Consider the following 72089-nt stretch of genomic DNA (forward strand, 5'->3'; position numbering starts at 1 on the left):
CATGCAGCACAGACTTGTACACGCTCTCAGCAGTGACACGTGCTCTCTCTTGTTCTCCTGGCTTGAGGGTGTCCTGGAATGGATGTCATGTGCTCCGCTATGAGCTCTCTTTCATGGCTCTTTCAATGGCTCTCTTTCAGCCATTCATCTTGTGCTCAGGGGGAACAGTTTTGATCCCAGATGGCTGACAGAAGACACACAAGTGCGGGAAGCCATGGCTGCCAGGAGAAAGGAGAGAAGATTCCACCAGATGGTAAAATTCAAGTTTTATGGATGCCCACGGTACCTTCAAGGCAATGGTGATAAGAAGTGGAGAGAAAGAGCAGAAGGCTGTCGGAGCCTGGTACAAATTCTCAGACATTTGCAAGGGAAGTATCATAGCAGTGGGGAGGTCTGGTGGACAGCTGTAGAACCAGTGGCTTCAGAGACCAGGGCCAGAGATATGCCAAGCCTTCAAGAGATTGGAGGCATGGAAGAACCATTACTAATGATGAGAAAATAATCTCTCCACAAGAAAGATGTTCTAATGGGCTATACAATAGCATGGATTTCCCAGTGCGCCCCTCTCCTGGGTGTGCAGGGAGCTGAGGGATGGCTCAAATCGGCTTAAACCGGGAAAGAACATATGCGACAATGTTTACAAAAACCCAAGGGTAAGCATGCAGCAGACCTCACAATAAAGGAGACTCTGAGGTACAAAAGCCATAAGGAATCTGACCCTTCTACCTCCTCCTCATGGTGAATCCACTTTTTTTTCCTCTCTTTTTTATACCCTGGCTTTCTCTACTTCCGTGGACAGCACCATTAAAAGCATAACCAATCATGGTGTCTATCTGTACAAGACTTTCTCCACTTCGTTCCTTATTTCTAAACAGAAGTATTCCTATTGGCCCAAGCTGGGCCTGATGCCCACTCTTGGACCTGTGGCCAGGGGTTGATTCATATCCTCCAAACATGGCTACCAAGAGCCATGGTGGCAGATATGTGGGGAGTGGGGGGAGGAGGAGCAGTTCCCAAAAAGTGCTGGGGGGTGGAAGAGGGGTGACACTTGCTGTGCCCAAAACCCAACAGGTTTCCACCAAAGTTCCCAATCGAGGATCTATAAATGCGGCAGCACGTAGTTTGAAATCAAGCCACAGTTTCTTGGTTAGATGCAGGATGAAGTCAAGTTGACCTCATGGTTGCAAACCTGGGTTCTTCATATTGCTTTGTGTCCTAAAGCAAAGTCCCTCTGGACATCAGTTTCTTCTTTTGAAAAATAAAGAAACTGGGGCGCCTGGGTGGTTAAGTCGGTGGAGTGTCTGACTTCGGCTCAGGTCATGATCTCACGGTTTGGGAGTTCGAGCCCCACGTTGGGCTCTGTGCTGACAGCTGGGGGCCTGGAGCCTGCTTCTGCTTCCGTGTCTCCCTCTCTCTCTCTGCTCCTCCCCTGCTCATACTCTCTCTCTCAAAAATAAAGATTAAAAAAAATTAAAAGAAAAAAATAAAGAAATTGCATTAGGCCAGTACTATAAACATAGTTATACAAAAAATACTTTTAAAATTCTAATATTTATTCCCCATTGACAATAAGGCTGCTTAGGTTCAACTGAATTAGAGAAGTCTTTACCTTTCATTAGAGTTATGGCAATTAAAGATGGAAAGTTCTAACGGAATGATATTACTATGTCTGAAAACTAAAAAGTAAGGAGAATGAATTCACTACTACTTCATAAACACAGTTTCATTGGCTAACTCCTTCAGAACAGAATCCATTTGGAATGAGTAACAACAGCCACAATGATGATGGCTGCCATTTTCCTCGCTTTCTGTCTGTCAGACTCTGTGCTGAGATGTCACAGGAATATTATTAGGTAGGTACTATTTTCAGTCCTCATTCTACAGATAAAAAAAAAACTGAGCCCTGGCTTAAAGAGGTCTTCCAGTAAGAATACTTCAGAGTTGAGTTCAAACCCAAAAGGTCGACAACTATTCCATTGGCCGATCTCTGCCCCTCAAGTTAAAATTAAATAAAATGTGGTGGAATGAATACATTATAAAATTATACAATACGAATGTGGGTTCATTCTGTCATAGATGTTCCCTTTCATCTCTGCTATTGCACACTTTGATGCATGTGTCAGAAAGGTGTAGGTTCAGATGCATGTTTACATGTTTAAACACAACCTATTCCCTTGTTTGAAAGGCATGACAGGGTTTCAATCACAGAGTCAGCCACGTGGGGGATACTTTCCAAGCATAAGCTCCACTACATGGGGCGCAAAGTTAAGTTTTTATTGGCCAGAGAAGGGCGATTCAAGCCTTGATGTTTTACTGCTTGGGCCATGTGGTGTGGGAGGTGCTATTGGAGGGTGTGTGGGTTTGTGATTGCCCACGTGTGCACACGTGTGCGTGCATGGCTGGGTGTTTTCCAGAGTGGAACAAGAAGGATTAACTTTCAGCATTTGGCTTATCCTAACCTATAGCAGATGGGCACAGGCTTTAAGTTCTCATAAAGTTACCCCCAGGAGACTTGTTAAATAATTTATCCTCAACTTTGGAAGAGCAAAGGAATAAGGTGATTAAGAAAAATGGAAAGCCACATGATAATGTGCCATTGATGGAGTGGGGTTGTCTTTCCCCATGGTACACGGTGGGTGTAGTAGTGACCGGATTTGGAGGGGGTGGGCAAGGAGGGTGTTAGGTCTGGTTCAGGGGAACCCTTGGAGCAGACAGCTCCTCACTTTATCCCGGCAGCTGTGGCTGAGCAAGTGAGAAAAGCCCCCCCTTCTCCACTCGGGGAACGGCCTCAACTTTAAAACATACTGAGCTATGCTCATTTTAAGGCCTCCCAATATAACCACTTATTTCATCCAGCTGTGGGGCCTGACTCTGGCTGGAAAGGAGAGCCAGAGAGAAAGGGAGGGCCGAGCTGGAAAAATAAATCTACAGGATGCCTGTCAGTACCTGTTTTTAACATGCGGGTGTGGAAGCTGTGGCAAGAGTCACATGGGTGATTTAACATAGACCAACACCCCCTGCTGACTAGAAATGACCTTCTTTCCTGTCCCCACTGCCAGCAGCTGGAGAAGCAAAGGTCCCGCAAACTTCAGTCATGAAGCTTTCACATTCACACTCCGTTTTAATAAGATGCCATGAGCACAGCTCACTCCCCGAGTACTCACCCCCCCTATTGCAACACCTTTAAGGAGATGGGGTTAGTCGGGACCTATGGTGGCGAGCAACAGAAAGTATTTCTCACCAGCTTAAACACAAAAGCAATTTAGTGCAAGGAGATTGGATAATTCACAAAATCGATGAGCAGGCTGAATGCAGAACCAGGCTTAGACGTGGACAGTATACAGGTACCAAGGGAGGCCAGGTACTGGAAGCACAGCCAAGGTCATGCCACAGAAAGGTCTGGGTGTCACGGTAGCTGCCCACGAAGTCCCCACCATTAAGCAACGCCTCACGTTTCTGGTGCTGCCAGAACTCACCTTTAAGTACCCCATATTTCTCTACGTCACTCACTAGAGATTCGACGGCCAGGACGGTTGCATCCCACCCCACACGCCAGGGGGTCGAGACAGGAACTGTCTGAACTCCTTCCACTTTGAGGGGAGAGGCAAGCCCTGCCTCCAGCATACCTCTTGGAAGATTCAGATGCCACAAATAACATTTCCAGATACGTACAACAGAGCATTCTCTAACATTGAGAATCCCCTCTTCCCAGAGATGGGTCAAGAATGAGGGGTCCCCAGTATCGTAATGGACCCAAAGACTGGGAGAGATGGCTCACATTTGGTATTTTCTAGGCAGTTTAGACTTCTCTGATCTGGGTTCAAAGAAGAATTGGTTTTGAGGTTCTTATGTCCAGGAAAGTTAACTTGAAGATCTTTTGGTAGCTACAGGTACGGGCTCTGTTGCTATGACATACTTTGGAAGCACAGAACGGAACAAGAGTTAGAGAAGTTACATGCTTATAAAAGGATGGCCCCCTCTTTACAAGTAACCTGGGCGACCTGATCCTATGAAGAAAATCAAAAGCAAGGGTTTGTTTCTTTAAGCTCCTCACCAGACACGGCATGTGTTAGGCTGGACACTTAACGACAGAGCCCAGGGGTACGGTCTCTACTCAGCGAGTATTTATACTGAATCCCCAGAAGGCCAGACGGGTCCCCGAACCATTCCTTCCACTACTTTTGGCAGGGTGGGGGATATTTCCCAGATGTTCGTCTGCTTCCTCCATTGCCATCTTACGGGAAGCCCTGAGAATAAGGAGAAATTGCTCTAGGAATGTGAGACTCTGCCTCAAGTGAGCAGTGTGAGCCTGGACATATCCCCAGATCTTTCCGGACCTTGGTTGGAGAGCTGAGAGGAAAGAAAAACACTTCCAGTCTTCAAATTAACCCAAGGACTGTGAATTTAAAATACAAAGTAGATTCTCAGTGGCTACAGAACCGGTAGCCCTAAAGGAACAAGGGGAGAATACACACTCCACGAGCGCTGCCCGTTTGAGGTCTAAAGGTTCCCACCTCCAGGATAAACATGAATTTGTTCTCATTTGCAGATGTCTGACATGGCAAGTGCCCCCAGGGCCAACCACCTAGGGCTGATTAATTTTGCAGGAGGCATTTCTCCTCCGCCAGCTGAAGAATTTGCATGAGATGGTTCTGAAACAATCAGCATGCCAATTGTGACCCTTATTTAATAACAAAGATGAAAATCCAATGCGGGAAGGAACAGGAAGAGCTCACGGACATAAGGGAGCTTCGTGGGTGACTGTTTGCAAGATCAAGTAAGCACAGCGCAAAAGCAGCAAACAATGCGCGAGGCCAGCTCTCCTTCCTAACCATCCACCCCCCGCCCCAAACACCCACCTGCCACCGCCACTGCTACCACCAGTCCTCCCCGAGTTAGTCCGTCTGCTTGTTTAGAAATACACCCGGGAATGAATGAATGGAAAGGTTCCATTAAGAACTCAGTGCCACCTTATGTTTAACAATGTGACCGAAGAAGCCGGATGTCTGACTCAAGGTGTTCCATTTTTGTGTCCCATGGCTAAGCCAATTGCTTGGAGTTCTCTCCTGGTCTGTTAGAAGAAAAGAGTGGCAGGGGGCGCCTGGGTGGCTCAGTTGGTTAAACATCTGACTCTTGAGGTCGCCCTTTCTCTCTGCCCCTACCCTGCTCACTCTCTCTCTCTCCCTCTCTCAAAATAAATAACTTAAAAAAAAAAAAAAAACAAAAACGAATGTTAAGAAAAGAGAGTGGCAGAAAAATTTAACATTTGAACATATAATGTGTTTTGTAGAACCTGTCCTTGTAGGCACTCGAGGTCATGGCAGAGCTCTTCCCCAGGACAAGAGATTGGGATTCTTGTCTGTCCTTCCTACGCCCTCTGTGGATACTGGATGGCTGGGGGTGACGAGGCAAGCCTGGGAAGCAATGGTAATTCACTCTCGAGCTAGTCTCTGGAGACACATTCTCCTCCGTCATAGGTCAAGATGAACCCTGCTGGCAGGGTTGCCTGTCTCCTCTATGTTCATGGATCTCTGGGACCAGTTCTTATTTTTAATGTCCCGTCCTCTGAGCTCGTAAGAAATTTATAGTTATGCATCCTGACTTCCGATTTGAAGAGTAGGGCCACTGACCCATTCAGGTGGCAGACCCTTTTTTCTTTTCCTCTTCTCATGTTAGTTGTTAACCAGATGTTGCTTACGTAAAAATATTGGTGGGGGTCTTATTACTGCCAATGTAGCAGACTACAAATTCTGAAAACCCCTCCTACCACCCAATACCTAGAAAAACACTAGGAAAATATCACAAACAAGAAAGGCAAGGAAACGCTGAGGTGCCAAAAATGAAGCAAGGGGGCCATAACCCAGAGTGGGAAGTACGTGTGAAGGCAGGCTGTGATGAGGGTCTTGTACAAATTTGGTGCCGTTGGGTTTTCACAACTATGCACAGAACAGGGTCTGTGCCAGGTAGGGAGGTAGAACCAAGACTTCTGTTGAAATCTGGAACTCCTAAAGTCAAAGTGTAGATTAAGGGGAGGGGGGAGGGAAACGGGGTATTGGCAAAGGGAGACGACAAGGAAATATGCATGACTTGATTTGGGTTTTGAGTGGTGAAAAAAAGATTTCTTTGGAAAATTGACAGCCTTGTGCTTCTCATCCGGCGGGTATGGGTTTTGAATTTGTACCACCTGCATGGTCGAGGACACCCTAAGGAGAGAAGTTAACTTAAACGTTTCCCCAGTAAGCTATCTTTGTTTTTTTGTTGTTGTTGTTTTTCATTGAGGATGATATTAGCTGTGGGCTTTTCATAAATGGCTTTGATGATGTTTAAGTATGTTCCTTCTATCCCAACTTTCTCAAGGGTTTTTATTAAGAAAGATGCTGAATTTTGTCAAATGCTTTTTCTGCATCTATTGACAGGATCCTATGGTTCTTATCTTTTCTTTTATTAATGTGATGTATCATGTTGATTGATTTGCGAATGTTGAACCAGCTCTGCATCCCAGGAATGAATCCCACTTGATCATGGTGAATAATTCTTTTTATAAGCTGTTGAATTCGATTTGCTAGTATCTTATTGAGAATTTTTGCATCCATATTCATCAGGGATATTGGCCTGTAGTTCTCTTTTTTTACTGGGTCTCTGTCTGGCTTAGGAATCAAAGTAATGCTGGCTTCATAGAATGAATCTGGAAGTTTTCCTTCCCTTTCTATTTTTTGGAATAGCTTGAGAAGGATAGGTATGATCTCTGCTTTAAACGTCTGGTAGAACTCCCCTGGGAAGCCATCTGGTCCTGGACTCTTATTTGTTGGGAGATTTTTGATGACTGATTCAATTTCTTAGCTGGTTATGGGTCTGTTCAAGCTTTCTATTTCCTCCTGTTTGAGTTTTGGAAGTGTGTGGGTATTTAGGAATTTGTCTATTTCTTCCAGGTTGTCCACTTTGTTGGCATATAATTTTTCATAGTATTCCCTGATAATTACTTGTATCTCTGAGGGATTGGTTATAATAATTCCATTCTCATTCATGATTTTATCTATTTGGGTCCTCTCCCCCTTTTCTTTTTGAGAAGCCTGGCTAGAGGTTTATCAATTTTGTTTATTTTTTCAAAAAACCAACTCTTGGTTCCATTGATCTGCTCTACAGTTTTTTTAGATTCTATATTGTTTATTTCTGCTCTGATCTTTATTATTTCTCTTCTTCTGCTGGGTTTGGGGTGTCTTTGCTTTTCTGCTTCTATTTCCTTTAGGTGTGCTGTTAGATTTTGTATTTGGGATTTTTCTTGTTTCTTGAGATAGGCCTGGATTGCAATGTATTTTCCTCTCAGGACTGCCTTCACTGCGTCCCAAAGCGTTTGGATTGTTGTATTTTCATTTTTGTTTGTTTCCATATATTTTTTAATTTCTTCTCTAATTGCCTGGTTGACCCATTCATTCTTTAGTAGGGTGTTCTTTAACCTCCATGCTTTTGGAGGTTTTCCAGATTTTTCCTGTGGTTGATTTCAAGCTTCATAGCATTGTGGTCTGAAAGTATGCATGGTATGATCTCAATTCTTGTATATTTATGAAGGGCTGTTTTGTGACCCAGTATGTGATCTATCTTGGAGAATGTCCCATGTGCACTCGAGAAGAAAGTATATTCTGATGCTTTGGGATGCAGAGTTCTAAATATATCTGTCAAGTCCATCTGATCCAATGTATCATCCATGTATCGTTTCTCTATTGACTGTGTGTCTAGATGATCTATCCATTGTTGTAAGTGGGGTATTAAAGTCCCCTGAAATTACCACATTCTTGTCAATAAGGTTGCTTATGTTTGTGAGTAATTGTTTTCTACATTTAAGCTATATATAATAAGCTATCTTTGGAGAATGGAATCTCCTCCTGGGCCTTAGAAGATTCTCACAAAAGAAAAAAACAAAACAAAACAACAACAAAAAAAAAAAACAGAAAAAACAAACAAACCAGAATTAATGTAATAAAAGCAAGGGACACAGAATGTTGCTTGGCCTGGCCTACGAGGCACCCCACCCTCCCATATACCACATATCTTCCCTGGAGTGCCCTTGATATTTGGGAAAAAATAATTCCTTGTAGTTCTTTGAGAAAACCAACCATTGAAATTTTACAGGTAACAAGATTCAAACACAGGACCCCTTGTCTTTACTTAAGACCTCCTTTCTAAGGAAGTTCAAGCTAGTTCTAGTGGTTATTTGACATGTTTATTATAGTCTGGTTTAGAGTTGGGCTCAAAAGTCAGATAGAACTGACTTGAATTCTGGCCCAAAGTATGTCACATGACCCTTTAAGCCTCAGAGAAATAAGGGTAATAATAATGCCTACTTTATATGATTGCACAGAGTTTTAAAAAAGACAATGCATGCCAAGTGTTCAGCATGATTTCCTGACACATACTAAACACAATATTCACAATATTCACTAAACACAAATGTTAAAGTGTTTTGTTTCATAATGGTTTATTATTATAATTTTATTCATTTTTATACTTTCTGAGGCTGGAGAGCTAGCTTTATGAAAGTCTGTATTACTTGCTTTACATAGGACGGCCAGGATTCTACTTTTATTTGCTCAAGCTTCAGCTGGATAATAATATAGGTGACTAGCTACTCTATAGTCTATAAAGTTCCTTTACATCCATTTTTTTTCATTTTGCTCCATTATTTTATTAGTATAATGTTAGAAATTGAATCCATTTTGTGATTAAAAACAAACAGGTTTAGAGAGACTGAGGGTCCAGCCCTATTGAAAAGTAGAGCAGGAATGATCTAGGTCTTTTAAGTCTTAGTCCCATGACCTTTTCAATATGGCAGCTCACTTCGTTTCTAGACAAGCAACCTTAAAGTTCCCTCTAGGAGTTAATGCTACAGGCTGAGGATGCTGTGCCATTCCAGATACAGTCTACACCTACATGGAGGCATGCAGGAGGGACACCTTACCCAAAATTGGGAGCATCAGAAAAAGCTTCCCAAGACCCAGGGCTCTCACACTGACCTCCACCGACCATAAGCTATAGTAGCTCCGCCAGATCTCTCTCCCAGAGCACCACAGCCCAAAGCTGACCTCTTTGCGTCCCCTACATGATCCCATTCCCACTGATTTTAACCCAGGCAACAGGAGTCCCAGTGCTCTGATCCAAGTAAATCAGAAAAGCCAATGACTCTCTCGTTGTTGGGTGTTTGCTTGAGCAGGGAGGAGTTGCTGCCTGAATCTCCAAAAGCTGAAATAGTGGGTAGAGCAGAGTGGGGGAGGACAGAATTTGGAAGGGAAGGAATGGATGGGGGTGGAGAAGCCCAGCTATGCCCAACCCTTCCTTCTCCCATTCCCACATTAGACTCTACAGGTGACACAACAAACTGGGGGCCAGCATGTGATCTGGTCTCCAATGGGAGAATATAATGTTGAAAAACTTTCAAAAGAAAGGCAATTTGTGTTGAAGGCCTTCTTTTTTCCCCTCTCTGAATCCTGTCCTATCAGCCAGCGTCCCACCCCATCCTCCACACACAAGTGGAAATATTTTATGGACAGATAGAAATAAATTAGGGCCATCATAGAAAATAGTGGGGGTGGGGGGAGAGGGGAGGGGATAGGGGAAGCTAAAAGAGAAGAGTGAGGGCCCATTCCTTTTCCTACCCCACCTACCAGCTACCCCCCCCCCCCCCAGTAAACCCCAGAACGATTCTAGCTTCTACAAACCTCTAGTTCCTCCCAGACCTTACCTCTGGGAGAACTAGGTAAGTATCTACAAATTCTAATGGTTTACTTTGCAATTTGGAGCTGTAAAATGATATATACTGCGGTTTCATTAAGGTGAAACTTTTGAGTAAATATTGTTAATAAAACCCTTTAAATCTATTTCAGTGTTTGGGTTTAAATCATCTATTAAAACTGAACATACATGATAAATTATAGTCACAAGTCGCTCAATTTTCCATAAGCCTAATATTTCTAGTTATAAGGTCTTAAGTTACGGGACGTTTTCAGCACTGCTTGGAGTTAGAATGTGATTTCATTTTACAGCTTGAGAAACGTTTCATATAGTAAATACACTTCAAATAAATCTGTGGAATGAATGAACATTAGAAAATCAAGGGAAGTTTTAAAAGGCAGGTGTGGTGGGGTAGGAGAAGAAGGAGGGAGGTACAGTCTAAATGGGATGCAGACATTTCTGGGGATACCTGAAAATAAAACAAAACCTGGTCTTAGTCCATTCGGGCTACTATAACAGAATATCACAGACAGTGTGGCTTAAACAGAAACTTATTTCTTATGGTTTTAGAAGCTGGAAAGTCCAAGAGCAAGGTGCTGGCAGATCCAGTGTCTGGTGAGAGTCCTGTTCCAAATTTGCAGGTGGCCATCTCTCCATTGCATCATCCCATGGCAAAGAGTAGAGATAGCAATCTTCTTATAAAGGCACTAGTTCCATTCATGGGGGCTCCAACCTCATGAACTGATCACCTCCAAAAGTCTGACACTACCATGGGGGTTAGGATTTTGACACATGAATTGGGGGCAGGTAGAAGCGGCTGGGGTGGGGGGCGGTGTGTGGATGGGTACAAACATTCTGTCTACAGCACAGACCATAGGAGGCTAAAATTCCTGAGAGAGAAACCTTGAGGAAAGAAGCCAGGTACAGCCAGTATGACCTAAAGGAAATGAGCTATAGGAGGGAAGGGTAATTCTGTGCACAGTGAGACAATCACCTACTTTTGATCCCGGAGCAGCACTAGTGGCCTCAATGGAGAGCAGCATGGATAGGAAATAAGAGTGAAATCTTCTCTAAATCTCTGGAAAATATAGATAGGGCCTCGGGCAGTTCTGCTGTGAGAATGTTCCAACTGAGGGTGATACAGAAAGAAAGGTAAAAGAAAACAGGGTACGCCACTGGGCTGGGCATGTGGTGCCCAGGGTGGGGCCTGGCACGGGAAGAAGGTAGTACCCAGTGGAAGATGGCAAGGAAGCAGAAACACCCACTGACACAGATCAAAATATTGGAGGGGCATTCAGTAGGAACTGGGGCCCTCATGGACAAGTGAGACCAAGGGGTGTTGAGCTTGGGGTAATTTTGTTAATGTGCCCTTAGTCTTGAGAGACCTAAGCTATGCAGGTAACTGCTAATTTGAACCCCAAGCTCCTGTGTCTCATGCTTAGTCCCATTCTCCTCTATCCCACGTCTAAGAGCTATCACTCAAGCTGATTTTATTTATCAGAATCGCGCACACGCACGCACAAAGCTTATGGCTGTGCCGATCATAAACGTATTCAAACCAAGAGCTCTTTGAAGTGAAACACGGTGTATGAACCATGCCCTGAAGAATAGGGGCAGATCACAACCGCATAGAATTTTGCAGTGGTTTTAAACCCACGGTTACACACATTTCATTTGGTCCGCCTGATGAGCCAGGGAGGGAAGCACTGGGTGAGAGAACTGGATGTAAAACCAAACAAGTACACAACACACACACACAACAGGTAGTTGGACATCTCTCTGTATAGGGATCTCAGGCTCCCACTAAGTACTAGCTTCTTCACCAAGCAGGGTCTCCCTACTCCTCTGAGCCAGGCTGATGTGGTGTTGAGATCTTCCCCTTCCAGCTCAGCTCTGGAAGGGGAAGAAGTAAAATTCACAAGGCCTTCTGGAAAGGATCAGGTATTTGGTCTTCTACTTGGGGATTTGATTTTTTTTTTTTTGACAAGGGGATAGACTTGATGAGCTAATGTAAGGAACCAGTTCTTATAGACTCGGTTTGTTTTGAATTGTATTTGTGAGGTTTGTTTTAAGATGTGTCTACCTGTCACAGTGACATATGCCAGGGTGTATGTGCTGAAGCAGCCCTTTTAAGAACACTCCACCACAAAAAGGGGCCTGAAAACTTTGTAGTTAACCTCTGCCCTTACGGATGAAGAAACTCTTCTCCGTGTGCCTCTAGCTCCACCACCAATGGAGTAGCCTTGACTTTTTAGCCTTGACTTTTTAATAGGATGGCAAAAGCTCCAAGGATATTATCCTTTAACCCTCACAAGACTCTTGAACCGTCTCTGGGCCTCAATCTTCCACTTCTGAAGCAAAAGGGAGTGGATTCCATGATGTCTAACGTCCCTTCTCATACCTTAATTCTGTCATGCAATGGGGCTGGGCCTTTACAGATTTTTTTTCAAGTTTATTTATTTACTTTGAGAGAAAGAAAGCATGCACACAAGGTGTGGGGGAGTAGAGAGAGACAGAGAGAGAGAGAGAGAGAGAGAGAGAGAGAGAGAGAATCCCAAGCAGGCTCTGCGCTCTCTGTGCAGAGCCTGACGCAGGCCTCAATCTCACGAACCAGGAGATGATGACATGAGCCAACATCAAGTCAGACACTTAAGTGGCTGAGCTTCCCAGGCGCCCCTGGTCTTTATCAGATTTCTAAGGAAAGGTCCCTTTGGGCAAAGAAGGAGATGCTGAAAATCTCAAGCAATCCAGAGATTCGTTCATCCACCTGTTAGTCACCAGAATCTTTCCTTCTATTACAGCCACATTTGGTCAATGTCTTTGTGTGTCAATTATCGCGGACCTATTTTGTGATTTTGGAGCTCTATTTGTGACTTCATTTCATGGGGTTTGGCTGCAGCTCCTATTCATTCATTCAAGTATTCATTTATTCACTCAGCACATATTTTTGTGTGTAAATATGTTCCATGTAACAACTATTACTAACTAGATGCCAATATTTAATATGTGTAGCTAAACGGCAGCTACAATGTTAGGCAAAATCCATACTTCGCCTCGTACTTTTCCCAACAACATGAGGCAATTACTATTAATAACCCCTTTTTATAGGAGGCTGAAGTTAGAAGAAACACGAGAGCAGCTATCCCACATCAGACAGCCTGACTCCAGAGACCAAGATCTTGACCATGGCACTGTATTGCCTCCAGGAAATTCAAAGGTGAGTCAAGCATGGCCCATACCCTCATGAGCTCATAGCTTAGAAGAGGACGCAGACTTGTAACATTAGCACAATGAAAACTAAATGCTATCCTAAAGGAATGTGCTCTTAAAATAGCATGGTAAGAAGGAGCATCTCAGCCTGCGTGGTGGAAAGGATGGGAATCAGGGAGATCAGCATAGTGTCACGAGGAAACGAACACTCAAACTGAGATACAAACTTCAATGACTTGGGTATTCTCTAACACAAAGACAAAATACAGTCAAAATCACCATCAATCGGCTTCTATCTGCTGTGGAACATGTAGTCCCTCATTAGGAACGAAGACATGAGATGCTTCCCAAGAACTGTGTAAATGAGCGAAACCTTGCCCTGGGAGAGTCGAAGGGTCAGCTATATGAATTTGAATAGTGTCTCAGTCCAGTCGTACTGTTATGACAAAATGCTGTGGATGGAGTGGCTTATAAACAACAGAAATCTAGCTCTAACAGTTCTGGAGTCTGTGAAGTTGAGATCTAGGCACCGACAGATCGGGTATCTGGTGAAGGCCCACTTCCTTGTTCATAGATGGTTGTCATTTTGCTATAACCTGACAGGTCAGAAGGAGTGAGGGAGCTCTCCGGGGTCTCTTATGAGAGCATGAATCCCATTCATGGGGGCTGTGCCCTCACGACCTAATCACTTGCCAAAGGCCCCACCTCCTAGTACTATCACTTTGGGGGTTAGGAAGTCAATATGAATTTGGGGGGAAACAAAGATTCAGTCTATGCTAAATAAAAAATATACAATGCCCATGTGGCTCTAGCTCCCTTGCAGGGCAAACCTAGCTGAAAGTGTTAACGTAGGTAAATATGCTTCTATCAGGAAGATAGATCATCCATGTTTGATGGTCTTAAACCAGGAGAGATTCAGAACTACAGATTGGTGCTGGCCCTCTTGGCATTGTTTAGGAAAGGGTACGCCCTTTTAGGCCAAAGCTAGCATCCCAATGCGTCCACCCACATCCGGATGTCAATTCCTGAGGACTGCAATAAGCATTCCCACGGTAGAACAAACTCCCCTATTTCTGATCTCGTAACTTTGCTTCCCCAGGATCTTGTCTGTAAGGAGAAAGCGCTTCGGCCAGCGAATTTGCACATCTCCTTGGACTTGACAATAATAAATAAGCCTCCTAGCTTCTGTATAAAATAATAAATTAGCCCTCTAATCAGCTAGGTGAGAAAACGGAGGCGCAGAGAGGTACCACAAATTCTCAAGAATTCTCTTTGTAACCCTTCTTGAATCACCATCATGAAGGTAAGACATCACCACAGTCAGGGCACGCCCCATATTGCACGGGGCCCTTACCTACATCAACAATTTGATTAAAAAACATACTACAAAATTCATGGGCTCTTGGGACACACAATGATTCATCAGTGGAGATTTGAAAGAATAGGGAGAAAAGAGGTCTTTATGCATTTGCTTATTGTTTAACAAGTACACATGAAGATTCTTCAAAGTGCCTAAGCACCAGGAAGAGCTAATATCTAAACTTGCTCTTTGTGTTCTTTATTGTCAAATGCACTGTTTCTGGCATATTTTATGTCTGTCACCACAAGAAAAGGGTAGTAATTTGAGGCACCTGGGTGGCTCAGTCGGTGACGTGCCCGATTTTGGCTCATGTCATGATCTCACAGTTCGTGCGTTCGGGCCCCATGTGGGGCTCTGTGTTGACAGCTCAGAGCCTGGAGCCTGCTTCCGATTCTGTGTTTCCTCTCTTTCTGCCCCTCCCCTGCTCACGCTCTGCCCCTCTCTCAACAATAAATAAACATTAAAAAAAAATTTTAAGGTAGTAATGCTGTTAGTACTGATGATGCCTTGGCTCTTCAGAAGCTGTTTGCGTTGAAAGAATTTAGATCCGTGTGCCTCTGCCATTCCTTGTACTGCAGATTTAATGCCGGTGAACTCCCCATTCATCCCGCTCCATCATTTATCCGGCTATTTGTGAATATTGGCTTCCGGTGACACTCTCAAGACTGTTACTGGGTTGCACTGATGATGACCACAAATGCAAGTCTTGCTCAGAGTATGTTGGAATATACGAACAAGAATTAATTTTCTGGTCACGGTTCATGTACCATTTGGAATCTTATAGCATCAACATAGAATAGCACATCTTCCCAGTGCATCTTCTCTTGAACCCTTTAGGCCATCAACAGTGCCTTTATAGATTGTGATCTCTTTCAAGGTTGACTGCCGTCCTGCCTTCCACACACCTCCATTGGCAGTCAGCTGTGGGTGAGGGGCCTGGGCAGCTAGAATACTGGTCCCATTCACACAGAGAATGTTCACTATTTATCTGGCAGGGATTCAGACCCACCCGGCAGAGCATGAGGTCATTAATTGAAAAGCTCTGTTGGCATCGTGGAACAAAGGCTTTCAAAGCCCTATGGACACAGGTGTGGCCACCTTGGAGAACTACCTGACATGTGGCATGGAGCCTCTGTGGGGGTGGGTGACTGCCCCGTGTACCAGCAGGAGGCCCGATGCCACTCCTGCCACCTTTGTGGCACCACAGTCAGCATGCGGATGGATTCACAGCAGAAGCATGAGCCTACCGTGCCGCTACAGGCCAAGAGTTGATGGTGGACCTCTGTTGGCCAAAGCATCGAATTCAATCTATGTCAAGTGTGAATAGGAACCACTCAAATTCAGTATGTCAGCACCATCCCGGAGGCCCAGTTCCAAGAAAGAAATCACACGCTGACCAAAGAGAGGAATCTGCACACAGGGTCACCCCGGTAAGCGTTAGTGTCGTGGACAAACTACGAATTTGGGTCCCCCAAAGTTGTAAGTTGAAATCCTAACTCCCAACGTGATTGTATCAGGAAGTGGGACTTGGAGAGGTGATTAGGTCATGAGGGCAGAGCTCTCACAACTGGGATTAGCACCCTTATAAAAAGAGACACAAGAAGGACAGCTGGGTGGCTCAGTCGGTTGAGCGTCCGACTTCGGCTCAGGTCATGACCTCACGGTTCGTGGGTTTGAGCCCTGCATCCGGCTCTGTGCTGACAGCTCAGAACCTGGAGCCTGCTGAGGATTCTGTGTCTCCCTCTTGCACTTTGTCTCTCTCTCTCAAAAACAAACGTTAAAAAAACAATTTTTTTCTAGAAGAGACACCAGAGCTTACTCCTGCTGTCTCCTCTCCACCAGGCCAGGATACAAGAAGACAATCATCTATGAACCAGGAAGTATGGTCAAAGTGGACACTGGATTTGCTGATGTCTTACCCTTGGGACTTCCAACTTCCAGAACTCTGAGAAGTCAGTTTCTATCATTTAAACCACCCTGCCCGTGGTAATTTGTTAGAGCAGCCTGACTAAGCCAGTTATATCAATACAAAACTTGATCTTAAATTTTGGTTCTTAACTCTATTGAAGTAGACTCTAGCCTAGGAGTCAGGAGGCCTGATTTTTTCTTATGTTACTCTTTATTTTGAGATCATTTTAAACTTATAGAAAAGTTACAGGGGTGCCTGGGTGGCTCAGTTGGTTAAGCATCCGACTTCAGCTCGGGTCACGATCTCACAGTTTGTCAGTTCGAGCCATGCGTCAGGCTCTTGGCTGACGGCTCAGAGCCTGGAACCTGCTTTGGATTCTGTGTCTCCCTCTCTCTCTGCCCCTCCCCCCACTCATGCTTTGTCTCTCTCAAAAAATAAACATTAAAAAAAAGGGTTTTTTTTAATAAAAAAAATTACCTTTTCCCCCTTTGTAATCAGTAAGTAACTTGTGATGAAATCCTCTTAGACTGTGTAGGTAACTTGTTTCTCATCCAGACTATTTTTTCTCTAATTGTAACATCCACTGATAATTTTATACATCAGTCATTTCTCCTGTATTTATCATTCTAGCTAAAGAATTTTCCCTTCTTCCCCATTTGTTTATTTAGATCAGTGTAGAATCAGAATTTGTATTCTATTCAATGGGTTCTAATGTACTACAATCACTTATTTTGATGTTCAAGTTGTCCCAGATTTAAGTAACATGGATTTGAATACCCCTCTAACTCTAAGAAGCTATGGGAACTGGGGCAAGTCACTTTTGCTTTTTGAGGTCTCGGTTCCATTTTGCATGACAAGGAAGCTACGCCAGAAAGTCTTTAATTTCTTTTTCTCTATGTAGGCCTCAAAAACCAAGGCACTTATTTTCCTTCTCTTGCTTGCTAGAGGTTTTTTTTTGTTTTTTTTTTTTTCCCATTGTTGTTTTCACTTTAAGAGTTTTTTTGTTTTTTTGTTTTTACCTAACTTGCATTTTAAAAAACCACCTAAATAGCCATCACAGTGGATAATCGGCTGAAAGCAACACATAATTAGCTAGGTCATTTATTTCTTAACAGGAGGAGAAGGAGGAGTAGAGTATGGCCTTTTGTATCAAAAGGATGGAGTAAATTGAAGACCTCTGACCCCCAGCAGGAAATAGTTGCCGCTTCCTCTGACAGTGCAGCTCTTCTCAGATGGGGCATTGTTCTTGGAACTAATGGCCAGAGAAGAAGCAATTCTCACCCCCCTCTTCGTCTTCCCTCACTTCCCCACCATTTCCCCACCCACTGAGATGCCTAACACCTAAAGCTCTACGTTCTGTCTTTCCCTCCCATGCTTTATGACCAGGGTGGATTTGGTTTCATTAATGAGAACTGGCAGGGTGATGCGGAGAGGAAGTGACATGTGAGTTCCTTTTGTGGTCACCAATGACTCTATTACAGGCAAACAGAAGTAAGGCTTCTGCTCATGACTGCATGGTTAGGGGGTCATATATGGGGTGTGTGTGTGTGTGTGTGTGTGTGTGCACACGCGCGCCGTAGAAACATGCCCATACACATACTCTGTAAGAAACACCAGTTAGTGGGGCGCCTGGGTGGCTCAGTCGGTTGGGCGGCCGACTTTGGCTCAGGTCATGATCTTGCGGTCCATGAGTTCTAGTCCCGTGTTGGGCTCTGTGCTGACAGCTCAGAGCCTGGAGCCTGCTTCATATTCTGTGTCTCCCTCTCTCTGACCCTCCCGTTCATGCTCTGTCTCTCCCTGTCTCAAAAATAAATAAACGTTAAAAAAAAATTAAAAAAAAAAAAGAAACCCCAATTAGTGACTAATTTTTCATTTCTGCTTTTTAAAAATTTATTTTTAATTTTTTTTAATGTTTATTCATTTTTGAGAGAGAGATAGAGTGCAAGCGGAGGGGGGGCAGAGACAAAGGGAGACACAGAATCCGAAGCCAGCTCCAGCCTCCAAGCTGTCAGCACAGAGCCTGATGTGGGGCTTGAACCCATGAACCGTAAGATCATGACCAGAGCTGAAGTCAGACTGTTAACTGACTGAGCCACTCAGACGCCCCTCTGCTTTTTTTTTTTTTAAAAATTAGATGTTGTGAAATGTACATTGCTCTATAACAGAGTTACCATTTTATTCTTTACAATGCTGATGAAACTAATTAGGGCCATTATTAAATTCGAATTAAGGCCAAAGGAACAAAGGTAGAAAAAAATAATGAAGAGCATGTATATGATCCTTTTGAATGTTTCCCTTGGTCATTTACTATCAAGGATTTCTGGCAGTTTTGCTTTCTCATTCTTCCAGCTCACACTCAGGTCAAGGAGCAGAGCAAACAAAGGACTTGTTCTTTGTTTCTTGGCTTTAAATATTCCTATCGGCTTCCTAGTATACTATCAATCTCACCATCAAAACTGTTCTTACCTCATCTTTCTCAAGACTATGATTCAGGGAGGAAGAGAGGGAGAAATTATTTACAGACATTTAATTTTTTGTCAGGCAAAAAATAAGCCCTAGGAAATAAGTTTCCTATGACCACATTCCCCGTCATTTTCTGATTAATTCTGTGGAGAAACCTACATCAACCTAAATCAGTTGTACAAAAAAGTTGAGGTGAGCTCCACTACAAATCAGCAACCAAACAATATTTTAAAACGTTAAGCATACGGCAAACACGTAGCTTTGATTCCATCCACTCAGCACGTTAGTGTTGCAGATTTTTTGACGAAGCCAGCAATCTGCAGAAGCGTTTCTGAATGGAGGAGCTTCTAGAGTCTCATCACTCCGGGAAAAGGAGTTATTCTTGTTATCAATTGGGGACAGTTGCTATTCATACTACAGAAGAAAGCAGGATCTATTGCAGAGCATGAAATTAAATTTTCCAGGTAGCAGCGAGTAATTGATACAGTGGGGTGACCTTTGCCCATGGCAGCCAATTTCAATCCGTAGAGAACAGTAATAGGGCCAGCTACCCTGCGTGACCCCCACAAGCTGAGCTTGAAAAGCAAGACATTCGAGTAACTTCAATTTCTCTCCTAAATTGCTCCCCATTTTTGTTACCTTTGTTCTCTCAGCCTTTGTTCTAATGCGTATTTCCCTGATGGCCTCATACATTTTTTATGAAATTATTAACTGGTCCACCTGAGACAACTAAGTGAGAATCAGATTTATCAGCTTACTCTATGCTTCAGAGTTGTGGGGGGTTTTTGTTTGTTTCTTGTCTTGCTTTTTGGGTTTTGTGGGTTTTTTTTTTTTTTACAATAAGTCATTAATTTTTCTGGGTTTTCAGTTCCTAATTTATCATCAGAAAGGTTTTTGGAAAATAGAGAAAGGTAAGCCTAGAGAAGCCACATCACCTTTTTTCTTATGGAATCCTCACTTACATATTTGAAATTAATTGTTTTTTCTCTGCATCATGGCAGAGCATCTATCACCAAGAATGAGTTTTAAGAGGACTATTAAATTTACTTCAACATGAAATTAGGATAGTAAAGTCTACCAACAGAGAAGAAATTATGTGCCTGTCGTTTGGAATTGTTCAAAAACTAAGTTGGGAGCTTAGTTTTCCATAGTTTCCCTAACCTATTGCTAGTCCTGAAAATTTTAACATTGAGTATGCAATAGCTCCCAAATTAGGCTTATTTGGTTCAAAGCTCCAGACCATTTTAAACCCCTCAGGTAAGGAAAATGGACTGAAAGCCCTAATGTAGCAATTTGGGGGATAAGTTATCTAAGTGCAAAATGCAGACCAGAAGATCACAGCTCCTTGGCCAATTTAGATTTTAATCAGATTTTTCATTCCAACTTTAATTCAAGTGTTTGACTTGGAAGAATGGCTATTAGAAAAACTGACTGCCAGTGAAGCAAAAGAGAAAAAGTAATTGGGAAAAAATGTGCCCTGACTGCTCTGAAGAGTCATAGCATATGTTAGAAAGGGAAAAGAAGAATGCTGTAATGAACTATTCTAACCTAAAGCAGGATTTCTCTCTCTGGACGTACAGAAAAATGTGTGTTGTTTTTCTCCTTCTATGCTGACATAAGTGAAAATAAAAAAAAAAAAAAATTCCTTGCTTTAAAATTTAAACTCTAGGGGTGCCTGGGTGGCTCAGTCGGTTAAGCATCCGACTTCGACTCAGGTCATGATCTCGCGGTCCGTGAGTTCGAGCCCCGTGTCGGGCTCTGTGCTGACAACTCAGAGCCTGGAGACTGTTTCAGATTCTTTGTCTCCCTCTCTCTGGCCCTCCCCCGTTCATTCTCTGTCTCTCTCTGTCTCAAAAATAAACGTTTTAAAAAAAACAAAATTTAAACTCTAATGATACCCCCCATCTTATCATTAACTTCCTCTGCCTGGTTTGGTCAGGCTAATTTCTGTGGCAATGAACCAATCAGCTAATATGTGTTGAGTCTTTACTGGCTCAGGAACTAGGAAGATTCTTCAACAAGTACTGAACATGGTTCCTGCTCTTGGAAAGCTTGTCGTCTTGCTAAAGAGATGACAAAAGCCTAAGACAATCAGATCTCCAGCCTAAGAACCTGGATGGCACATTTCTGACTTTTATAACAGTTGAGATAAGGGGGAATCTGTCTTGTTACAGCAACTCCACTCGTGTCTACAAAGGTGGGAGGTTGGAAGATGGACAGAATTTGGGTAGGTACAGAGGTGTCCCAAGTTACTGTGATGCAGGCGACAGCTAAGTAGGCTGAAGCAGGGGAGGGAAGCCGAGGCTGATCAGAATGGAGAGTTTGTATAGGGGAGTGGAGGTAAAGGAGTGAAACTAACCTGGACACCCGACAAAGGCATTTATATCAAATATGATGTATCTCACTTTCATTAGGTGCTATTACCGTCTGTCTGGGCTTTGACCATTTTATATCATTTCCGTGCCAGAATATCTCTTTTCTACAGGTGCTGGCAATCTAGGGGTGAGAGGATGCAATTTTTGGGAAGAGCAGTCTGGTGGTTTATGAAAGCTGCATTGTCAGAAGGAGAGGGACAGTGTGGAAGCTAAGAGACTACCATCCTGACCAGGGAAGAGCCCTGACCTATCAGGGCTGAGATGGACACAACCATGATGAATGCAAAAAAGGAGAATCTGAACTACCATGATCCAGCAAAGAATGTTTAGCACTTTCTATGGGCCATCCTGGAGGTAAAAAATTGGTACGACTTGGGGCGCCTCAGTCGGTTGAGCCTCCGACTTCAGCTCAGGTCATGAACTCGTGGTTTGTGAGTTCGAACCCCACATCAGGGTCTGTGCTGACAGCTCAGAGCCTGGAGCCTGCTTCGGATTCTCTCTCCCTCTCTTTCTGCCCTTCCCCTGCTCATGCTCTGTCTCGTTCTCTCAATAATAAATAAAATATTTAAAAAATTTAAACAAAAATTTTTTTTTAAATCAGTACGACTTGGAAGGGGCAGTGGGGACAGATTCATGGTCACATCGAATCCAAGAAACAAGAACACACTGCCAGTCCCCTAGGAAGAGCAGAGATGTGAGCCCTATTACACCTGGCTTGAGACAGCATAGACTGGCGTGGCAGGTGTGGGCAGAAATGACAAGAAAGCCTCACCTAGAAGATGCCATTTAGCTTGGGTTGCAAGGGCAAATCAGATTTTGCCAGGCAGAGAAGCAAGACAACACAAAAGCAGAGGATCAGAATTAATTGGGAAGACAGGCCAACATTAAAGACGGAAATTTTAAAATTGAATTAAAGAGCTGCCACCATCTTCTTTCGTCTTATACAGCCTGTCTCTGGGACTTTCTGAACTAAGGGGAAAAAAAAAGTGGAAAAAAAAGGAAGAAAGGATCACAGCCTTTGGCAAACACCGAAATACTTAGAGATAAAGAGGCAGAATACTTCGATCTGTGGGGCAAGGTTTTAATGCTCATGCTTCATTAGAAAGAACCATCACAGGAAGCGAGAGGAGAAAAAGAAGGGAGGCAAGAATGGGAGGAAATGAGAAGGCACGCATCTCTGCAATGACGGCTGTACCAAAGTAAGCCAAGAAGGGACACAGCCAGTGGCTTGACAGGGGCAGGTTGTACCCCGACAAGCTGTATGAAAAACCCTACTTCCAAACACTACATCAGAGGGAGGACTCCCTCCTGCCTCTTTTTTCCCCTTTATCAAATGAACCCCATGGGAGTTTGCTTCCTATAGTTTTCTGTCGGGTCATCTGGCCTCTTTTGGCAACAGACCCGTTTTGAGGAAGATCTGGCAACCTATGATGTGGCATTTTATGAGATCAGAAGTGGAGGAAGAGGTGAAGACAACACAGGGGCAACCGTGAGATCCATCATGAAGTCTTTCCCCTCAGCTAACAGTCTAGGGGCCAAGGGTCTAGGGGCCGAGGGTCCAGGGGACAGGTGAGGCCAGGAGAATCTGATGAGGCCAGTAGGATGTGTCCTATGCTAGACATATCACTACCACACACATCTCATTATTATGATTAGCCCTTCTCTATGCCAAGAAATTTCCAGAACCATTGCTTCTTTGATTTTTCCTTTCTGCATCCCTAGTATGCCCAACTACCCAGATATTCTACAGGGGTAACTTGAAACAAGAAAAAGTTAAACCCACGTCAGTTAATGCTGTCACACACAAGCTCACTGACAAAACTAGTTAAACAAGATAGAGGTGAACCTGGGCAGATGGCATTAAGTGAGGGATGGGGAGAGAAGTAGGTTCCAGATCCTATTTCTTAAGCTTGGTTTTCGGCAAAGTTTTTTTCTTATTTTTAAATGGGGGAAGATGGAGGACTGTGTTCATTTCCTTGAAATGTGGTCCTCTTCTCAGGAGAGGAACAAGGAGAAGGGGTGAGCTTGACCAGGACAAAGAGGCACACAGGCACTACAAAACACAAACATTTACAGTCAACATCGTTGGGAAACCACTCAGGAGGCTGCCAGGAGATGTGCAGAGCCAGAATATTAACAATGCTTTCCCTCGCAGCCTGATCAGACATATTCATAAACTTGTCACCTAGTTTAGGACAAACCCTTTAGAACAAAAAAATAGGACAAAAAAAAAAAAAAGAAAAAAAAAATAGGACAACAAAAAACGGGGCTTTGAGTTCAGACGCATAAATGGTCGATGTGGCAACTAGCCCATGAAAATGATCACAAGCCTTCTTTCAAAGGTTGCTCTTAAACTTGAAAATGAGGATATTAGCAGCAATTGAATGGAAGCCTCGTGTCCATCTGAACCGTGGCTCTGCTGGGTCCCTCCTAATTAACCTCTGTCCTGCTGACTGTATAATTCAATAGGGGCTTCTCTTTTAAGTTAACTCGGACTGTCTGCTCATTCAAGCTAATCCTTCTAGTGCTTCGCAAAGAATGATATGGGAAAGATTAGCCTTCCCGTTTGTAGCTTCAGGTACCGCTACGTGGGTAGAAGTGGAACCACCATTTTTCCCTTTTGTCTGTTTGAACCCTCTGTTTTCCAAGCTGTCCAATATAAGCAATTAGAAGACAGAATTCTGAAGACACCATCTTGCCATGCTTGGAGTCAAACAACCCATGTAATTACTTTTTTTTGTCTAAACAGATTTGGTATCACGTGACATTTTACCTGATGTTTACATCTTTTCTCAAATTTCATTTTCATGCCACCTTTACAATTTTTGCTGTATTTCTGCATCACTTTGAAGTTGACTTACTTTGAAGTAAATAGCTTTTTAGCCTTATCTAAGCAACAGTATTGTGAAATTTCAATTTTAATGTGCTCTGTATATATGTGTGTACATTTGTGCATGTGTCATTTTAAAAACGTGTACAGTAGAGCCTTGGATTGCAAGTAACTTGTTCTCCGAGTGTTCTGCAAGACAAGCAAACATTTCTAATAAATTTTAACTTGGTAAACGAGCGATGTCTTGCAATACGAGTAGTATGTGATGCTCAATGTCGCACGATCACAATGAAGCCACTGGTTCTTCTCTCTCTCTCTCTCTCTCGCTCTCTACGGGATTGTGGGTAATGATTTCCCAAGCTAGATACTCGGTCTCAGGCCACAGAGTTTGGCAGAAATCATTGTTTTTTTTTTCCCCCCCAGAAAGCTAGAAGTTGCACCTATGGACAGTCCTTTGCTTTTCCATACAAGAGAAAGCTTAGGAATGCTTTGCTTCATCCCAGGTCACTGGACAGGTTCCCTGTTAAAGTTGCATTAAAAAGAAAAAGATTCCATTGAGCCAATAGATACCAGTGATTCCATTAGTGATGATGAAAATCGTCCTACATAACCCTCCTCTCTCTTGTCTCCCTCAAACCAGTCATGGAGGTTTTCAAAGGTAAGTGCAGGTTTAGTATTTTATATTTTAGTATTTTATATTTTACAGTATCGTAATCATTTTTATAGGAATATTTTTGGGCTGTGGAATGAAACTTATCTGAATTTCCATTATTTCTTATGAGCAAATTCATTTGGATATACAAGAGCTTGGGATTACAAGCATGTTTTTGGAATGAATTATGCTTGGAAACCAAGGTTTTACTGTAATCTCATTTCATCCAAATTTTCTAGGGTCTTGGAGAATAACAAAGTATGGATGGGACACTCTTTAATTAGAGCACTCAAACAATAAAATGGAAAGAAAAACAGAATCAAAGAACTACATCCCTAGAAATGCATGGGAGTCTAAACTGATGTGTTTATTTCTTTTTGAAAGGCAAACATTGCAATATTTGCCACTTGACCTGAACCTTTAATCTATCTGTGTACTAAGAAATAGTCTCTATAAATTTGTATCTATATTCACACTTATTCATCTTTTAATGTTTTTTCTAGTAAATCTATACATAACCAACAAAAAGATGTTAGTCATACTATATAAAATCATCCCATGTTCTATATTTGTAAAAAATGGTTCATGAATTTAGTTGGGTAATTTGGAGAGAGTAGGGGAGAGTTCTTTGACATGTGACCTCAGTCAACAGGGTTGCTACCACGGAATCTCCAATCTTATTATTCCTCATTTCCTGGAGATCCAATCACTCAACACGGCACACTGATTGTGTCAATAAATCAGAGCCATCTGATCAATTCATTGCAGAACCTGCGGGTTCTCAGTCCTCCTGCCACGTTTTTCCATAGGGAATCTAGCCCCAGGTCCCTCTCCTTAGAGAGAGTCATACAGAAAATCAGATGGGTAGGCAGAACCTTAAACGCCACAGCCTTCATGAAAATAATGTATGGTTTGGATTCAGAGCAGGAAAACAGAAAAGTTCCACTCTCAGAATAGTGGCATAGGGAGATCCACGAGATCATTCGCCAGCAACCATAACTCGTGAAAACTATTTTTAAAAGCAATCATATAAAGTCTCTGGAAATCATCCAAAGGACAAACATCAATTAAAAAACATTAATTCAAGAGGTGCCTAGGTGGCTCAATCGGTTAAGCATCCTACTTCAGCTCAGGTCATCATCTCATGACTCGTGAGTTCAAGCTCCACATCAGGCTCTGTGCTGACAGCCCGGAGCTTGGAGCCTACTTGGGATTCTGTGTCTCCCTCTCTATCTGCCCCTCCCCCACTCATTCTCTCTCCCTCTCTCTCTCTAAAATAAATAAATATTAATTTTTAAAAAAGTTAATTCAAGAAACTCTACTAAATCTTGGGACAGTAATGGTCTGTGGCCCTTAAGACACAAGCCATACTCTCCCTCCGCTCTGCACAGGTATGGCCAAGAAAAAAGGGATTCCTCTCCCCTTATCTCCCAGTGAAGGGATACAGTAGCTCATTGAAAGGGAATGGCCACCAGCATTTGTCATTCCCTTCAGCAATGACTTGCAGAGATTAAGTTCCTGGCAAGTGTGGACAAGATGTTGCTCCTTTCCTTCCCCTAACCCTCCACTCATAAGGGAGAGGTCTTACCTCAGGCATGGCAGGCCAGAATATTGGAGACCCAGCTGCCCTTGTCACAGCTTGCTCTTAGGGGGGCGATCCCATGCTGGGAGAAACACATTGAGAAGATGAAAGGTCCCTGCCCAGCACCCTGCTCTTAAGGCAGGGGTGTCACACTCTTCCTACCTCTGGAGCAGTGGCTCAGAGATTTTGCCAGGGAGTAAAGCAGTCCCCAAGAACAGAGAGTTCTGAAGGTCTTCCCAAAGGAACTGACTTTATTTGAAACAGAGCATGGGGGAAGTTCAAGCCTAAGGATGCTCTCAAAAATATCGGAGATGTTCGTGGCAGGCAATTTAAGAGGCAGCTGGTAGTCCTCTGAAAACAACAAACTAAACCGAAGGGCAGCTAGTTGAGGAGCGAGAACAAAGGAAAGAGGTAAGAAAAGTCCCTCCTGGGGTCAGAGCACACCTCAAAGACTGCAACTGTAAAAGGTGCTCAATTTATTAAGATCAGCCCCAGAATCAATTCATGCCCCAGGCATCGTCAAAAACAGTAGTGCAATCAGCCGGTAATTAGGGGACACTATCAGTTTGTCAGGATACCAAGTGAGACAGACACCCTAACAGATAAACCAAGGTGGAAAAAAAAAAAAAAAATCAAACAAAGAGAACCATTCTTACACCAATGTCATCCCAGGGTAACAGCGTGCGTGACCAAAGGCTCTACCTTCTGAGAAACAGTATCGTAAGGATCCTACTATGGGAGAAACATTGCACTAACATGAGCCAGCCAAATAAACAAGTAAACACCAACAAAAACAATCCACAGAAAGGGGAAGGAAATCAGCATCTTGAGTTGGTACAATACATTCTCTAAAAATGCCCAGTTTTCAACAACAAAAGACTATGGGGTATGAAGGAAACAAGGGAGTATGACCAACACAGGGAACAAAGTAAGAAACAGGAGCTGTAAGGAGCACAGATACCGGATTTAACAAAGACTGCAAAACAAAAAAGGAAACTAAGCTTTAAAAAGCAAAAGAAGGTCGAATGACACGGTCTCATCAACAGACGATGGTAATAAATATTTTTCAATTATTTTGCAACAGAGCTTTGTCTTTTCTCCCCATTTACTTAATCATTTATATCAGCAAGAACTCACATATTTATTTTATCTACTAATTTGGGTTATTATCTAATACTCCTTCACTTTGTTGTTCCAACTATTCCAGCTTTAACCATTGGGAGCTATTTGGGTTGATTCCTTTGATAAGCCCCATGAAGGGAGAGTATGGTGGATTTACGTGTTTTGTTTTGTTTTGTTTTGTTTGAGCATTTCTTTACTTTCTGGCACTACAGGATGCTCCAGATTCTGCTTATGTATTTCCAGCCCAGTCCTTGAATCAGCCGTTTCCCCCAAGGAATTCTGGTTTCTTTGATTGGAAAATAGTGTTAGGATCCATGCCTGAAGGCTAGGTTTCTTCTCTGAGTAACGAAGATGTTCTAAAATTAATTGTGGTGATGGTTACACAAATTTGTGAATATAGTAAAGAGCAATGAATCATACACTTTAAATGGGTGCATTATAGGGTATGCAAATCTCAAGGGAGCCCTCATTAGAAAGAAAAAGAAAAAAAAATTGGTCTGGGGGAGTACTCTATTTCAGAAAGCAAAGAACGAGTCAGACAAAAACTGTACATAATAAATCGTTTGCAACTCGAATCAAGCATGTGGCCCCAGGGTGACCATCAGGGAGGACTGCATTTGGCCTATCAACTACACATCAGGAATTACTGCCTACAAATAGGAAAGCCTCAAAAATTTGTGAGCACTTTTTAAAGCAAATTGGACCATCCCAAACCATTCAAATTCCCCTTTCTTAGGACCTTGGGGAGTATTACACATGGTATTGTTTAATTAGAGCTCTGAAACAATAGGAAGGAAAGAACACAGCATCACAAAGTCCTATACCCCTGGAAATACTTGGGAGTCTAACTGGCTGGTCTTTAATGGAAAACATTGCAGTAGTTTCTAGGCAGCCGCCATGAACTTTGAACGCATGCTGGCTGGTGAGAAGCCCCACACCCCCATACTCCACACAAAGACCTGGGGCCATATTGTGCCTCTAAAACTGTCAGGGAACATAAGCCTAAACAGGTGTGAGTGTTGCTAGTTTCCTGAAAGAACTCAGAAGCCCAAGGCTCCCTTATTCTGTGTGTGGGAGACTATTTATTGGCATGGAAAAGAGTGGGAGAAAGAAAAGGAGAGGAGAATTCCGATCCAAGCAGTTGCACAGCCACCTCTGGTGTTTATTATCACGGCTCCCAGAGAGATGCACTGCTGACCTCCTTGCTTGTCCTCACTTTATAACTTGTTCGAGAGCCAATGCATACTCTTGACTGTAAGAACACATGTGTGGATATAAGCACAAATATGCATAAGGAGTTAGATCAGGACATATACGTACACACACGAGAGGGGAGACGGTAATGTAATGTAATGTAATGGAGAGTGCCTCTCTAGAGTGAGTGGTCCCAACTCTGGCTTTGCCATTTACCCGTGTAGGACCATGCATGTGCTCCCTCTGTGCCTCAGTTTCCTCATTTATCAGTGGGGAAGAAAATAATACCTACCTCTGTGATCACTATAACTGATGAGATGATACATACTGTGTTGGGCATATAGCAGACATACAATATTAGCTATTAATATTTTAAATAGCATTAAGTATCCAAGTATTATACATTGCAGTTTGGACTTTGTCTGTTTTAAATTTTAAACACAAATAAAAACCCCAAGTAGTCACATAGAATGACAGAATTCATATAGCCGAAGTTCTGTTCCTTTGACTTTACAACCACTGCGCTTTTGTTGTTTATTTCAAATCTACTGTTTAAATGCAACCATGTGTGGCGCACAGGGGTGGGTGGGAGATAAAAATTGTGCTCCGAAGGCAGTTGAAAAGATTTTGAACCATAAGGGGCTTGTTCTCGAAACACATGTAGCTGAGTGTGAATGCGTAGGAGAATGATTGTGTAACTGGGAGAATTGGGCCTCAGTTGCATGTAACAGGCAGTGGTTATTAAAGGATAGATAATAAAATTGTACATGTGCTAAAGCTTACACATACATTGTTCAAATCAAGAGTAACCTCAATAATTAGCAGTTAGCCCAACGAAAAGATATTTGGGGGGGGGGGGGGACAAGTATTTTATCACTGATGTTGTTTAGAATTGTTAGCATATGTTGATAATGAAAAACAAACTGACTTATAGTGAGGTCTGCTATTGTTTTTAAATTACCTGCAGATGATGTATCCACAGCCCTTACTGCGTGCACTCAGTAGGACCACTCCCTAGCCCCCTCGTCGGTTCACTACTGCCACCAGCAAATTAGGGAATTTCTAGTTCCACATCCTTAACATTTGTGATCATCCATCTTTAAAAATTTCAGACATTCTAGTGGGTATGTGATATCTAATTTGCGGTTTTAATTTGAATGTCCCTGTAATTAATGGTATTGGATGCTTTTCATGTACTTTTTTTGGTCATGTGTATACATTCCTTTGAGAAGTGTGTTAAGTTTTTAATCAGAGCTGTTCAGCTTTTCTTCTTGGATTATAAGAATTCTTTATATATTCTGTTCAAGTCCTTTGCCATATATATATTTTACAAATATTTTTTTCCCCCAGATCCTGGCTTTCCTATTTTCTTAATGTTATCTCCTAACAGTGTTATCTTCTATAGTAATTTCACCCTTTTTATTCTATATTTGGGGTATACTTGATATCTTTTTTTTTATCATTCATTCTAGAAGTCTGTCAATATTAGGAATATTTCTAAAGAAACAACTTTGAGCTTGATCAACCTCTATTCCTCACTCGTGAGAGTTAAGAGTATATACACATGTTCTATTTCATTCATTTCTGTTCTTTATTATTTCCTTCCTTGAATGTTGTTACCCTTTTTCTAACTTGGGAGTTAAACCCTGGGCTAATTTTGGGTTTTAACCATTCTTATTTCCTGATAAATATACTTAAAGCTACATATACCTAAGACCTGCTTTATGTGCGTCTCCTTAAACCCTTACAAAGAAGCAGCATTATTAGAAGGCAGTTTTTTTAATATGGAAATTAACCAAATTTGGGGACTTGGAAAATGAGAGAGAGAAGAAGAAATTAGCTGGGAGGGAGAGAATAATAAATTCATTAACTGCTTTCCCCGGCAGCATTTTGCTATCTTGATATTACTGGGATAGTGGTGGCCTGAGTGATAGGGCCTATGTCTATGGCCCTGGGGCAGGTGAAGAATTATCCTGCAACCAACTGCGAAAGCAGAACTTTGTTTCACTGACCTATCCTCTCCCAACTGCCTTAGGGGGACCCCACGTCCAGCCTGCAGCCACAACTGCCTCTAGCCCTCCACTCCCAACACACACACACACACACACACACACACACACACACACACACACACACACAGAGGTTTCAGACTCCCAAGGATTTCTCACTTTACTTCCAGAAATCCCTCTTTTCTTCTTCAGTAGTTCCTTTATATTTGATGCTAGAGGAAAAAAAAAACCAGCAGGCCATGGTAACCCACCATCTTGACAGGAGCCAGAAATGCTCCTGATCTTTGACATTTTCTTAGCTATTCTTTACTCTTTGTGCCTGCAGGTTACCTTAACAGAGTCTCTTTAGTTTCTTCCCCAAAGCCTCCCTAGGATTTTAATCATAACTGTCATTCAACTAGAAGTTAATTTGTGAAGAACTAAGATGTTTATGTTAGGCAATATTGCCATTCGACCATCTAGTATGGGACTTGGGATATTCAAATATGATTTTCTATCATATTCATATAGGTCTCACACATTTTTTTGTTAAATATTTCTAACCATTTTATGTCTTTTCCTATTATGGGGAGTGGGATTATTTTTCCATTTTACTTTGTAACTAATTATTGCTGATCTACAGAAAAGTATCCTGCCATTTGTAGGCATATTAGCTATTTAAGGTCTCTACTGTCCTTTCCCCATCAAATCTAATCCTTAGAAAGTGGTTTTAAAATACCCTCTCAAAAACATAAAAATTACAACACTTTCTTTTCATAGTCAAGGGAAGGAAAGCCCATATTTGTATGTATTAAGGGCCTTGTAGTCTTCTGAGAGTATACAGGTCATTGTACTTAGTATCTTTTTCCCATCATAAATGTAATAGATGGTGGAAATTACAGATGAAATTTTTAAATGTTAATTAGATCAAGGGACATCACAGGACTCAGTGATATTCAATGTTTATATTGTTGTATACACACACACACACACACACACACCTGCTTATAAGGAGATTGGCTTCTGTCTAGAAAGTGTTCATGACTGAATTTCAGACATGACTAGACATGTCCACTAGCCTTGACACAACAGCCAACCAAAATGAATGTTTTTACAGTCATTTGTAGACACACACGGAGCAGAGAATTTGAATCACCCGATGAATACAATCCCACCCGAGGTCAATTGAGACAACGCTGTGCCTTCTTATTTCAGCTCCTACAGAGACGACCAGAGAATGGAAAAGGAAGGGACAGTGCAGCATACAGCAAATAGCATAGGCTCTGGGATCAGTTGAACAGGTTTAAATCCGAGCTCTGGTTACTTTTTCGTGGGGTGGCTCAGGCAAGTCACTTAACACTCTGAACTTCATTTTCTCTTCTGTATAATAAAGAAAATACAATCTACCAGAGGAGGGAGTGGTTTTTCGAATGTAACATCATAATCTATCTGGGGTGTGTGGGTGGATATGTGTGTATGTTTATTTTCCCTAGGAGCAATGGTTCAGTATTTGCTAATTAAGTTCACTGCAACTTTATAGAGAACCTAACTGCTGAGAATAAAAAGAATCAGCTATCTTTTTTTTTCCAGTTTTTTAAAGTATTTATTTTTTGAGAGAGAGACAGAGCACGAATGCGGAAGAGGGACAGAGAAAGAAAGACCCAGAATCCGAAACAGCCTCCAGGCTCCAGACTCCAAGCTGTTGGCACAGAGCCTGACGCAGGGCTTGAACTCATGGACGGTGAGATCACGACCTGAGCTGAAGTCGGACGCTTAACTGACTGAGCCACCCAGGCGCCCCTCAACTATTTGTCAATAATACATTCTTTCATTTGTTTGATTTAGGCTTTAGAAAAATGGCATCATATTGTATGTGCCTTGTAAAATGCGGGGTTTTTTCCTTCTTCACTAAGTATTATTTAGGAGATCCTGCATTATGTATATGCTCCCTCTGATTCATTTATTTTCACTGCTGTATAGTCCTCCACTGTCACTCTCTATTCTTAAATTTGCCTACTGATGACCTTTCGGACTGTTTGGATAGTTTTTGCTCTCACAAATTGTGTGCTAGGGCTGTTCTCGTAGATGCACCAGAAATTACCAAGGAGCTATGTCCCGGAACAGAAAACAAATCATTATCCAGTGTTGTGGTACCAGAGCACAAACACTCCAGAGTGTATAAGCAAACTCTTCACCTACCCTCACCTCAGCACTTGAGATTGTCAGATTTCTCGATAGTTTGATAATCTGGTAAAAATTAGGTTGTTGTTTGGGTTTAATTTCCATTTCCTGCCTCCTCATGAAATTGAGCATTTTGTCCCGTATATATTCATCATTTGTCTTATAAGGTACCTATTTCTGTCATTTACCAAGTTTTTCCTATTGGGTTGTTTTAATTTTGTTGATTTCATACCTTTATCAATTCTTTGTCTCTTCTCGATACTAAACGTTTGTCGGATGCAGGTTTGCATCTGACCTCTTTGCGTTCTTTGTGGTCTCATTTGGTAGTCAGAAGTCTGTAATCTTAGTTTCATTATTATTTCTATGGTCCCAGCAATCTATCTCCATTCTGCCTTTTCCGGACAATCACAACTCAGAAAGGACAACAGAACCAACATTTCCACCTCTATGGTGTTCCCCAGGAACAAACTTGAAGATGGGTCTCTGGTGAGGAGATCACCACAATCTCGCTGCTCCCAGCGAAGAAAAACGTATGTGGCTCCAGCTTCCCAAAACCAGAAAAAAACGTATTTCACTTCAAAAAGAAAAAAAACCTTGAAATTGGACTGGCAACCCCAGCTGTTTGGCTCCCTTTCATGACCCGCAAGCCATCCTGCACGAATCCAGCTTCTCCGGCCTGGCTTTCTCATTCAGATTGCCCCCTGCCACTCTGAGCCTGTGTGCCCACTACCATAAATCTTTCTCCTTGGGGCTTTCCTGATGAGGAATAAATGTAGTCAATCTGGCTCTTTTCACTTTTGAGCGTTTAAAAGAGGAAATCAGAGGATTTTTCCACCTACTTGGACGAAGCATTTCCTAGAATTTATGCTGCCCTAAGAGAGAATAAAAAGGAGCTGGGAAGGTAGGCAGAAAAGAGGGAAGGATCTTGTTATGACCCACTTCTCCCCCTTCTCAGTGCAGCTTTCAAAGAGAATCGTGGAGCCTGGTTTCGGGCTATTCCTTGTCCCTGTGACCTCTGTTCCAAGACGTGCGGGTAAGTGGAGAAGTTAACCTGAGAAAGCCCCTCAGTAGTTTTGGGCTTTTCTGTGGTTTAGACACAGTTTTGTGTACAGAACCAAGGAGGCGGAGAAAGAAAAAAAAAAAAAAAAAAAGAAGAAGGTTTGAAAAACAGTTCGTTTCTCGAAGAAAACCTGCCATCGAAGGGGGTGCTCCTTCTCTGGTTGGTCTGTGAGCTCGGGTTTTTAGAGGCACAGCCCTTGTTTTCCAGAAGCATCGGCCATCCCCAGTTCCCTCATACCCCTCTCTCTGCAAATTCTTACTTATGGTCCAATGTGTTGAAACAATAACTATGGGTGCGTGCCGGGAGCCGAGGGGTGAGGTGGGGGGTGGGGAGGGGGGAGGCCAGGAAAAGGGGTTTCCCCGCTTTGTGTCAGAAGGTGAAAATGAGGTGGCAGCTTTAGCAGCCCATTCTGGGCCCTTTTCTTCCTGCCAGAGTCAAAGTGCCAGCTGAGGCCCGCTACCTTGTTTCATTGTGTGAAGACAGGAAAGAGATCTCTCAATTATCTTCAAATTAACTGCCTCTTGCCATTATCCGCTCCCTGAGGGCCAATCAGAGAGTGTGCACTTCACCCACTCTCTGGGATCCCTTCCCGCCGACCCCCTCCCATACACGCGCTCAGCCAACATCATCTGTGGCTGCCATTTCTCATGACAAACTTTAATGCTTTAATTAGGAAGCATCTGTGTGTCCACTCTTCACAAACACCATATGGTGCTCAGTACGAAATAGGTTTCATTTTCATGAAGCAAAGCCTCAGGAAAGGGCAGCATGTTGAAGATCGACTGTTGTCTCCACTTTGGGTGAAGAATAAATTTGCTCTAGTTCCAAGAGACAACCGTGTTTGAATGAAGCAGTCTGTTCTGTCCCTGGTATAGGGGATAAAAAAAAGTTTTCCCTTCTTACCTTCTAGGTTCTTTGGCTAGTCTAATAGTTAAATTGCTGTAAGAGAGATTAACAGGAGAAAAGCTAAAAAAAAAAAAAAAGATAGGAAAACTCAGAGGAGAAAAGCAAGTTTAATTACATACCTATGGGAGCACTATAAAGATAGGCAAACGCAGAAAGCAGCCAGGTGTTGGAGACTTCTAGAACATCCTAAGCTAAGAAAAGGGGCAGAGGTCTGGGGCTACAAAAGGGGGGAAACGCCACTCCCAGGAAGGCGGAGGAGACGTTTGGAAAACAAAGGTTGCCCTGTTATGCAGATGAGTAGTTTAGGTAAAAGGGAGCTCTGGTAATAGCTCTATTCCTGGTACAGGCCCCCTTTCCGATGTAAATTTAGGCAGCTGAGGGGGAGGTAAAAAGCTTCTGCTGGGTTTTGATTGCCTTTAGCTCAGAATAATCTTTATGCCAAAGAAACATATTTTGGGGTAGCAAATCTGCTCCCTTTTGCTGGCAAAACTTGGAGGAAAAGATGTCTTATATTAGAATAAAGCAGAATTCTACTGCTCAGGCTCAGGGATTGAAAGCCCCTTAGAAGTAGATTCCCAGAATCCTCTAAACAGCCGAAAGATTGAGGATAAAAGATGATCTGTACTAACGTTTCAAATTTTAAACGGAATGATAAAGTAGTCATCTCTTCCATGTTTGATATAGAAAATCTGGGGCCCAGTCTCAGCATGTTGAAAAAGCACCCACTTACCAAAGCAGTCCGCCTATCCTGCTCTGAAGAATGCCTTTTCAAGGGCAAACCGTATGGGGGCAATCAGCTACTTTGCTTCTTCGACAGCCACAAGTGACTTGGGAAACATGGCCCTACGGGATACGGTCTTTGGATTTGTTTTCCTTTCAACTATCGTGTCCTTACAATAACAGACCTAAGCTTTCCAAAGTTCACATTTCTCTGAAATTAAAGAGCGTACACCAGGCCAAATTTTGAGATCTTTTCTCCAGCGAGGAATAAGAGGAGATACAGGCCAAATTCCAACATGGGACTTTTCCTGCTTTTATGCAAATCACTCAACATGCAAACGATTAAATAATTAAACCATGATGGTGTTTCAATAAGCCATGTATCTTTTCTTCGCTGCCCAGGTCAGCTACCATTCTTTTGTTGGAGGCAATAGGAAAGGGTTACGCCAAGTCCCTCTGGAGGGTTAGGGACTGGACTGCACTGGGAAGGGCTGTAATTACTCATTTTCCTTTTAAAATAAATAAAGCAACGGATGCTATGGAGTGAACGCCTTCCCCATGTTCCCAAATGAGGAGACTGGTTTCTTTCTTCCTGGTCACCAGGGCCGGTGTTGTTCACTCGAGCCCGGGTGTCAGTCACCTCAGTTTCCTCTCAGAGTCAACTACGTAATTATGAGCTACCACATGTGGCTTCTGAGACACAACTTTAATTATCCAAACTCAGAGCACACAACAGACTCTGAATTGACTGAACAAAAGCCTATTAGAAGGTGATCCCCTGTGGTCACATCGCAATTATTATCAAGGGCCACGGCGGCTATGGAATTATCTCGGCAATATCTCACTAACCTTCTATGCTGAAGTCACGTGAATCATGATTTGTGCCATAATCTCATTTCCTTTAATGGTGTGACAGCAAAAATAAAGGTGGGCTTGAGGGGCACTGCCTGGCTCTGGTCAGAAACTCCATTCAGAAGGCCACCGCAGATGTGCAAACACAGCACACCCTGAAATTATTGCCGATAGCCTCTATCTTTACACCCAGCAAGCTTGGAGCTGGGAACTGAGGGGCTTTACCACTCTCAGAGTTAGTCACCGAGGCACCCAGCAAGAACAGCGGAAGGCCCTGTAAATGCTAATACCCAGGCACCACTCAGCAAAGTGATCCGGTGTGTTCTTTCCCCAAGAGGGTTTTCACACAAGCATCAACAGTCCACTGTAAAGGCAAGTTTTGTAATCAAGGGCATTCATGAGCTGCTCGGGGGCCTGGTCTTTGCTAGAACTAAGAATACATGGCCCGCTCCAGATGGTGCCGCTTGGGGAGCTCAGCTGGTTACGCCTCTGACTCTTGATTTCGGCTCAGGGCACGAGGTCCTGGTTCCTGAGTTTGACCCCGTATCAGGCTCGCTGCTGACGGTGCGGAGCCTGCTTGGGATTCTCTCTCTGCCCCTCCCCTGTTCATGCTCTCTTTCTCCCTCTCCCTCTCCCCCCCCCCCCCCCCCCCCCCCCCCCCCCCCCGAGGTCAAGCGCTCTAAAATAAATACATTTTAAAACCTAACAGGAAGTTGATTATTCAGCTTCTGTTCGGAAACCTCAGGTCAGCTTGATCAAGTAACTTTTAATGTAACAAAGAAAGAGCTTTAAGTTAAAAAAACTACCGCTATTTTAATTGTTTATTTAACAAAGTTGCTTTAATGGCTTTCTTTGTATTTCATTGGCTGGACAAACACAGTGATTTAATCACAGCATAGACTCTTATATTACAAACATAAGAAAATCCTGATTTGGCATCACAGAACCTAAAGACAATTTGCACCATATTAACACAAATCCCTTTTTCTTTCCTATAAAATCCAATCTTTTCCTTAGAACCATTATGTACTTGGAAGACATACTAAAACAAATTTACTTTATGGCCCCCATGCCAACCCAGCCTTTCCTCATGATTTACCTGTGTTACCACTTCCAAATTAGCAAACCCAGGCATTCAAGGATCCACATAATGTGGACCCAGTGTGTGAATCTCATTTCTTCTCCCTTACTGATCTACAAATGCACATAAGCTATCTAAACCAGTCTTCAAATGTTCATGATTTCCCACTTTGCTGTGCTTGTCCACTCTGTGGTCTCAGCTAGAATGCTCTCGTTTATTTCTCCTCCCACCTCTGACTCGGACATCCTATCCAACTTCCTGGATAATTTCAATTACTGCTTACCCTTAGTTTATTTTCCCAGGAGGTACCATTCTCATCCAAACCTCAGCAGCGCTTTTGTTTAGTTCTATTTTGAGTCGGCTCACTTCAAATGGTATTTACCTCATTCTACCATGCATTACAATCATCTGTTTCTGTATGCCTCTTTCCAGTGGGTAATCTCTTCAAGGACAATGATTAGGAATTACTCCTCTATTAACTAATTTATTCACTCATTCAACCAGTCTATCCATTTAATAGTTATTTGTCCATTATTGATTCAACAACACAATTGAGCAGCTCATGGGTTCAAGCCCTGCATCAGGCTCTGTGCTGACAGCTCAGAACCTGGAGCCTGCTTCAGATTCTGTGTCTCCCTTTCTCTCTGTCCCTCCCCTTCTTGTGCTCTGTCTCTCTCTCTCTCTTGCTTTCTCTCAAAAAATAAAAACATTAAAAATTTTTTTTTTAATTTAAATACAGTCAGTAAATTGAGTAGACCAAATTCCCCCTGAATTCACTTTAGAGTAAGAGTAACTTTACCTAAATTTGTTAAGATGTGTTATCTATGATGATTCCTAAACTACAGGTCTTCAGAGATATAGATCTCCCTTCCAATAATTCAAAAGGTGAAGGACCCAACGTAAATTCTTCATGCGTTAAATTTTCAGAGATGTTTTTGGAAAAGCACATTAGCTGGCAGAGAGTGATGGGTGGCAAGAAGCAAGGTAGGGGAAGCTGTAAAAACTGGACCTTGAACATTCACGTCCCTTTTCTTTTTTAAGCTAACATGTGAGTGTCTATCAGTCCCAGGCAATATAACACCAAGTGTTTCTGAGGTTTGTCCTCTAGTGTGAGCACTAATTATTGGCAGAAGGTTGGGGAAGTCTTCATAAAGATGTGCATTTTGAAACGACTTTAATGATAAAAGTTCATCCCAGTGTCCATCCTGGGCTGATGTCATCACTCTACCCCTTGCATCCTTCCCCCCATCCCTCTTCTCTCCAAGACAGAAGTCTTATTTTTTTCATTAAGATCAAAAAGTGTCTTAATATTGTGGGTTGTACACAATTCTTTGAGTTTTTTGTTTTTTTTTTTTTGTTTTTTTTTTAGGTCAATGTAAGATCTTGGGTTTTCTTAGCAACAACGTACCAACATTGATTTCCTAGGTTTTGACAAACGTACCATGGTTATATCACCTTTGCAACTTTTCTGCAAATTTAAAATTGTTCCAAAATAAAGATCTATACGAATACACAAATATACCTCCGCTAAAAGGAGTCAATGATAAACGGGAATCTCATTCAGAAGCAGAAACCTATGCCTCACTCTTGCCCATATCAATCTCTGTTTATGCTTTCATACACCCTTTTCCCAAGGAGATATGATGGTATAAAGCATGGATCCACTCACCCCCATCTGTAACCTCTTGAGCTCTTGAACTCTGAATACAATTAGAGGTCAATGAATTCTTGACTGGATTGGAGGAGGTGGCCCAAGTGACATTTTGCCTTCAGGCTCTAGTGGTGACATAGGCTATCCCTGGGGTTCTGACCACAGTTCTGTCATTAGCCAGCTAAGATTGTTTTGTTAATCTAATGAATGATTCCTTAGGAAATAACAGAGTAAAGGCTTATTAAAGGTGAAGGCTTCATCCATTAAAATGGCCTTTGTCCTTAATGAAGGTCAGTGGAAGACTGATTATAGGAGGAAATCTTGCTTTATGCTCACCCATATGTCTTAATTAATCATCACGTCAAGGAAGTCGTCACACTGGATTTGTGTTTGCCTTTATTCCTGGAAAATTTTTAGAGAGGGGATTACTGAAACAATCTTAGTATGTTCTGCCATTAGAGAACTGTGTAGGACATGCAGAATTACCCAAATTATTTGAGTTTATTTTTGAGATAAAATATTTACGTATGTAGTCTTCTTTTAATCTCCAATCTCACTAAAACCTACAGATTTGCAATGTCCAGGATGGTAACCAGTAGTCGTAAGTGGCTACTGAGCACTTAAAACATAGCTAACATGGGGGCACCTGGGTGGCTCAGTCTGTTGAGGGTCCAGCTTTGGCTCAGGTCATGATCTCACAGTTCATGAGTTTGAGCCCCGCGTCGGACTCTGTTCTGACAGCTCAGAGCCTGGAGCCTGCTTCGGATTCTTTATCTCCCTCTCTCTGACTTCCCCCACTTGTGCTCTCTCAAAAATAAACATTAAAAAATAATTTAAACAATATAGCTAGTATGAACTAAGATATGCTATGAGTATACAATGTACAACACTGGATTGCAAAAACTTAGATTGCAAAAACAAATGTAAAGTATCCCATTGACAATTTTTACGTTACACAATGAAATGATCCTTTCAATGTATTGACTTAAATAAAATATAAAGTTTTATTTTACCGGCCTCTTTTCCCTTTTTTTAAATGTGGCCAGTAGAAAATTTGACATTGTTTATGTGGCTCAAATTATATTCCTATCAATAATGCTGCATTAAAGTTTCCAGAAAACATGTTTAGTGACTGCCTGAGCATAGCTTTTCCTCAAGCACAGTTTAGATCTGCTTTTCCAGGCACTGGGGACATGATGAAAAATGTTATTTCCCTTTACCCTCCTTGACATAATAAATTAATCAGTTTAGGTATAGCTGGTCCACTTCACTCAATTAAAAAAAATGCCATTGTTAATCATGCCGCTGGTTCCTTACCAAGAACCAGACCTACTGGTCCCAGGCACTGGGTCTTATATTTACCTAAGACCCCATCTCTATCCTGTAGGCAATTTGTTCCCGTCTCTGCTTGACACTTGTCCTCTGTGGGGTCTGTTAGAAGTCTCACCTCCACACAGTCACTATCTACTTTGAGATCTTCCTAGTCTTTCCAAATTATCCTTATCTTTTACAAAATCTCTGCAGCTCTACCCAGAGCTCCTTGAGGGCAAGGTTTTTATCTTGTTAATTGCCCCACCGTACCTGCCTCAGCACTAGGCACGTAGTAGTTGCCCCACTGGTATATATCAGATGAATAAGAAGAATAAAGCATTGTTTATTGAACACTAATATTATGTCTGATTGGCTTTTCTAAGCACTTTTCCTATGATCTCTTATGAAACACTTGTAGAAATTCTTGGAGGTAGATGCCAAAATTGCCTGTTTACAAATGAGGAGATCAAGCTATGGGGGCGGGGCTAAAAAACATACCAGCTCTCACACAAGTGGTCAGTGATGGAACTAGATTTAAACGAAGGCAATGTTGTACAATCAGAGGGTGGTGGCATCCTCCTGGAGGCAGCAATTACATTTCATACTATGCCTCTTTTAGGATATCTCCTTTGCATTGCTGAACCCTACTAACTAACCATAGGACACAAAAAGACCTTACTAGTCAGAAGACAGGAGGTAAAAATGCAAGTCAGTTGTTCCCAACTGTACAAAAACTGCTTGTAAGTGGCCTTGACATGCTATTTCTTCCTGTCTGCATCAACTTTCGACGTGTATTTTCCGCGGAGCGTGCATTTCTAGGCCTTAGGAGAGTGAAGAGGAGTTTGGGGAACACATAACAGGAAGCACTACATCTGACTTGCCTGGGATATGCAGATCTTTTGCAAAGCATTGCTATTTATAGATGCTCGCATCTGTCTAATTTTAGACTTGTCTAATTTTAAATCGTAGGCCCTTTAGGCCACAACCATGACTAATTGTATGTTTTGAAGAGTTCTTAGCGCATGGTTGGTGCTCAATAAATGTTAAATAATTAAAAATGTTAGTAATCATATCTGTAAGCACATTGAGCAAGACTGTTCCTAAATAGGTTTTAGCCGGGAGCTCAGCGCGTTGCTGGCAGGCAAGCAACATGCAATGATAATGACACCAAATGGCCCTCTTGGTTTTTTTCCAGAAAAAAAGGGTGGGGGGTGGGGAATTTAGGGACAGTCCAACTAATTTTGGGGTCTGCAGTAGGCAGAATAGCCTATCAAAATGTTTTGTGTCCTGATCCCCGGAGCCTGTAGATCTGTTAGGTTAGGCGTCAAAGGGATATTTGGGCTGCTAACCAGCTGGCCTTTAAATGGCGAGAGTATCCTGGACATCCAGGTGGGCCCAATATAATCACAAGGTTCCTTACAAAGCAGGGAGGGGAGCAGTGACCGAAGAATAACAAAGAGATTTAAAGACCATTACTGCTGGCCTTGAAGATGGAAGGAGGGGCCATGAGTCAAGGAATGCAGGTGGCCTCTAGAAGCTGAAAAAGACACAGGAGGTTGGTTTTCCCTTCTAGAGCCTCCAGAAGGGATGCACTCCTCCCAATCTCGTGACCTTAGGTCATGTGACCTCCAGAACAGTAGGATAATGAACATGCATTGTTTTAAGCCACAGATTTTGTGATGATGTGGTTACGGAAGGAATACAAACTAATAGTCTGAGCACAAACATGAGGGCTTAACCACTGCTGATATGTGGTTTGCCAGGGCTCTGGGTACCACCTGGAATATTAGGCAACATTACCTTAAAAAAACAGCAACAGAAAAAAATGCAGGACACACATTTCTGGGTTTCCTCAGACCACCATTACATAAAAACGCATATACAGTATACGGACAGTAGAAACCTAGAAGGGAATGTAGACAGTTGTTTGATACAAGGCCAGTAAAACTTATTTTCTTTTTGACATTCACTTTAATGTTGCCTTCATCACTTTGATAATATTTTTAAAGTAATCTCTATGCTCAAGTGGGGCTCAAACTCAGGACCCTTAGATCAAGGGTTGCATACCCCACCAACTGACCCAGCCAGGTGCCCCTTTAATAATGATGTTTTTTTAAGAAACAAAGAAGAAACCCAGTTTTATAAACAAGCATGTAGACCAGTGGTATTTCAGACTGATACACTTTCCAAGGGCTGTGTGATCCCATGTAGTTCTAAGAGATTTCCCCCCCCCCCCAGAACTTCAACTTCTGCCTGTACTTTTTCCTAAAATTCATCTCGTCTGAGAATGAGAATGGGCCTGTATTTCCAAAAGTCCTTCTCTGGTCTCTGTGAAATAAAGACAAATCCCGCACTCATCTCAAATCTTACGCTGGCACCTTGCCACAGTGTGGGACTCTCCAAGGCAACAAAAGTCACACATTGTCTAAGCACCACAAAACTATACGGCCGCCAGCTTTCCCAGCCCCAGGGGTGTTTCAGCCCACGTCCAGAACTCAAGTCTATGGTGGAATAGGTTGATGGAATAATGACTGCTTTTATCATTTTTCTTCCCTCCACTAGCGCTTGTCAGAATACCTTACATCTTTTTTAAGTTTATTTTTGAGAGAGAGTATGTGAGTGGGGGAGGGGGAGAGAGAGAGAAGGAGAGAGAGAAACCCAAGCAGGCTCCAAGCTGTCATTTCAGAGCCTGAGGCAGGCCTCCATCTCATGAACAGGGAGATGATGACCTGAGCTGAAATCAAGAATCAGACACAACTGACTGAGCCACCCAGATGCCCCAGAATACCTGATTCTTGAGGAAGAATTCCAAGGAACCGAAGAGAGCAGGAAAATAGGGATCTCTAAAAACAGGTTTTTCCTTACATATTTAAGTAAAAGTTCTAATGTTCAGCTATTCTCCAAGTCTTCTCTGGAATATATCACTACTTAGAAAGAAACAGTCAAATCGTATAGACTTCTAATGTTTATTCTTTCAAATGGAAATGCAAGCTTTCTTGGGATAGCTATATTTTTAAAGACATACTGGAAAAAATCCTTTTGGATAAAATTTTGTCATGATATTTTTAAGGATTTGGCATTAATATGATGTCTAAAATCTATTTTATCAAATTATATATATCCCAACTATGGTCAACTCTCCCCTAATTTCATTAACAAAATGTTTAATATTTGCCACCTCCAATTTTCAAGAATTATATTCTAGCTGCCAAATAATTAGCATCTATAAATACATACCTTTCACTTTCATTAATTACAAAAGAAAATGTCTAATGAAATTAGTATCTGATAAAATTAAGGGGCTTCTTTATTTTTATAGGATTCTGCCTTAATTGTCTAAAACCAAACACCAGAGTTTTATACACATGCATTCACATAGGTTTACTAAAAAGTTACCATGCCAATTACCAAAAAGTGTCAAACTCCTTGCGTCTTGCTTCATACATAACGTTTTCTCACCAACACATCACCTTGCGTTATTACAAAGTAGAGAGAAGAACTTACTCACTATTCTGCAACATTATAAAAATGAATTATAGTTGTCCTTTTAATCCCAACTTGATCTACCTTAAAAATGCATCCCCTAATTTTTCATTGGATCTTATAATATTTCTCAAAACACATTACCATATTTATTTCAGTTCTAAATTGAAGTCATACTTTTCCTATCATGAAGCAACTGTAATTTGTAATTAAGCTAGGCTTCTCTAATCAGGATTTTTGGTCAACATATTTCTCACAGTTACATAAGTTAAAATCTTCAGCTACTGAAAAAATATTATTTAAAATACATGATAAGAAAAAAGCATTCACACGATATATTGTATTGGTAAGTATGTACTAAAATTAGCAATATGTTCTTAACCTATTCTGAATAGGTTAAATACATGCCTCTAAGTGACAGAGTAAAAGGTTTAATTCATAATAAACTTAATAACTCTTGGTAGGTTTTTGGTATACTTCCCAGAAACTGAGAAAGTAGATGACTAGAATGCCAAATTATTTTGCAAGTCAAGTAGTTTCTAGTTTTTTTTTATTTGAACAGAAATGAAGAAATGCCTAATCAAGTTGTCAACTGATTCTGAAATGTAAATTTGGATGATAGATCATTATCTGATTTTTGGCTCATAAACTCGTAAGTTCAGAGAACTGAGCAGCAATGCTAGAGTAAAACTTTCAGTTTTCATCTACTTATTTGCATGAAGAAAACGTTCTAGATGGAAGCACGGAGAAATTAACAATTAGTAATACAGCTGATGCTGAACCCAGTTCATTCTAGAAGTCCTAGAACACACAAACCATTGAGAAAGAAAGCCACCCCTTTCCTTTGACTAAGACACAGCGGTGTAAATGTTTCTTCCTATTTATAAAAATAGGTTACATGTATAGGTTGTTTTAAGCAAATGAGTACTTATAATTGGTACAATGATAAATGAATTTAGACGAAATTTTTAACTTTTAGAACAGCTCTGTCCAATGGAATCTTCTGCAATGAGAGAAGTGTTCTCTCTGTGCACTACCAATATGGTAGCCAATGACGCACTTGTGGCTATTGAGTACTGGTGGCTAAGATAATAAGGGAAGTGAATTTTTCATTTCACTTAGTTTTAATTAATTTAAACTTGAATAGCCACTAATGACTACTGTATTGGATAGTTCAGACTTAAAGCCTTACAGATACTGGAGCAGTTTTACTTTTAAGTGTTCGCAACATGTTGCAAAAGTTATTATATCCTTGGTTATGACCACATTTCAATCACTCTTAGACCTATATATTTTTCACATTTTTAACATCTCTGAAATGGGGGTGCATCATAAGGATGGTGGGTCCTATTTGGATATTTTCTTTCCTAGCTGTGTGTAGTCTAATACAACCAGTATGAAGCATAGTATATTGAAATTATTCTTAGATTCTACAATACATAATATTTAAAGTGAAGAGATTTTAGATGTTAATTGGAAAGTGTGTGCAGATGCAGTTTCAAAATTCTGCAACTATGTCAGCAAAGAACATTTACAGATCACTGATGGTCTTTCCTGCTGAAGTTTAGTGTTTGTTTTTCTGGTTTTTTTTTTTAAGTGTTCATTTATTTTTGAGACAGCACAAGGAGGGAAAGGGCAGAGAGAGGGGGAGAGAGGATCTGAACCTGGCTCTGCACTGATCACAGGGAGCTGTATGGGAGGCTTGAACTCACAAGCCATGAGATCATGACCTGAGCTGAAGTAGGATGCTCAGCCGACTAAGCCCCCCAGGCTCCCCTGAACTTCAGTGTTTTAATCACAGCTTCTTTATGTGCGTAGAGCAAAGAGGGGTGCTTCAGCTAGTCAAGGAAGAGGCTGGAACTGGAGACTTGTTGGTGTAAGAATTTGGAGCTGTCAGAGATTCAAGCACAGAGTTCCTTAGTTTGGTCTTGAGAACTGGCAAAGTCATTTTCCCAAGCCTCTCACCATGTCGGATGGATCATCGAGTTTCTCCTTTCTGGTTTTCTCTCCTATCCGCCCCACTTTCCTACTTTTCTCAGAAAAGCTTTTTCTATCGAACCATCAGGGCTTGGATAATGGCCTCCGGTCTGTGTCTGTACAACCTTTCAAGCTCAGCAACACACAATTTACTGGCTCAAGTGCTCCCTGCTCCCAAACCAAGGAGAGAGTTTGGATTTATCCAACTAAGATGTCCATTCCTGATGCAAACAACTAAGAAGTGGATGAAGGATCCATTTGTGTAATACAAACATCACTAGGGGAGATGAGGTAGTGGGTGGAGGCAATTCCCAAAGATGGGGTCTGTGAGCCAGTAGGCAGCTCGAGTACTCACCTAGAATCTGTAACAATCAGGGCTAACAGAGCACCATACTCATTGCTTTAAATACATTAATTAATCCTCAATCCTCAGTGCAATGCTAGGAGGTAGGTATTGATAACATTTTACAGAGGAGGAAAGTGAGGCACAGAGAGGTTAAGTAAATTGCCCACACCACATTTACACATTTATAAGTGGCAGGGCTTGGATTCAAACCCATGGAAGCACAGGGCCTCAGCAATTTCATCTCTGAATCTGGAGGTGCTTGTGGCAGCATTAGGCCTGGAATATTCGGTGTCACAATGTGGTAATTCATAGAAAACTGGTAACAACTGATAATATCACATGACTAAAAACCCACTGGATATCTTCTGAATTAGGAGGCAAGGAGAGAGGAGCTATAGCATTTTTAAAACTACTTCATTCTAGGCACTCTGTATATACATTGCTATTTTATATGCACCATGAAAAATAAAAATAAAAATAAAAAAACATTAAAATCCCATTTCACTGTTGGAAAAACTCAAGTTCCAAGGAGTAACTTCGTCAAGGTCATAGCAATACTAGGTAGCAAAGCCAGAGTCCTGACCCAGGCCTGACAACGGTGACCTTTCCTCTACATCCCTTTGCCAGGTTAGCTTCCACACTGTCAAGGTGATGTGCGAGGTAGAGAATAAGGTCGATCAGGAAACAAGAGTCAACTTCCTCCAAGTCATCTTTTAAAATTCACTTACAAATAGGTGTTTGGTTAATCTGATTAAATGTAATTACTCCCTACTTCCTTTTGCCTTTAATCCAACTGCCTCCTGAGCCTTGATTGCAGTTGTGAAAGTTTCTAGGGAAACAAGGGAAAGCTCTGGACAATTCTTTGCCTAAGACACCATTGTGTGATAGTTGATTTTTGCTCTGCCCTTCCTTGTAACTCATTCTTTGCTTGTTGACTGACAATGAATTTGCAGGGGCTCACAACAGAGAAGGAATTTTAACTCTTCCAAGGCAAACCCCAAGGGCAAGGACAAATCTTCATCAAGTAGATTGGTTAACATTGGTATGCTGGGAGAGGTTGACAATGACAAGTAGGTCCTCTTACGCTCACTTCGGCACTAAGAAACCATCTTGTTCTATTCAGCCTAGTACCGACAACAAAAATAAACCTCATCCTTAAATGGATTAGCACAAGCCATTTGAGCTCAGGGTACTCTGAAAGCACTTATGGGTTACTTGCATGTTGTTTTTGTTTGTTTGTGCAGTCTTGCATTCTCCCAGCTCATAGTACATCTGTTTAATTGCCATTGAAGAGATAGCTCACTAGTAAAAGCAGGATGGGGATTTGGACGCTGGGTTTAAATGTAAAATCAGGGGCACCTGGGTAGCTCAGTCACTTGAGCATCCGATTTTTATTTTTTTTTTAATGTTTTATTTTTGAGACAGAGAGAGAGCATGAACGGGGGAAGGGCAGAGAGAGAGGGAGACATAGAATCTGAAACAGGCTCCAGGCTCTGAGCTGTCAGCACTGAGGCCGATGCGGGGCTCGAACCCACGAACCATGAGATCATGAACTGAGCTGAAGTCGGACGCTTAACTGACTGAGCCACCCAGGCGCCCTGAGCATCCAACTTTTTTTAAGGTTTTATTTTTGAGAGAGAGACAGAGAGCACGAGCATGAGTCAGGGAGGGGCAGAAAGGGAGACACAGAATGCCAAGCAGGCTCCAGGCTCTGTCTGAGCTGTCAGCACAGAGCCCTGATTCGGGGCTCGAACTAGTGACCATGAAATCAAGACCTGAGGCAAAGTCGGATGCTTAACAGAGTGAGGTACCCCGGTGCCCCTAAGCATCCAACCCTTGATTTCAGCTCAGGTCATGAACTCATGGTCATGAGATCAGGGCTCACATTGAGCTCCGAGCTAAGCCCAGAGCCTGCTCAAGATTTTCTCTCTCCCTTTCCTTCTGCCCCCCACAACCTGCGTGCTCGCACATGCTCTCTCCTCCCGCCCATCCCCTTCTCTTCTTTCTCAAAAAAAAAAAAAAAAAAAAAAAAAGTAAAATCAGAAAGTAATTGGGCCCATTTGTTTGAAGGAGCCAAGGTAGACATGGCTCCTGACCAGCTGGGCTCTATCTGAACCAGTGGCGTTAAAGGAACTGCCTGGCGAGGAGGGAGCATATGTGTATGGAGGCTTACTAGGTGCTCGATGCCACGGAGTGGTCTTGACTTGGGTCATGGCATTGAATGTCCCCCTTACGGCAACCTCCGGAGGTAGAGGTTATTAAACTACATGTTTCAGAGGAGGAAGCGGAGGCTAACAGGATTATTTTTTGGTGGGGGGGGAGGGCACAAAGCGCAATGGTATTTGATGACTTTATGATGAAGGAGGAGAAGAGAACTAGAAAGGTCTGCTGGCAGAGACGGAGCAGCAGATAGAGGTTGAATTTTCTTCAACATAAACTGGGTGTTGCGTTCATTTCTCTGATTGTGTGGTCAGTCTGCCTTTATGGGAGAGGTGGGGGAAGGGATATTTGCATCTAGGCCTCCAAGAAAGTGTTGGGAGGTAAAAAGGCAGAATTTCTGGCCCTTGGCTCCTCGACTATGTAACTTTCCCATCTTAGGAGGCTGAAAGGCACACCCTGTGACCTGGCGGCTACACGAATAATTTGAAGATAGCTGAAGAGAGGACCCTGGAGGGGAGGACAGGATCTGGGCCTCAGCTTCCTTCCCGCCTGAGGGGCAAGTCCCCACTGTGTCCTTATGTTCACAGGAGCAGGTTCTTTTGTGTCCTGTGTCACAGGTCCAGGGGAATATAGACCACCGGAAAAGGAGGTATCCCAATGCAAGATACCTGGGCCGTATCTCGGTCGCTGATTCCAGGAGGATTCACAAAGTGGGTCCCAGCTCATTCCTCTTGAGGATCCTGCGACTGAACAGGTCATGTATTCACGTCCTAACTGGCTAGAAGTCAAAGTCAATCCTGAATAACACCAAAAACCCCCCTTCTGCCTGCTTTACCGTGAGACTGCCTACCAATTCAACCCTAAAGGGCTGCGTGGAGTCAGAAGCAATTAAGAATTACTAGTCAGGGCTACCCAAAAGAACCTGCTTGGGAGCAGTCACATTGCATTTCACAGCAGAGCTCCAGCTCTTTTTTTTTTTTTTGGGGGGGGGGGGGGTCTCTGCTTGCAGGCCTGGATTCCCACACCCATCTTGTACACAGTTGCCAGAGAATTCCTCACCAAATACCACTGTTGTGGTACTCCCCTAATAAGATCCTATCACCTTGAAGATAGTATTTAGAGACTTCCCCTGCATAGCCGAGGAAAGAAATCCAGGAGAGTGGAGGGAGAATACTTGAAAGAACAAGGCTCTGTGGGAGATCAAGAGGGGTCAAATGAAACGTTGATTTTCACAGGAGGACGATTAACCTGAGAAAGGAAAAGGTAACTTCTTCCTGAGATATGAAGGAAAGAGGAGAAAACGTATTTACGGCTCGATTTTGGAGGGGGAGTGTTCTTAAAAGGGAAGCTCACAGGAGAGGCAATGTAAGTGAAAGCCTTTCTAAAACATCCTCCACAGACCTAAGATCTTTGGTCATCTGCCAAGAGTCCTTCTAAGAAAATCTGGCTCAAGAGAGGAAAGTAATATTCTGTAATAAAGAAAACACCCTCCATGCTGGGCTCCTATTCTGCAGAACACTCGTCCCGAACCACCGTTTTTTCTCATGGACACTGTGATAGACCACGGAGATCTCCCTGAGATCAAGGGCCTGTCGGTCCAGCTTCTGTGGGTCTCAGTGGACAGATTTCAGCTGTCGGCCCCGTCAGGTACTGTGCCTCAGCTGCAACGAGTTTTCTCCCCCAGAACCAGGCCCCTGCCCAGGTAGCCCGTATCTAGAGACTGAGTCACTATGGAATATGGAGACCTGCCTACCTGGCGTAACTAAGGACAGCCTGAAAGGCCACTGTATTTCAAGTGCTCCCGATGGGACTGGCCCTCCAGTACAACTTTACTTCTTCTCTCCGGCCCTGCTGCAGCCCTCTCCCTTCCCCCAGGCAAAGCATACCAAGGACACGCCTTAATAAATGTCCTGCATACATCCTGCATAAATTCAATCGAGGGTTTGCTTTGCAACAACCCAGCCCGCAAGAAGACTGGTAGGAGCAAAGAGCCAAGAGCAACACAGAAAACTGGTATCCTTTTTGTCAGGCCCGAAGTCCACGATCATAAGGCAGTACAAAATTACTTATTTTGAGGCAAAGGTAACTGCTTAAGCAGGTCTGTTGGTTAGCTGGATTATTACCAACAGTCTCCCCTGCTGTAATATTCTTTTCAAAGACCTTACAATGATTTATTCTTATTCATAAAACTTCATGAGGTAAGGTAGTTTTATCTTTACTATACACATATTCACTCAAGTGAAGACTTGTTAAATACCCACCCGGGCACCATACTAGGAGGTAATTGGCAGAAATTTTAAAAAGCCCCAGCTCTTACAGATGAATAAAGAGAGCAGCCTCTGAAACAATGGGAAGAAAGCTACAGCGGAAACAGAGACAATCTTTTTCCAGCCCAAAAGAGGGTAGGACTGAAATCCAAAATGACAGAAAGAGGAGTGGCTAGGAAAACACAGAGAAACCTTAGCCTTCGTCAGAATCAGCTCTAACAGCAGGGAATGCAGACCTTGAGTCAGACTAAGTGAGTCTGAATCCTGCCTTCATTACATTGCAGTCCTTACGAAATAAGTTCCTTAACCCCTCTTGATCTCAGTTTTCTCCTCTACGTAATGATGGTCATATCAGCTAGCCTAGGCTGCCTAAACAAAAGATCGCAGACTAGGAGTCTGGAGTTCCCTTGTACAGCAAGAGAGCAGATGAAGATCTGAAAACAAAAGACACCCATGCCCAAGAAGAGACAAGAGCCGTGAAGAGGGCTTTCGTCTCCGTATTTATTGAGCTCACAAGATATTACCCACATGGTGAACGTGAAAAAAACAAGATCTTACACACGTGAATGTGGAGAAAACAATCAGGCAGTAATCATTTACTTGTGTGCGTAAGAAGCAAAGGGTCTGGGGGGCAAGAGGAGTTTGTGATCAAGGTACATTGGAGCCAGATGGAAAGTAATTTCCTGCAGGTGATTAACAAGTTACTCGATTCCATTACAATATCTCGCTAGCTAACCTCAGGCGCTTTTGCCTGGTGGTGGCGGCTTTCCTTCCTAAGCCTTTTCCTAACCCATTTATGTAAGTAGAACCCATTTCCCCACAGGACTAGGTGGCTTCAACAACAGGGATTCTTTTTCACCATTCTAGAGGCTAGGAAATCCAAGATCAAAATGGTTGCTAAAGTGGTTCTCTGATGAGGACTAGTTTCGTGGTTTGCAGATGGCCACCTATCTGCTGTGCCCTCACGTGTCCGAGGGAAAGGAGAAGCAAGCTCCCTGGTTTCTCTTTCTATAAGGGCACGAATCTGATCGTGAGGACCCCACCCGCATGACCTCATCTAACTTCATTGCTTCCTAAGTCGCATTTCCAAATACTGTCACGTACGAATTTAGGGAGCACATAATTCAGTCCATAGCAGTGATAGGAAGAGTGCTTTCCCCACGGAATTGTAGTAAAGATTAAATGAGCCAATATGTGAAATGTGCCTTGACACGTGTTTGCCATAGATTAATTAAGCTCTATTTGTATGTGGTGGCTGTTATTATGAAAGTCACAGAGGCTGAGTCAAACAGGGAAATGTCAGAGAGAGCAAGACTTTCCTTGTGGACCTCAGTTTCTTTGGGCATATAACCTCTCAAAGGAAGAGAGAAAATGAACTTATTGTTGAGAATTAAGAATGGGTCTATTTTCATGCAAATATTGGCATGGAGAGTCCCTGGGCAGCAAAATATTACCAACGTGGAAATCACCAACCTTTTTTCTTTACTTTCATACCTTTCTCTCCTTTCTCTTCTTTCTCCTGTGATCAAATGCCTAACAATATCGGAAACATGTCCACTTAGGGGATTACTCTTGTTAAAGTGTATTTAGCTTTTAATCCCACAGGGCACAAGCAGCCTGAAATAGAAGACATCATAGAAAAAGAAGAATTTAGCAGGGTTAATCTAGAGGTGAGAGGTGAAAAGAGGCGAAATGGAAACCCTGCTCAATGAAAATACCATTCTGCTTTAAGAGAGGCACGCAGTGGTTCATTTCTCAACCTATCAATAGCTCCGGAACTGTGTCCAAAAACAATACTTTTTATTTGGTTTTCATACCTTCTTTAACTTCCATAGGGCTTCAGTGTATTTTCCATGGATAGTGGACTCAGTTCTGTATTCAGGACATGTGGCATCGATGGCCTTAGTTAGGTAAAACGAAAGGAGATTTCAAAATCCTGAGCGAAATAGGTCCCTCAACCTTTTTGAAATTCTTAAGCGTCATTCCCACGTGGCTGCTGAATTCATGGGCAATTGTTGACAACTTGATTATTTTGATGCTTGCCATCTTAGTTGCTAGACTATAAAGTTGACAGCCCAAATCCTGAGATCCTTCCTGGCTCTTTAGATCTTTGTTTTTATTTCTTGCTCGGTCCTCCTCTTTAAGGAAGAATGGAGCAAGGCTGATCTAATTAGAATGAGTGATGGTGCAACAGTGTGAACATACACCGTCAAGGGGGCGGGGGGCAGGTACCCTCTTATGTTTTTTTTAAATAATAGCTTCATGGAGGTACAGTTCACCTATCATAAAATTCATCCCTTTTAAAGTGTTCCATTCGGCGGGTTTTAGTATGATCACACGTGTGCAACCATCACCAATATCTAAGTTTAGCATGTTCTCATCACTCCAAAGGAGTGATGTCACTCCCTAATCTCCCCTGCCCCCAAGCCCTGGCAACCACTAGCTACTCTCTATCTCTATAGATTTGCCTACGCTGAACATTCCCTTATAAATGGAATTAGAGATATGTGGCCTTTTGGTAACCTGCTTCTTTCACTTAACGTAGTATTTTCCAGGTCTCATACCTTCTTGATAAGGCTCAATATTTAGAGGATAATGTGTCAATACCCATCACAATTGAACACGCATTTACTCTCAGAAATTTCATGTCCGAGAATTAATCCCTCAGAAACGTTTCCACATCCATAAAGGTAGTTACAAATGCATTCACTGAAGCATTGACAAAGGCTGGGAAGAAATGCAGAGTCTATCCGTTAGGGGACCTGGTGACACACATCACAGTCCAACCCTACAGTGGAGTACTGTGCACTCGTTCACAGAACGAGTCAGTTCTGTATGGCGTGGTATGCAATGACCTCCAGAAACTCCTGACAGGCAAACCTAAGAACGTGGAGAGACAGAGAACACCGGGTAAGTCGTCTTCCAGAAGTGGACGTGTTGGGGGTGGAGGGTGGTGGGGAGTGGCGGGGGGGAGACGATGGAGGAGGAGGAGAGGAAGGAGGAAGAGATCTGTCTCTGGTAGGATGTTTACAAATGAAGAACGGGGATTGTCTCCAGGGAGGGGAAATGGGAAAGGGGGTCTAGGGGACAGGGAAGGGAAGAGAGAGACTTAGTCTTCATTGTATACCCTTACCCAAAGACATAAAATTGTTTGAATTTTATTTACTACGTACATTCATATCCTTAAAAATGAAAATGGAGATGCTGCTGATCAATTTCATTAAGTTGCTGCATGGGCATATTAGAATCTGGGGACTACATAACTGCAGCCTCTGCCTTTAGGGCTTTGTGGTGAGTCGCAGCTGGGACTGACACCCTAGTAGAGAGGACCAGTTTCAGTGAAGCAGAAAGACTGATGATCTGAAGCTCAACAATTTTGGTTCTTATCTGCCCAGAGGCTCCCTGTCACCTGCGTAGCTCTTTTACCTGTCAGTTAAGGAAGACATATGCTTTGATGTCCACGACCGACTGGAATAGTAACTTGAGAGCTGCTCACCTAGCCCCTCATCTCACCCTCCACGTTGTCTCTCTCCCAAATGTCCCTGACCTCACTGTGACTTTTGGGAGTGAGTTCTGAGTCCATATTTACACAACTGAATTTTGAGCTGTCAGCATCGGGTCTGGGATGCAGTCCGTTATCTCAATCTCCCTTTGACCTTTGGTGGAAGCTTTGCCATTTCCTATCCTGTTTCCCCAGCTTCTCTCCCGTCTCCCAAAATACTGACCCGGAGTGGGAGAGAACATACAGTCAAGTTCTCCTCCTTGACAACATTGCTCTCTGCAAAGTCAAAGTCACTTTCAACTTTGATTCCAACCAGAGCTCATTTCCTCCCACTAGTGTTGGGATGAAAGTTAAAGATGAAGTGAAAGACAGATTGTGTAACTTCTATTTTTAAAGGGGGCGTTTAATTATGGAAGGCATGATTAATATGTCAATACTGTTTATAATGGCTTCAGTTATTTTTTTCAGCCAATAAGAAGTGAAAAATCCTGTCTCCGTAGCCAAACTCTGATATAATCCCTCCCCAGCTATACAAAAGTCTCTCTGTTGCTATCTAGAATAAAAACGTCAATGCACATCATGTATTAAAATTGACCTGTATTTCCTTGGCACCTTTTAAGATCTCTCTCCAAATTGCCTCAGTAACCCCTAGCATTAAAGGCTGGTGAGAATATGTGGAGTTTTACTTCCCGTTTGAGTAACATCTATTAAGAAGGGTAGTAATTAAAAGCAAATCATAATTTTTAAACCTTAAGGGAAGCTATTGCCATGTTGCTGGAAACATTCAGTTATTGGAATGTTCGCTAACACCTACACACACTGCAATTATTAGTGAAACGGCAAACTCTAGCAAACTTTATAACAAAACCTCTCCTAAAAAAAAATCATCACGTAAGTACCAGTCCTGTTCTCACATGTGTATGAAATGTCTCCCTTTCTCTGCACTGTTCCCAGCTCCCTGCTTCGGCAGCCTCAATGAGCAGTGACCGCTCACATACAGGGCATTAGGAAGACGGGTGATCTCTTCCTGTAGCCTGTGGCACTGCAGGTGTGCAGGGAACGATGCAGTTGCCAATGCCACAACTGGCAGCAGGGAAGAGAGATCAACAGAGGCCATTTTCCGGTGTTCCTGTGCTCTTCAGCAGTGCACTTAACCTTGAAAGCTATACAGGAGGAAAGGAAACCCACTAAAGCCAGCTTCATGCTTAAGATTGATATCATTTTCAGGGATCGCACCCAAGAAACATCGAATCCTCCTCTCCTTTTAACTGCCGCTGCCCTAGAGAGTAGTGGTCTTACCTCTGGCTGCACATTTTTGCCACCTGGGGTGGGGTGGAAGAAGTTAAAATATACCAGTGTCAAGGCCCCGCACCAGAGACTCTGAATTAATTAGCTTATGTTGCATCCTGGAATTAGTATTTTTTAATATCTTTGTAGGTGATTCTGAAGTACAGTCAGAGCTAGAAACTGTGAGAGTTCAGCATAAGCTTCCCCCATTTCTTAACTGGATTACAGCAAAGGCTTCCTAAATGCCCTTGGTATTTTGCACCTGAGATAATCATCTTAGTGTGTTACAACAACCAATTTATTTCTTCTTTCAATCCACATGTGTTGAAGAACAATGAGTATAAAAGATGGGCAGCACGAGAAAATACCAGCTATGATCAGAAATACCATTTAATATTTCGTTGTCCTTTTCTCCCAGATTTTATCTTGTGTATATGTACATAAAATCAGTGTTTATAAAAGTGAGATCCTGCTATCATAGTTTTCCATCATCTCCTATTCTTTAAAAATATATCCTGGGCGTGGTGCCTGACTGCTTCAGTAGGTAGAGTGTATGACTCTCAGGGTGGTGAGTTCAAGCCCCACCTTGGGCGTGGAGCCTACTTAAAATAAAATAATATATACCATGGGCCAATTCCCATGTTAGCAAATAGTCCTATCCTTTCTCCTAGTCACACAGAATCTGAGTGGGTGGCCGGGTTATTACATTTTTAATCAATCCTTTATTTTAGGGCGGGGCATTTGCACTGTTTCCTTGTGGGGTGTTTTGCTGTTGTTATTTTTGTTGGTGCTTTGTTTTGTTATTATAAACAACATTGGAATAAACCATATGGAACAAAGGTTTTGTGAATGGACCTGTTTCCTCAGCATATATTTCTAAAAATAAATTTGCTGAGTCAGTGGATCTCCTCATTCTGATACTTACGAGCAACTGCTCTCCCAAACCTCCCTTGAAGCGTTGAGTGCTTGAAAGCGTTTCTCTCTAGTCCTGCGCTAACACTAGTCATTACCATTAAAAAAGAAAAAAATCGTTCAATCTGGCAAATAAATATGGTATCCCCCTGTCTTGAGATGTTTGAAGTGTGAGTACATTTGAACATTTTCATCTTTTCTTGCACATCTGAATTTCTTCCTTGGCTCCCTTTCTACGACCTGTTCTTCTTTTTCTTATAGATGTGTAAGAGCCATTTGGATATGAGGCCTCTTAAATTTTCCCCAGTTTGTTTTTTTTAACTTTTTAAAATTTTTTTTATGTTTATTTATTTTTTGATAGAGAGAGACAGAGCATGAGTGGGGGAGGGGCAGAGAGAGAGGGAGACACAGAATCCAAAGCAGGCTCCAGACTCTGAGCTGTCAACACAGAGCCCGACGCGGGGCTTGAACTCACAGATGTCTTTTTTAACTTTTTGAAAGTTTTTTTTTTTTTTTAACTTTTATCCCTTTAACTTTTCATAGTGGTTTGGTGGTACACAACTTTTATTATTTATTTATTTCGCTTAGGTGGTGATATACAACTTTGAAATCTTAGTCAAATCTTTTTCTGTATGGGTTTAACTTTTCGTGTCTTACATTGAAAGCTTTCCCCCAAGTTACAATTATATGAGCATTTACCTATGTGTTTCTCTAGTACTTTTATGGTTTTTTATATAATTACATATTTGTGGCTAATTAACTTTGAAAGCACAAATCAGATGATGCCTCTCTGCTCCTTAAATCCTTCCCTGTCTCTCCGCTGCCTATAGGATTAAGTTCAAGTTCCTTCATGCCCCTTAGATTATCTGGTCGCCTTTAGCGCTATGCTGTTCTCATCTTCATTCACGGCTTTTTTTTTTTTTTTCCTGAAATTATATTCTCGGAGTCCCCTTCTCCTTCTATACGTAACCTATAGCTTCAGGTTTCATGACGAGAGGGACCAACACTGTTTTGTTCATGCCAGCACCCATAATGTCTGGAAGAAAATAGATATTCATTAACAGTCTGGTGGAAGAAGGGGTCAAAACAAATGCCATGTTCCCTGGGAAGCCTCTTCCCATGCCTTTGGGCAGAATCTGCTCTTCTAATGTGTTCCTCAAACAGGTCATTCTGACCACTGTTCTGTTACGTCAGACCGTGTCATTACATTGTATTAAAAGTCACCGGACCCACATCTATCTGTCACTCAGGCCCAAAGCACATCATATCCCTTGCTCCTCAATAAGAGTGAGACAGCAGCCGGCACGCAATATATGCTGTTGATTCAGGTAAATGAATTCTGATGAGATGGCCCTGGCTTGCAGTTCTATCTTGCATGTGCCCAAATGTGTTCTTGAGTCTAGAAGTACAGACCCTGACAGTCTTTTAAAAAGACAACTAAATGGGGGCACCTGGGTGGCTCAGTCGGTTGAGTGTCCGACTTCGGCTCGGGTCATGATCTCGCAGTCTGTGGGTTCGAGCCCCGCATCGGGCTCTGTGCTGACAGCTCAGAGCCTGGAGGCTACTTCAGATTCTCTCTCTCCGTCTCTTTCTGCCCCTCCCCTGCTCATGCTCTGTCTCTCTCTCTCTCTGTCAAAAATAAATAAACATTAAAAAAAAAAAGACAACTAAATGATTCGGTGACAATGTATGCTCCCAGGTACAAGCTATGACCATGGATATGGGACCACACAGTGCACCGTGAACATCAAGTCTCAGAGTAATGGTGAAGCCATGGCAGGAATGCCTTCTGGCACCCCCTCCTGGGCACTGTCCATCAATGTCATTAAGGATCAGAGCATCATGGCTGGTCCCAGAAGCTTTCCCTGGGTGGAATTAAAAGACAAAGCAAAACAAAACTGATTTAAAAACTCTGGAATGGGCAAGGAATAATCGTAAGCTAACCATCTACTCTCCAAAAATGTTGTATCTGAAGAATTCATATATTCTAACAGATAATGAAACCAAGTTACTCACATTGTTCTCCTCGGCTGCTTTAACTTAGCAATTTGATATGGCTACTCCCTATCCCATTACATATTTTCTTTCTTTTTTTATATTTTATGGCTTTATTATAGGCCTCCTTTTCATTACAAGCCACTGAAAATCCCTTTAGACAGTTAGTAGAGTACCCATTATAAAAAATGTAAAAACAGTTTTTAAACTATTTCTTCCACCTCAATTCCCTGTGCCCACGGGGCTCCATGCGTGAACTGCATATTTTGAGGCTTTTACCAAGAAATAGCACTGAAGACCTTTCAGAGAGCTATATTACTAATTGGTTCCACTGCGTAGCTTGGACAGAATTAGAATTTTCTTCAGATGGCATCCATGATCATAATCTTTGACATTAAAGTACCTTTGGGCATGTCATTTTACCATGGCAAGGTTCAGTTTTCTTCTTTGCAAGGCAATAACGCAGGTGGGTCTATGGGATCTCTGAGGTCTCTTCCTTCCCCAGAACTATATCTAATCATCTTTTTCAAGACGATAGAAAAAAAGAGACCACCCAGGCAGAGAAGAGAGATCTCTCTCACCTCCAGTCTGGCTTTGTAACCTTACCTTCTGTCAGTCACTCCCCTACAGATAAGGAGTGGGGGGAGTAAATTCCCAGCCCAGTCACACAAACATCCACACCAGCTTCCCCTGAGAAAGGAGCCAGACTATGAGCCAGCTAAGTGTTAGCTAACTAGATAGACAGTGTGATGGACTGCTTGTTAATGACATTGTACTTTCATTTATGTACCCAAGAGGCTACTAGCAATGGGTTAATTTGGTGGTCCTACAAAGGCAAATCTGCTTTTCAAACTATCTTGAGTTTTAATTGTAAGATATGAGGCTTTCAAGCAGAAGTGTTTTGGAGCTGAGAGTCTATTTACTCTGGCCTTACCCAAGGGAAACCACACCAGCTGGACCCTACCAAAGACAATTTTCTATTCCTAAGGGACAATGCATGCCCTCTGGGCTTCACAAGTGCCTGGTTCCTGTAAGTCCACCCAAGAGCCAATAAAGAGTCTGCTCACAGGATAGGAACCACACCTCTCCTGACTTTCCTGAGGAATCCTAGGTCTGGACAAAGGCATGATTGTTACGGGTAAAAGGAGGGGGTGGTTTGGGGCAAGCTGCTCACCCTTCCACACATGGAAACACAAGGAACCCCCATGAGGGAAGAGTGGAAGTGAGCCTCCCAGTGGTTATTTACCCCACCTTCCACCTTCCAGATAAATCGTGACACATGCTACATGGCTCAAATCCTGCACTCTGAGACTTTCATACAGCTCAAGGAACAAGCCCACCTTACCAGACTGAACTGGGGACAAAGGACACAGCTCAGCAAGTGCTTAAGCAGACATAAGATACAAACAGACAAGTAGTTAGCCTCATGGTTAAGAGCACAGACTATGGCCCCAGACTTGGCTTTGGAGCATGGTTACGTGAGCTTGGGTAAAGTACTTAACCTCTCCCTGTTTCAATTTCCTCATTAAAGAAATAGGGCTCTTGTGATAATGTGTAGATGTAGAGAAGAGTGCCTGGCACAGAATAAGCCTCTAAAGTTAGTTATTTTATGCATATCACATAAGCCCATATCACCACCTTTGTCCCCCTAGAGGAAACTCGTAGAATAATTCATATTGATATTCATATTTAATGCTTTCAATTTTTGTTCTCCTTTCAAGACTTCCTCTGGTGGTGTTCATTTTGGCGGTATCTGCTAGAATAATAATGCTGGCAGTAGATGGGGTTGGGAGGGCAGGTAGTGAGGGCGGGAGAGATAATAGCCAGTAAGTTCCTTACAGATATCTTTGAAAGAACATATGAGTATTCAACAATGATTAGACTTTCCTTACAAAGTCTTACAACATTGCTTCATATCCTTTTTGCATCAAGGCAAGGTAAACTTAGTCATCAGGCTTGAGAGTGAAATCATTATCAAAAAAGGCAGACCATTTAGTTTTGGAACTTTTATGTGTTTGCTCATTTTCACACATATCTGACCCAACTCACGTGTTATTTCAAATGACAGGAAGTTTGCATATGCTTATAGATAACAATATGCGAAAGATGCATTTCTTTGCCCATAGTGGGAACATTATCTACCCATGCAGGTCCACTGCTGGTCCTGTGTCAGTTTTTCTTTTTTAAATCAAGAATTTTGGACAAACTTGTGATTCAGACGGGTTGATCACTACCCTTAATGAAGTTATGCTTAACTGCATCTTGAGCCATAAATGCATGAACTTTAATTTGCAAGCCCCCCTCTCCATAGGTAACCATCTTTAGGGATGTTAGAAAGCAGAGTACGGTCCCACACTAATATGGAAGAAAGGCTTTTACAAGAGGATGCTAATTAGTAAATTAACCATTGTAGAGTTCTCCATCACATTCAGTCCGGGCAGATTAACATCCATCCACAAAGATACCTGCCCCTTTCTATATCCTAGAGCTGCACTGTCCAATAGACAGATGGGGATATAAGGCACTAGATACGTAACAAGTGCCACTAAGGACCTGAAATCTTAATCTGATTTAATTTTAATTAGTTTAAATGCATATAGCACATGTAGGTAGCAACTACCGTGTTACACAATATAGATACAAGAACATTTCCACTCAAATCTCCATAACCATATAAAAGGCTGGAGTTAGTCCTTGGAAATATAAAAGTCAAAAACTGCAAATACCATAGCTCAATAACCCTGCCACAAATCTTTATCAGATTTCTTTATCGCTTTTAAATAGGCAGTGAGCATTATCTCAAGATACTCAGTCTTTCACCTCTCCTTCAAGACCATAAACATGTTGAGGAAAGAGATAAGCTCGGGAGAGAATTTTTCCTTTATTTTCAAGTACCTACAATTTTCTGATGTTAGACTGACTTCCCCCATACACTGGTGTTTAGATCGAAGTGTCCAAAAACGAATATGCAAATACATTGTCAGTGATTTCAATTCAGAAAGAAGCTACAACAGGATCTCATTACTCTGAATGACACGGAAAAATCCTTTGCACACAGGCCATTCCACAGCTCACTCTTTTCCGCTGTAAAAACCGCCAATCCCATTAACAGATTTTCCCTTGGTCGCCTAAACAATACGTGACTGACTCAGCTTTGCACATTTTGCTGCTGTACTACTTTGAAGGGCATAAGATGGGACGGTGGTAGGAATGGGCTGAAAATGGGGGGAGTAGCTAATATGTGCCTTGTTTGCAGCTTTTCATTTCAGTAGTTTAAAAAGCAATTAAGGAAAGGAATGAGGGTCCTGACTAGGTAGAATTCAATTTTCTGCTTTTAATGGATTCAGAGTATGAGGAAGCATAAGGGTAATCCATCATCGCATTACTGCCATCACCAGAGTCGTCTGTTTTTCAGAAAGTGTTCATTTCCTTCGCCAGGAGGACACAGCCCTCTGTGTGCTGATTTGGGTGTCAAGAAATACAAAAAAGATGAAACAGGAGAATTGGAAGCAGCAACTCTCAGATCAGTGCTGGAAAATGTCTGCTCTGTATTCCGTGGATCTTTGCTCCTTGTGAGTCCAGACACCTGTCACTGGACTATGTGGCTGTGGGTGGCCCTATTTGTAGGATTTCCAAGCTTATCTGACCCTAGATAAACCTTGGTGCCTTTTAGGGGTCAGTTTAAGGGGCTGAACCGAATAGTAAGAAAAAGTGTTTTCTAAAGAATTAATAAGTCAGAGTCCTTTGACGTTCTAAGAGTGTGGTTAGAGCTTAATGTGGCTATATCAAGAGGAACGCTCTCTCATCAACGGGATGTGGCAAACCACTCATAAACCACTTACGAAGAGTCAAACCATCAATGATGAGATGGATTTGTAGTCGAGGTTATGAGTCATTAATATGGGTGCCAGGTAGAAGCCATATCTCAACGACACAGATATAAAGAGTATATTTATAAGCATGGATTTCAGGATAATTCTACAAAATAATGGCAACCTTTAATGAACACTTGGTGCGCTTTCCACGTATTATCTCTAATCCCTACCACAGCCACTTTTGATGGGTTCCGTGATTTTCCCTCTTTCCCAGATGAAGGAGTTAAAGCTCAGAAAGGATAAAAACCTCGCCCAAGATGGCCTAGGCAGAAAGTGACCAAGCTAAAAGTGGAACTCAGATTATTCTGGCCCCCGAGCCTGAGCTTGTTCTGTTTCTCTAAGACAGGTCACAGAGAGCTGGATGCTTCACGTGTTTCCCGGTACGATGTATCCAACGGCAAGAGAAAGGAAGTCAAGGATACGTCCAGATGCCTTGCCTGAAAGCACTAAAGGATGACTGTGCAAGATTACCCCTTGCAGTATTTTGTAATAATGAAAAATAGGGAGCAAATCAAATTTTCATCAGTAGGGCACTGATTCAATTAATTACAGGACATCCATGTAATAACTAAATTCTAATTCTAAATTAGAATTCTAATTTACTACATTCTAAATTCTAAATAACTGTAATTCTAAATAACTGTAAAAAAGAACGAGGAAGATCCCTGTAACTTGATATGGAAAGATCTCTAGCCTGTAGAGTTAAATGAAAAAAGAAAGGTATTAAATGAGGTTTATAAAATGCTAACTTCTGTATGAAAGCAGGCAGAAGACAAGCATCTGGTATTTCCTCGAAGAACAAGAGGACCAAGAGTCACATGCTTTTTCGACTGAGCCAGGGAGGAGCTCCTGGGACTGTGCCCTTTTCTCTAATAAAGAAGCACCAGATTCTCAGGCAAATGGGCTGGATCCAAATGCTGATTTTCCCAATTCCTAACTGGGTTCAGTTCTCTAAACCTTAATTTTCTCTTTCAAAATAAAATAAACGGAAGGAAATAACAATATCACTGTGTTGAGGGTTGACCAGGATAACATGCAAAGTTAACTCTAAAACAGTCCCAATATGGGGCACCTGGGTGGCTCAGTCAGTTGAGTGTCCGACTTCAGCTCAGGTCATGATCTCACGGTTCGTGGGTTCGAGCCCCATGTCAAGTTCAGTGCTGACAGCTTAGAGCCTGAAGCCTGCTTCGGATTCTGTGTCTCCCTCTCTCTCTGCCCCTCCCCCACTTGCGCTCTGTCCCTGTCTCTCTCAAAAGTAAACATAAAACATTTTTTTTCAAATAAAATAGTCCCAATACATAGTATTTGCTGCCATTCCAGGCAAGTGAACTCAGGACCTAGGGCAAGGGCTTTGTTAACTATCATGAACCTGAGCTCTGGAACATCCTCCTTCCCCATTGTTTCTACTATGTGAACAATCCTAAATGCAAGGCAAATTGGTGTCAGATTCGAAGTCCCAGGAAGCCAGTTTTTTGCCTATACACGAGTGTCTCAAACTTCTCTGCTGTAAATGATGTTGATGACGAGGACACATCTTCGAGGAGAAAAAGCCAGTTGGTGGCTGTTGATGAAACGGTTGCAATAAACTGCAAGGTGCACAGGTCTCGGATCTCCCGCCCATGGGATGTTAAATGGAAGAGAACTTCCTCATGACTGCCTCTGGCTTTATGAGGCTGAAAATATCAGGCTCAGTTGCCTGTTCTGTCACTTCTGGCCCTCACTGCCACCTACTGCTTGTGGCATCGCCCCTTTGGGGGGCTCTGCTCCTGAAACATGGCCCCCTCAGCTCTTTGTAACAGCTCTCCTCCTATAGCAACACATGCCAGGAGGGAATAGTGTCTGCCTTTCAACACATATGATTCAGCTTAGGAGTTAAGCTTCACTCAGAATTCTCTCTGTGTCTACCACCCTAAATCTAGATAATTCCTTTCTCTCCCCTGCTATGCCAGAAGGGTCATGAGTTTCTGACCGCTAAAGCTCCCTTCCGCTCCTCTCCTTTCTTCCTTGACCTTTCCCTCTTCCTTCCCCACAGTGAGAGGAGTTTTCTCTGCCTTGATGATTTGAACAGAACCACATTTCAGGTCTGGTTACCCCAAACAACTGAACCCCAGAGTTCAAACCGGCCCCCCGTACCTCAAGAAATGAGCCAGAATGGGACCATTTCTGTTTCCAAGTCATGGATGCTTTGCCTTTTCTTCTGCTTTGCCGTTCCTCCCCTGTTGTAGCTCTCAGACTCTGAAACTAGGACAACTGAGACTCCACCTGCTCCCCAGGTAAGGAGTTGGTCCTGGCATCTCCCCACTGTGCTTGTATACCTTCAGCCCTTGCTCTGACCACTTCCTGAAATCTCTCGGACCTGCCCTTCAGGCACTCAAGCATGGCCGGTAAAAGAAAAAAAATTTAAAGACCATTGATTGTAGAAGCATTTATTTTTCAGTTTTGATGACAAATCTAACTCCATTCTAAACAATAAGGTCTCCAGTTCATACACCTGATTTCGAGTTTTAAAATGTGATTATTTTCAAGCCCTGATGGTTGCTCACATTTATTGAATGAGTACTAAGTACCAAGTGCTCTATGAAGGACTGGTCTCAGGTGAAGTTCCCTAGCAAAGTCTGAGATGCAGATTCCTGTGCAAGCTCCTCCTGTCATGGAGGAGAAATGAGTACAGGGGTGAGAGGAACAGGGCAAGGAAAGAAGCCAGGCAAAGTGTGGTTTCTAGAGAAGTCTAGTTCCAGCATGATCCCACTGGAGCTCTGGATCTGAATGGAATCCCAGCATTGGTCCCTCCCAGAAGAAATGGCACTGGCTCTTAGATCCCTGAATCAGTCCGTAATTGGCTATGGGCCACCTCTGGTGTGGTAAAGTGGGGAAAAGTGCAAATCAGGCATGGCCAGCAAGACACGTGTGAGTTCTTAGCAGCCCAAACCTGCAGCTGGGGGCAGGTATGGGTGCTTGCAAAAGGGTCCTCTTGACACAGGAGCAGCACGTGCTATGGTACTTCACAAAGATTGAACTATGTAGTCTCCACCCTGTTTGAGCTAGGGGTCTATTATTACCATCCCTATTTTACCGAAGAGGAATCTGAAACATGGAGAGCAAGTAAATCAGTGAAGATCGCACACAACCATGATTTAAAACAAGACCGCGCCACTCTGTGCCCAGCCTCCATACAAAGCTTCTCATCACATGGGAGGACCCAAGGTGGCATAAGTGGGCTATTTCTTGTCCTTACATACTCACCAAGTCACTTGTGTTAGCAGTCATATCCACTCATGCAAAATGACTATAATATTTCACAAAGAGTATTTTTTCATTACTGCAACATAAAGAGTGACCAACGCTTCGGAAAATAGGGCAAAGACTGTGAGCAAGGCTGCTGTGCCAAAAGCACCTATCTCCCATCCAGGACAGTCTCACTCCATTTTTAATTTTAAACCACAGCTCACTATATTTTACTAAATCTTTATTTCTCATAATATTCATCAATAGATTAGTTGTAAAGCCTAAAGTAAAAATTAAAGGCAGTAAGAAATAAACTCCTCATATGTTTTATAATAACGTGTTTTAAATGTCGTAGAGCAAACGTTCATGTCTCACTTGTTATGTTTACAGTCATGTGTGGCCATTTTCTTTGTCCTGACATCTTCCATTTAACATCAAAGACAAGCCGTCTAGGGCTGTGGTTGTGTAAATGGTATGAAATACAACTTGATGTGCAAGAAAATGTTTCAAGAACACAGAATAATGGATGTCTATGAAGGGTGCAGAACATGTTTCTGTCACTCAAACTAACGACGTGCCCCTACAAAAGTTTAGCGTGTGGAGCAAGGCCAAGGTGAGTAGACCACTCCCTCCAGGCAAACAAAAGGGAAAAATGCCTTCGGTAATATCATTTCACCAAGCAGTTCCTTGCTTTTCTCATTATTAATAATGCCATAATACTACCTGCAAATAGTACAAACTCTAAGAAACAGACCCATTTCATCTATTTCTGATGCTCCCCCAATTTTTTTATAAAAAAAAAGAGAATTTTAGGGGTGCCTGGGTGGTTCAGTCAGTTGGGCCTCTGACTTCAGCTCAGGTCATGATCTCACGGTTTGTGGGTTCGAGCCCCCTGTCAGGCTGTGTGCTGACAGCTTGGAGCCTGGAGTCTGCTTCAGATTCTGCCTGTCCGTCTGTCTGTCTGTCTGTCTCTCTCTCTTTCTGCCCCTCTCCTACTCATGCCTGTGTCTCTCAAAAAATAAATAAACATTTTTAAAAAAAATTTAAGTGAATTTTAAAAATAAGGCCCTAAAGCTTCCTACTACAGACAGCTATGTACTCTGTTTACCATTATTTGTTGAAATCTAGACAACCTCTCTGGGAACCCCAGCCCATGTGTTTCCTGCAGTGTCTTGGCTGAGCTCAGCAAAGCCTAGGATTTCACTAGGTGTTAGGTAGTAAGATCTACTGTGACAGTGTGGACTTCCTCTCAGGGGATCTATTAGTAGATCCGAATACCTAGCAAACCTTCCTAAAAGTGGTCCCAGAGGATCCAAGAAGGTTAACCCAGAGTCAGTGTCGCTATGAGGGACCAGCTGAAATAAATCAGCTGAAAGCTCCCGTGGGACCCTTAGCTTAGATAAGCAAAAGCTAAGAAGGGAAGGAGAGAAATAAGGTCTATTTTCTGACTCTCAGAGGGGAAGGAGGAAGTTGGCTAATTAAATTTGGAATCCAGGTGAGGGAAAAGACTCTATGATTTGGCTAACCCAGGAAGGAAATAAATTTGTTGGAAAATTAGAATACTGAAACTCTAATCTAACCTTTGGTCCTTTTTGAATGCTTGAAAGTGGAGAGATTGGTCTTGGAATAAAGCAGACACCTCTGTATTTGAGATTCTCAAGGCTACATTGGTGCCGCCATGTTGCTTGCTTTAGTAAAGGAAGAGTCTTGCTTGGATCACATCCAAGACAGTCTGGTTGCCAGAACACCCAGAGGACTTGGTTATAAAGTGTTCCTTTGTCCCAGGGCTTTCCATCCCACCCTCTCATCTCCTCCCAGGCCCTGCAGCATCAATCATCCCCTTTCTTCTTACCTCTTTAATCTTTCCCTTTCCACTGGCTGCTTCCCCTCGGTCTACACACTCTTTCTGGTCCCCCAGATCCTAAAACAACAACAAAACCCTCCCATAAACTTGTTTCCCTCTCAAGTTACTGTCCCATTTTCTTCCTGTCACCACTCAGCACCTGCTTCCTCTACGTCCTCATCTCCCATTTGTTCCTTGACTCTGCAACTTGGATCCTGCTCCACTTTGGGAAGCATGCTCTTGAAGGTTTCATTCAACACAGCCAACGGCCTCTCCCCCTCTGCCTCTCTAGCAGTTAACACTACGAATCACTCTTTTCCTGGAACCTTCTTCATGAGTCTTCAGTGCTGTCGTTAACAGCATTCAACCGCCTCTCCAATGCCTCCAAGACCCCACTTTCGGAGTCTTCTTTGCTGGTTCTTCTTCCACTAACCACCCAATGTAGACAGTCCCCAAAAGTTCTGTTGCTTACATCCTTCTCCCCTCACCTTTCTTCTACCGTGATGAAGTCATCTACTCTCCTAGTGTCCACAGTCTTCCAAATGTTCCACACAGACATATATACCCAGACCCAGTCTCTCTTCTGGAGCTACTAGATAACTTGTGGGTGACTCAAATCAACAGGTACAAAACCAAAGTCATTCTCTTCCTTATTAGATCTTTGTTCTTCCTAAATCCCCTCACACTTCTACAGTCTTTGGTACTGAGGCTCCATGCCTTTGGGCTACCTTTGACTTGTTCCTCTCCCTCATCCACCACATGCAACTTAATTTTAAAATCCTGATGATATTCCCTCCACTTTATCTTTCATATCTAAGTCCTATCTACCCCCACTGGCCTAGTGTAAGCTTCCAGAACACCTCCTTGCCCATGAAAGAATTTTAAAAAATCAGCCAGCCAACTGGACTTCTCATTTCTCATCTCTTCTTCTGATCTGCCTCACACATAAATATAAAGCATCAGGTCATTGAATTGATGACATTTTTCCCAACTTCAAAAACATTTGGTGGCCCTGTTTTTGACAGAACAAGTCCAACTTCCTCAGCCAGGTCTTTTAGAAACCAAAGCCCAATGTTTCCTCCTATCCCCCTCCCTTCCACAACACACACACCCTCATTCTTCAGCTTGCTGAATGTACTCAGCAGTTTTTTTCTGACTTTTTATTAATTTCTCTATGTGAACACCATCCTCTGGTTGCAGCTCGCTGCAGTCCTACCCCTACTTCTAGGCTTTTCTCAAATACTACTTCATAGTCACTCCAGATAGCACCCTCCTTTACCTCACTCCCCCAAATAATTCATTATTCTCTCTCTCCTCTATACCTAACACCGTAACTTTTGATTTCTGTTTTAACAGTGCTATTCAAAGGATGGTCCATAAAACAGCAACATCAGCACATCCATGTTGGAAATGTAAATCCAGAGGCCCAATCCCTGACCTACTGAATCAGAATCAGCAGGGGTAGAGTCTAGGATTGGTGTTTTAACAAGCTTGCCAGATGATTGTGAGATCGGCTAGTTCAAGCACAACTGCTTTAGGGCCCTTGCCCTAGTGCCAATATTATGTGTTTGAACACGTCTCCCCACCTAGATGATGAACTTCCTAAGGCTGCTCGTGTCATATTTTTTAATTTATTTTTGACAGAGAGAGCGAGCAGGGGAGGGACGGGCGCGGGGGGGGGGGGGGGGGGTAGATCTGAAGCAAGCTCTGCACTGACAGCAGCGAGCCCAATGCAGGGTTTGAACTTACAAACCATGAGATCATGACCTGAGCTGAAGTCAGACACTCACCTGAGCCACCCAGGCACCCCCAGAGCTTGTCATATTGCTTGGCCATCTTGTTAGCATGGGTGCTTAATGAAAGCTTGTTGAGGAGTCCTTGGTTATATCATGGTGTGGCCTGGAGTACTGCTGAAGTAGAGGGATTGTGTGAAGAATTTGCTGCACATTGAGAAAAGCATCAACCCTTCAGCTGCAGCTTATTTATTTTATTTCTTTGTGTGCTGGATTTGATATCGGTGAGGGAAAAAGAGAGGAATGTTGTATTTAATATAGATGTTCAGATAGATTTTCTTGCCCAACCATTGACTTCACCCTGGCTTCCTTGAGTGTTGAGAAAGACAGTGAGTGCCACTAGATGTGTATCACCTACCAAACACTATGGTATTTTGTTTCATTCTCATGACAACCTAGGTGGCGCATACTACAATTCTCTCCATTTGAATGATGAGGGAAAAGAGGCTCAGATGGCCGTGATCACACAGCTAGAAGTCGCTCAGTTAGGAGGTTTCAGGCTACAGGTCCCACCTTGAGCCATCACGATAAATACCCTCTATGCTTCATGCTTCCTAAGTAGGTCTGGACTTTTCACGGAAGCCACGGGATTCTCTGCTGGGTCTCATGAGATCATTTAATGTCCCAACCCAGTTGTGAAACCAGGTTTTGAAGTGTCTCCATGTACCCTGGTTCTGCTTCTGCTCTTCTCAACACTGAAAACTCCAAGGCTGCAATAGCTTTTTTCTTGCCCGTTTTTAGTAGACTCAAGGTCAAGGCAATTATCACCTGGGCAGAGGTTCCTTCCCATCTTCAGACAGTAGTAAGAGGAGATGCTTCTGAAACCTATTAAAACCTGCCTGGGAGCATTCTGAGTCACAAGCCCTGTGAGTCATGGAGCCCTGAGTTGGAATAGGCAACAGGGTTGTTGGTTTTTATGGCAATGTACTCAATACTCTCAGGGTATTGTTAATTAGCCTTTTAAGACCTAGAAATCTCTAGTTGTGGCATGGTAGTGGGTTATTCAGGGTTGTTCCCCAGATAGAGGGAGACTGACTTTGGACAAAGCCTGTAGTCTGGAAAGCTCTGCCTGCTGGAGCATATGCCTAAAACACCAAGGGCACACCTCTGTCTAGAGCTCTGGGTCTGATTTTATAGCCTTGGACTTGAGAGCTGAATAAAAAGAAAGGTCAGAGTCACAGTCTTCCCAAGAGCTTTTCTTGAGCACACATTTACCAGAGGAACAGGGAATCCACGAGTGTTTGAAACCTGGAACCCAGCAAACTGGCTTGGATCCTGCACTGACTCCCAGATAACATTTTATCGTGGGGTTAAGGGGAAGGGGGGATTACATTCCTTAGGCACATACTCCCATTCAGTATCCAGGAAGAAAAATTCCACTTTTTTGGCAAGCCAGATCATGAGCACTTCTACCACAGTGTTTAAGGAGAAAGTTACAACAACAACAACAACAACAACAACAACAACAACAACCTCCACTCTTCATTCATTCACTCAACAACCATCCATTCAGCACCTACTGAGCATCTGGTGTTGTAAATCAACTGGGCTGAGTTACAGAGAAGACACCATAGCCCCTTCCCTGAAAGAATTCCCAACCTACCCAGTACCTGTGTTATGTACCCAGTGACTCCCTTGTCTCTTGGGGTCATCCCTTGCACACAACCACATGACTCACAATCCCCAGAAGAAGTAGGAAGGAAAAATCTTTGCAGCCTCAGGCCTGGGAGGCTTTTCTCCACCTCCACATCGGGAGGCATAGACCATGGGCACCCGGGCCCCTCCGGCTCCTCCCTCATGACCTCCTCTGTGTCTTCTACAGGCTGCCGCTGCCTTCGTCACCTGCTCAGCTCTTCCTGAAGCCTCCCTCAGCCACAGCCAAGAGTATCGTTTTTCCCCAGCTCTGCTCTAACTCCATTAGCACCTCCTCACTCTTTCTAGAACACTGAGGAGAAAAGTATCTCCTTGATAAACGTGGCTACCCACCCCCAGATTCCAGTCTTGACCACAAGCTACAGAGCCTGGAAAATTCAAAAGTGAATGGGTTTAGCTACATCCTTATTCTGAATCAGTCCCCTACAGGTACTTTAAGAACCAGAGAAACAAAAGAATCCCACTACCTCCCTCTTTCACTGTCATCTCCCACCTGTGGAAAGACCAGGCTGAGAAAAGCAAGAAGGAATGGTGAGGGGCAGCCAGATTAAGGGGAAATGGCGGCTTCACGCAAAAGAAACCTGTCGGCAAAGCGTCTCAGAGTGTGCTCTTCTCTTGGCTTCTGGTGACTCTTTGTGCAAGGAAGCAGGTCAGTAAGGTGAATGCCAGAGGGAAGCGGGCCTGTGAGCAGGGACGGAATGAAACAGGAAGGTGAGGGTGCCCCTGCTGACCTCTTCCAGCATCACAGTTTTTGTGCTGGCCCTTAACCTGGAGACCTGGTGTGAGCCACCTCTAGCTTAGCTCGCTGTGGACACACAATGTGTAGTGCTGTTTTTGCTCCCTTTCAAGGTGTAAGCGAGGCTTCAGGCTATGGAAGAGACCAGGGGACCCCAAATGCCCATGGGATAATTGTCCATACATGGGGGCAGAGAGCTAAGCTGTAAGCTTAGGCAAGCTTGGATCTTCACGTTAGGAAAGAGAATCCCCGAGAAACATCTCAGGTGATAGGAGAGGTGGTAAGGAAAGAAGTGTGTGCCAAAAGCTGTGGGGCCCAAGGAACAAATAAGGTCTCAGCAGAAACAAGAATAATTAGTTGCCTCTCAAAAGTGAAGGGCAGGGATGGGAAGGTGGGGTGTCAGAACTCCCGCATGCGTCTGCTTCTCTTTCCTAGAAAACAGCAGCTGGACACAGAGAGTCGCTTTTGTTATCTGTCCTTACTTTCACGCTGGTTGTAAGCTGCCCAGAGTTTGGTAAGTTTTGCACTTCCGATAAGTACAGCAGAACTACTTTAAAAAAAATTTTTTTTTAAACATTTATTTATTTTTGAGACAGAGAGAGACAGAGCACGAACAGGGAAGGGTCAGAGAGAGAGGGAGACAGAATCTGAAACAGGCTCCAGGCTCTGAGCAGTCAGCACAGAGCCCGATGTGGGGCTCGAACCCACAGACAGTGAGATCGTGACCTGAGCCGAAGTCGGACACTTAACCGACTGAGCCACCCAGGCGCCCCAAGTGGAACTACTTTAAACAGCATCAGCTTATGATGGATATAGATGACATCCGATTATCTCCTCCCTCACTGTAAAATCTAATTCATTGTTC

Source organism: Panthera onca, chromosome A1, assembly GCF_046562875.1.
Source record: "Panthera onca isolate mPanOnc1 chromosome A1, mPanOnc1 haplotype 2, whole genome shotgun sequence".
Lineage (NCBI taxonomy): Eukaryota > Metazoa > Chordata > Mammalia > Carnivora > Felidae > Panthera > Panthera onca.